Here is a 72,089-nt window from a genome sequence, read left to right on the forward strand (position 1 = left end):
CAGGGTTCAAAAGGAGATGGCCTCACTATGTGAGAGTATTGCTTTGGTGTGGGTGTCTGTTTCCCTTTTTCGAGTCCATTTATACACCTTTCATCACTTCGTTGTACACGCTCAATGGTATGTCGCAGTGGTGAATTATTCAAATATATTTGTACTCCTGTAAGATATCTATTTTTATGTACAAGATGGGTTGCCCATCACTTGATCCCAGTTGACCCAGGGCATCCTCCAACGAGCACCATTTATTCCCACCCTAGAAAGCTAAAGTAGTTTTTATTGAAAGGCATGCTGGAGACTGTGAGGACAAAAATGGCAAACTTCTAAACTGGTTTAGAGTCATCTCATTGAATGCAGCTGGAAGGCAGAGAATGAGCTGCTTTAGTTTTGCTTGTACAAAAATGAGTAGAGAGGAGGGAAATAGCTGTATACTGACGTCAACGCCCATGAGTGGAAGTGCTCTCCTTTTATAGCCACGTTCTCTTTCTCTGGTACATTCCTTAGAAGAGCACTGCGTCCCAGCACCCTGGAGAGGGCCGTGACGCACACACAGGGAGAAATAGAGAAGTTTGCACATGCCGGCCATGAGGAAAGGGAAGAAGAATTCCCCCCTCCCAAAGCTTTTACTTTCAATCGACAGGCTCAGTGATCTCAAAGCTCAGTATGTTTGAGGAAATGTAAGAACAATTTTACTTTAGAATGGACTGAGGTCACACTGAGACTTGGCAATGAAGTTTGATGAGATGGAGAAATGTGCCTTTACAGCCACATTTGGACTACTACTGAATCTGCTCTGCATTGTAAAAACATGATGGACTACAATTACACTGTGAAGAAGATTGCTATTATTTAGTAGAAAGCACAGAATGATACATGTACTTTTACTTCTGATTAAACATGTTCTTCCCTTCCCCGCTTGGAACAGAATGGCACCAAATTACATGGCATCAAAATCTTGAAAATCTGATTTCCCCCTAGCTGATCATTGTCTGCAGCCAGATCTGATCGTAGCGTAATGACACAGACAGGGAGAGTGAGCTCATCTGTGGTGGTCGGCAAACTTTCTGGCTCATAGCCCTGCATGGCATCAACTGTGCACAAAAGCATGCTGGAATTGCAATGTCAATATCCACATTTATTCACACATTGCTATTTGTGGTCGTAAACAATTTGTTGAGTTATTTATAAGGTGGTTACATTTATTTTACAGTACAAGGGGAGGACCATGTGAAAATATGTGTAATGTTGGGGAGGGGGGTGCATTTAAAAAATATATATGACAAGAAACATGTTCATTTGTCCCTTACTATAGCCTATATCCCATGGCCTGACTTCCCACAACACCAAATTAATAAAGTCAACACACCACAAAGTCTTCAATGCAACCTCTCTCAGATCAACTTGATTAATAAAGCCAAACACATTTAACATTTAAAGCCTATTTCCTAACTCTCTGATTCTTTAGCCAATTTGCCACATTGTTCAGTTATTTGTTTAGCTTAGACGCTCAGCTCAAAGATGTGCCGACTGTCTACACACACACCTGCTAAAATACACGTTCATATACAGTACATTTTGATTTGACTTGAGTGAAGTTTTATAGCTAGCCCTGAATGATTATAATAGCACAGGGAGTGCACCGTTCAACCTTGAATGTGCCTGACTCAAAACACAAAACTGTAGCAGTGCTTAAATGTGACTCTTGCAATAACTTCTCCATCGCTCATATTGCTGCGCACACATGCTCCACATTAGATAGGTAGGAATTCTCCCTCTGTGTTGTTCTTGGGTCTTGATAGGATTTGACACTGACTTGCACTGGCAGAATAGAAACCAGACTTGTTTCCATGACGCTGAACATGCCTGTTTCAAGAGGCTTTTGCAATTCATCTTGTGTCGCCTCAGTAACTTGTGCAAATAGACCACTTCTACCTTTGAACTGCTGCTCTAACAATCACCTCTCGGCATGTGTTGATAGAGAGTGGTTCAAATCGACTGCTTTCTTAACTGTTCATATTATGGTGCTGCTAAATGAACTTTCCTACTGTGACTCATGTTTGTCCAAAAAAGTTTGCCTGTTCGTGTTTGTCACCGTAGGCAGAAGGATGTGTTTTGGAGACATGTACTTTTGAATGGAAATAACTACCTTGGTCAAACACTGCTTTTAGTCATACATGTTTTTCGACAGCCTGTCTGCCCAACAAAACAATGTCCTGACTAGAATATTTATTATTCAAATTATACTTTTGTAAGGCTTCAGTGTTTCATAATAGTAGACTGTCTACTAGGTCTACTATCTCCTCTTTGCTTGAGAGGGTGGGTCTTGACAGTCCACAATGTAGCTCATGGAGTAATGGATTTTGTATTTATACTTTATCTCTTACTAGTGGTTAAACATTGATGTTGGGAGAGGTTTGGTCTCTGATTATGGATCTGCTTGTTTACACTAAGACAACCTTGCCAGGGTAAGTCAGTTAAGAACAAATTCTTATTTACAATGACGGCCTACCCCGGTCAAAACCTAACTCGGACGACGCTGGGCCAATTGTGCGCCGCCCTATGGGACGCTCAATCATGGCCAGATGTTGATACAGTCTGGAATAGATTCAGGGCCTGGAGTGACGAAACTAGCACCGAGTTACAATGCCTTAGACCGCTGTGCCACAACTTCACTCTGTCAAGAAGCTTAGTGAACCTTATGTATAAAATATTACTTTACGGATCGCATCACGTTCTTCCTCTGTCCCCATTATGAGGTCCTTTAAGAACAGTTATTCTTTTGGGTTTAGGCCACAAGGCCAGTGCCCCAAAGTGAGTTATTGCAGACCCCTAGAGGTTTCTAAAGGCATTGCAAGAAGGAATGGCGATTAGGATCAGTTTGCCATCCTAATAAATTTACATTTACATTTACATTTACATTTACATTTTTAAGTCATTTAGCAGACGCTCTTATCCAGAGCGACTTACAAATTGGTGCATTCACCTTATGACATCCAGTGGAACAGCCACTTTACAATAGTGCATCTAAATATTTTAAGGGGGGGGGGGGTGAGAAGGATTACTTTATCCTATCCTAGGTATTCCTTAAAGAGGTGGGGTTTCAGGTGTCTCCGGAAGGTGGTGATTGACTCCGCTGTCCCGGCGTCGTGAGGGAGTTTGTTCCACCATCATAAATGATTGTACTGTCAGTCCACAATAGACAGCCATAGAGCTCGCCAGCTTGTAGTCCTTTATGAATGGAAATGAGTTACCTCTGGTTTGTTCGGCCATTCACATGGGGTAAATTAATAAGGAAACAAACAAACATCTCTCTGGTAAGAAGAAGGGTGGGGGTGTATGCCTTATGATTAACGACTCATGGTGTAATAACAACAACATACAGGAACTCGAGTCCTTTTGTTCACCTGACATAGAATTCCTTACGATCAAATGCCGGCCACATTATCTTCCAAGAGAATTCTGTCCGATTATAATCACAACCGTGTATATCCCCCCCAAGCAGACACCTCATCGGCCCTGAAAGAACTTCACTGGACTCTATGTAAACTGGAAACCATACATCCTGAGGCTGCATTTAGTGTAGCTGGGGATTTTAACAAAGCAAACCTGAGAACAAGACTTCCTATCAGCATATTGAATGCGTGACACGGGCTGGTAGCATTCTGGATCATTGCTAGTCTAACTTCCCTGATGCATACAAGGACCTCCCCCTCCCTGCATTCAGCAAATCTGACCATTACTCCATTTTGTTGCTCCCAGCCTATAGACAGAAACTAAAATGTGAAACGCACGTGTTCAGGTCTGTCCAAAGCTGGTCTGACCAGTCGGATTCCACGCTTCTAGTTTGCTTCGATCACGTGGATATGTTCCGGATAGCCTCAGACAACAACATTGACATATATACATTGACTCGTTGAGCGAGTTTATTAGCAAGTGCATCGGAGATGTCATACCCACTGTGACTATTAAACCTTTCCTAACCAGAAACCGTGGATTGATGGCAGCATTCGTGCAAAACTGAAAGCGTGAAACCCCACTTTTAATCATGGCAAGGTGACTGGAAACATACAAACAGTGCAGCTATTCACTCCGCAAGGCAATCAAACAAGCAAAGCATCAGTATACAGACAAAGTAGAGTCGCAATTCAACGGCTAAAACAAGAAACGTATGTGGCAGGGTATACAGTCAATCATGGATTACAAAAAGAAAACCAACCCCGTCACGGACATCAACGTCTAGCTCCCAGACAAACTAAACCATTTCTTTGCTCGCTTTAAGGAGAATACAGTGCCACTGACACAGCCCGCTACCAAAGCCTGAGGGCTCTTCTTCTCCGTGGCCATTGTGAGTAAAACATTTAAACGTGTTAACCCTCTCAAGGCTGCCGGCCCAGACGGCATCAGTAGCCGCTTCCTCAGAGCATGCGCAGACCAGCAGGCTGGTGGGTTATTCGGACATGTTCAATCAATCCCTTTCCCAGTCTGTTGTCCCCACATGCTTCAAGATGGCAGAACCATTGTTCCTGTTACAAAGAAAGCTACGGTAACTGAACTAAATGATTACCACCCCTTAGTACTCACTTCTGTCATCATGAAGTGTTTTGAGAGACTAGTCAAGGATCATATCACCTCCACCCTACCTGATACCCTAGACCCACTCCGATTTGCTTAATAGGTCCACTGACGATGCATTCGCCATCACACTGCACACTGCCGTATCCCATCTGGACAAGAGGAATACCTTTGTAAGAATGTTGTTCATTGAATACAGCTCAACATTTAACACCATAGTACCCTCCAAACTCGTCATCAAGCTCAAGACCCCCGGTGGTGAAGGTAGGAAACAACATCTCCAACCCGCTGAACCTCAAAACTGGGGCCCCACAAGGGTGCGTTCTCAGCCCTCTCCTGTACTCCCTGTTCACCCATGACTGCATGGCCATGCACGCTTCCAACTCAATCATCAAGTTAGCAGATGACACTACTACACTACAACAACGAGACGGCTTACAGGGAGGAGGTGAGAGCCCTCAGAGTGTGGTGTCAGGAATACAACCTCTCACTCAATGTCATCAAAACAAAGGAGATGATCGTGGACTCCAGGAAAGAGCAGAGGGAGCACCCCCCTATCCACATTGACGGGACAGTAGTGGAGAAGGTGGAAAGTTATACAGGAAACTGCAGAGGGAGCACCCCCCCCCATCCACATCGTCGGGACAGTAGTGGAGAAGGTATAAAGTTTTCAAGTTCCCGGCTTACACGTCACGGACAAACTGAAATGGTCCACCCACACAGACAGCGTTGTGAAGAAGGCGCAACTGCGCCTATTCAACCTCAGGAGGCTTAAGAAATTTGGCTGGTCCCCGAAATCACTCACAAACGGGCTGTATCACGGTACGGCAACTGCACCACCCTTAACTGCAAGGCTCTCCAGAGGGTGGTGGCTCTCAACTGCAAGGCTCTCCAGACCCGAGCCACTGCCTGTTCACCCCGCTATCATCCAGAAGGCGAGGTCAGTACAGGTGCATCAATGCTGGAACCGAGAGACTGAAAAACAGTTTCTATCTCAAGGCCATCAGACTGTTAAACAGCCAACACTAACATAGAGAGGTGGCTGCCAATTTACAGACTCAAATCTCTGGCCACTGTAATAAATTGACTTAATAAAAGGTATCACTAGTCAACTTTAAATAATGCCACTTTAATCATGCTTACATATGCTACATTACTAATTTCATATTTATATACTGTTCAATACCATCGACTGCATCTTGCTTATGCCGCACGGCCATAGCTCGGATGAGCTATGGCCGATGAGCTACGGATATATTTATATGTAAATATTCATATTCATCCCTTACATTTGTGTGTATAAGGTAGTTCTTGTTACACTATTTGTTAGATATTACTGCATTGTCAGAACATTCGCTACACTCGCATTAACATCTGCTAACCATGTGTATGTGACCAATAAAATTGTATTTTATTTGGGTTTTGGGATTAACAAAAAATAAGGTCTAAGGTTAACACAGGCTTAGGAGATCTTATACGTTTTGTTCTGTGAGATAATATCAGTCAGTTAACATGACCTTTGTAAATTATGAAGCCTTCATGTGCTTGTTTTTATTTACATAATTGCTTCAAAATTCACAAAAAGTGATGTTCGCTGATAAAGATTCTCATAGAGCAAAACATATAAGATCTCCTAATAAGTCCTAAAAACCAGAAATGAGTTACGTCTGGTTCGTTCAGCCATTCATATGGGGTAAAATACCTTATTGTTGGCATTTATCCAAAAACTCTAGAAAACCCATTCATTTCCCCATAGGAGAAAGTTCCTACAAAAATACGCCATTACTATTGCTCGCTATAATATTTATTTACCAGTGATACTGGATTTAAATCAGTTGTAGGGTATCACTGTTGAGTCTTGGAATCAGATCAGAGTAGAGCGTAATATTTGGGATTGATTCTTGACTCACCATGTGACAATTTACAGAAACTGGGTCCATTACACAAGGTGCACAATTGTAAATTGAGTTTGTCGTAGACTGTAAATATATCCTCCTTGGCAGGAATCTACACGTAGTATATAAACTAGCATAATACTCAGAGTAACGACATTTCAAAATGTCAACTAAAGATAAGGATTTCACCAACCATTACAAAAGATAAAATGCAAAAATAGAATAAAGAAACACACTATATGTGGCATTACACTGTTGCGGTCCAAACTGCAATGGATGGTCCACCAGCTGTCTATGTTTGCAGTGTGAGGCTAGGCCAAACCAAGAGAAAACACACTTCCCATTTGTGCTCTGTGTTGGTTATTTGCTTTTACTGAACGCCTCTGTTGTTAAGGCAACACATCCTGTGTCTGTACTGACGTAAAAGGACAAGAGAAACTAAATGGACTGTGCATTTAACTCTTTATTGATGTGACTTATGACCTGCAATTGTAGTTTCCCTATAGTAGGTGTTTTTGTGTAACGGCATGGTCTTCCTAGGGATGCCTTTGAGGGGTTCTCTGGTCCTGCATTCTAAGTTCCTGGGTGAAATACAGAGAAAATATAAAGGCAAAATCATCTGATTGAAAAAAACATTCTGCTCTTCCGATCAAACTTTAACTTCCTCCTTGTGGACTGACACCTCTACTACCCCATCTTGGTCCGAAGGGCAAGGCAACAAATAAATTGATGGCGTGAATTTGTCATATCCTTGACCTCACTTGGAGCTGTCACAATTGGGCTTACTGTGGTTTGAACAACGCTGTCTATCTCATGTGTCAACCACTGAGTGGGTGGTCTCTTTCCTTCATCTAAACGTGAAAAACACACTAGCAGCACCATGCAAGATTACATTATCTAAACAAATAATAGCTTGTGCTCCCACTTTATAGTATATGGGCAATGTAAGTCTACATAGGCAATTTGTTTTGCAACTATTGATCTGTCTTTCGGTGACCTGTTCAAAGCTTGTGTTTTCCCTACATATGGATTAGGACTATGTACGTACATGCACAGCTAACTGATCTCAGGACAGGTTTATCTGGAGGCATTAGCATTTAGCACTGTCTCTTCACTGCTGATTGCATTGACAGTGAGAAGATTGCATATCCAATCCATTGGCTTAGCCTGAAATGTACTAGTAGGCTATTCCCAGAAACCTCTCATTTAGAGTAAATGGTAAACTGAAAAGAATATGAGCCGTAGCAGCATGTAGGGTTACTGTAACAAGTGCACTAAGAGTCGGGAAGCAAGTTCAGGGAGTGAGTGTTATTTAAAAAAAGCAAAAAATAAGCACAAAACAGAAACAACACACCGACATGAATACAGAGTCAATAACACCTGAGGAAAAAACCAAGGTGAGTGAAAGATATAGGGAAGATAATCAAGGATGTGATTGAGTGCAGGTGAGTGTCATGAGGCGCAGGTGCACGAGACGATGGTGACAGGTGTGTGGGATAATCAGCAGCCTGATTACCTTGGTTGGAGAGAGAGTATATGTGACAGTTACAAAGATACTGGTAATTTACATAAAGTTACCGGAATATTCAGTCATTTTTGTAATTAAGGCAATCTATCAAAACTTTGGTTATTCATATGTAGTATATCTACAACTACAGTTGATGTCAGAAGTTTACATACATCTTGGCCAAATACATTTAAACTCAGTTCTTCACAATTCCTGACAAATAATCCTAGTAAATATTCCCTGTCTTAGGTCAGTTAGGATCACCACTTTATTTTAAGAATAATAGTAGAGAGAATTATTTATTTCATCTACTATTTCTTTCATCACATTCCCAGTGGGTCAGAAGTTTACATACACTCAATTAGTATTTGGTAGCATTACCTTTAAATTGTTTAACTTGGGTCAAACAAGTTGGGTAGCCTTCCACAAGCTTCCCATAATAAGTTGGGTGAAGTTTGACCCATTCCTCCTGACAGAGCTGGTGTAACTGAGTCTGCTTTGTAGGCCTCCTTGCTCACACACGCTTTTTCAGTTCTGCCCACAAATTTTCTACAGGATTGAGGTCAGAGCTTTGTGATGGCCACTCAAATACCTTGATTTTGTTGTCCTTAAGACATTTTGCCACAACTTTGGAAGTATGCTTGGGGTCATTGTCCATTTGGAAGAACCATTTGCGACCAAGCTTTAACTTCCTGACTGATGTCTCGAGATATTGCTTCAATTTATCCACTTAATTTTCCTCCCCCTGACGCCATCTATTTTGTGAAGTGCACCAGTCCCTCCTGCAGCAAAGCACCCCCACAACATGATGCTGCCACCCATGTGCTTCACGGTTGGGATGGTGTTCTTCAGCTTGCAAGCCTCCCCCTTTTCCTCCAAACATACATGGTCATTATGGCCAAACAGTTGTATTTTTGTTTCATCAGACCAGAGGACATTTCTCAAAAAGTATGATCTTTGTCCCCATGTGCAGTTGCAAACCGTAGTCTAGCTTTTTTTATGGCGGTTTTGGAGCAGTGGCTTCTTCCTTGCAGAGCGACCTTTCAGGTTATGTCGATATAGTACTCGTTTTATTGTGGATATAGATACTTTTGTACCTGTTTCCTCCAGCATCTTCACAAGGTCTTTTGCTGTTGTTCTGGGATTGATTAGCACTTTTCACACCAAAGTACGTTCATCTCTAGGAGACAGAACCCGTCTCCTTCCTGAGTGGTTTGACGGCTGCATGGTCCCGTGGTGTTTATACTTGCGGACTATTGTTTGTACATATGAATGTGGTAACTTCAGGCTTTCGTAAATTGCTCCCAAGGACGAAACAGACTTGTGGAGGTCGACAATTTTTTTTCTGAGGTCTTAGCTGATTTCTTTTGATTTTCCCATGATGTCAAGCAAAGAGGCACTGAGTTTGAAGGTAGGCCTTGAAATACATCTACTGGTACACCTCCAATTGACTCAAATGATGTGAACTAGCCTATCAGCAGCTTCTAAAGCCGTGACATCATTTTCTGGAATTTTCCAAGCTGTTTAAAGGCACAGTCAACTTAGTGTATGGAAACTTCTGACCCAATGGAATTGTGATACAGTGAATTATAAGTGAAATAATCTGTCAAGACAATTGTTGGAAAAATTACTTGTGTCATGCACAAAGTAGATGTCCTAATTGACTTGCCAAATCTATAGTTTGTTAACAAGAAATGTGTGGAGTGGTTGATAAATTAGATTAATGTCTCCAACCTACAGTGGGGAAAAAAGTATTTAGTCAGCCACCAATTGTGCAAGTTCTCCCACTTAAAAAGATGAGAGGCCTGTAATTTTCATCATAGGTACACTTCAACTATGACAGACAAAATGAGGGGGATTATCAATATTAAGGCAAGAACAGCTCTGATGATGCCGAAGAACATGGCTGACGTTTTACATTCTCCCAAACAATTGTACTATTTTTTTATTTTTTTATATTTTTTTTAGCATCTTATTTTTAAAAAAGTATTGTTTACATAATGTTGCTGTCTATTCTGACCGAAAATAACTTCTAGAAATGAGAACGGCGATTACTCACCATGGACTGGAAGAAACGTTTTTCATTAACGAGTCCAGCGAGATGGACATCCTGCTTTCACTGGAACAGGCCCAGTGTAGCTATTCCCTCTGCAAGGCAATCAAACACGCTAAGCATCAGTATAGAGACAAAGTAGAGTCACAATTCTACGGCTCAAACACGAGACGTATGTGACAGGGTATACAGTCAATCATGGATTACAAAAAGAAAACCAGCCTTGTCGCGGACACTGACAACTTGCCCCAGACAAACTAAACAACTTCTTTGCTCGCTTTGAGGACAATACAGTCCCTCTGACACGTTCTGCTACCAAAACCTGCAGGCTCTCCTTCTCCGCAGCCAACGTGAGTAAAACATTTAAACGTGTTAACCCTCGCAAGGCTGCCGGCCCAGACGGCATCCCTAGCCGCCTCCTCAGAGCAATCCCTATCCCAGTCTGCTGTTCCCACATGCTTCAAGAGGGCCACCATTGTTCGTGTTCCCAAGAAAGCTAAGGTAACTGAGCTAAACAACTATTACCCCTTAGCACTCACTTCCGTCTTCATGAAGTGCTTTTAGAGACTAATAAAGGATCATATCACCTCCACCCTACCTGACACCCTAGACCCACTCCAATTTGCTTACCGTCCCAATAGGTCCACAGACGACGCAATCGCAGTCACACTGTCCTAACCCATCTGGAAAAGAGGAATATCTATGTAAGAATGCTGTTCATCGATTACAGGTCAGCATTTAACACCGTAGTACCCTCCAAACTCGTCATTAAGCTTGAGACCCTGGGTCTCAACCCCTTCCTGTGCAGCTGGGTCCAGGACTTTCTGATGGGCTGCCCCTAGGTGGTGAGGGTAGGAAACAACATCTCCATCCCAATCCACTGATCCTCAACACTGGGGCCCCACAAGGGTGCATTCTCAGCCCTCTCCTGTACTCCCTGTTCAGCCATGACTGCATGGACATGCACGCCTCCAACTCAATCATCAAGTTTGCAGACGACACTACAGTGGTAGGCTTGATTACCAACAACGGCGAGACGGCCTACAGGGAGGAGGTGAGGGCCCTCGGAGTGTGGTGTCAGGAAAATAACCTCAAATTCAACGTCAACAAAACAAAGGAGATGATTGTTGACTTCAGGAAACAGCAGAGGGACCCCCCCCCCCCCTATCCACATTGACGGGACAGTAGTGGAGAAGGTGGAAAGTTATACATCATGTCGGGCTGTATAACCGCCTGGTACGGCAACTGCTCCGCCCACAACCGTAAGGCTCTCCAGAGGGTAGTGAGGTCTGCTCAACGCATCACCGGGGGTAAACTACCTGCCCTCCAGGACACCTACACCACCCGATGTCACAGGAAGGCCAAAAAGATCATAAAGGACAACAACCACCTGAGCCACTGCCTGTTCACCCGAATACCATCCAGAAGGCGAGGTCAGTACAGGTGCATCAAAGCTAGGACCAAGAGACTGAAAAACAACTTCTATCTCAAGTCCATCAGACTGTTCATCAGCCATCACTAACATTGAGTGGCTGCTGCCAACATGCTGACTCAAATCAAATCTTTAGCCACTTTAATAATAAAAAACTGGATGTAATAAATGTATCACTAGTCACTTTAAATAATGTCACTTTATATAATGCTTACATACCCTACATTACTCATCTCATAGGTATATACTGTACTCTATACCATCTACTGCATCTTGCCTATGCCGTTCAGCCATCGCTCATCCATATATTTATATGTACATATTCTTATTCATTCCTTTACACTTGTGTGTTTAAGGTAGTTGTTGTGAAATTGTTAGATTACTTGTTAGATATTACTCCACGCTCAGAACTAGAAGCACAAGCATTTCGCTACACTCGCATTAACATCTGCTAACTATGTGTATGTGACCAATCAAATTTGATTTGAATTGAGATCCACGCCTTTTGTGTGAAGACAAGATGCAGGAAAAGTGGCCGCAGATCGGGCAACCTTCTGAGAATCCGTAGGCGAGCGAGTAAACTCCCATCGCCATCCATTCTTCTTGCTAACGTGCAATGATTGGGAAATAAAATTGATGACCTACGATTAAGATTATCCTACCAATGGGACATCGAAAACTGTAACATCTTATGTTTCACCGAGACATGGCTGAACGACGATATGGACAATATAGAGCTAGCGGGATTTTCCATGCACCGGCAGAACAGAAACGCTACCTCTGGTAAGACGAGGGGTGGGGTTGTGTGTCTATTTGTCAATAACATCTTGTGCAAGATGTCTAATATTTAAAAAGTCTCACAGTATTGCTCGCTTGAGGTAGAGTACCTTATGATAAGCTATAGACCACACTATCAACCAAGAGAGTTCTCATTTACATTATTTCATAGCTGTCTATTTGCCACCACTGAACACTGCTGGCAATAAGACTGCTCTCAACCAGCTCTATAAGGCCATAAGCAAAGAAGGAAATGCTCACAGACAAACTTTAATCAGTTTTACCAAATTTTTACCAGCATGTCACATGTGCAACCAGAGGAAAGAAAATCTTAGACCACCTTTACTCCACACACAGAGATGCATACAAATCTATCCCCCGCCCTACATTTGGAAAATCTGACCATAATTATATCCTCCTGATGCCTGCTTACAAGCGAAAAATAAAGCAGGAAGTACCAGTGACTCGCAAAATATGGAAGTAGTCAGATGACGCGGATGCTACACTAGAGGACTGTTTTGCTAGCACAGACTGGAATATGTTCAGGGATTCATCTAATGGTATTGAGGAGTACACTACCTCAGTCATCAGCTTCATCAGTAAGTGCATCAACGTGTTCGTCCCCACGGTGTCACGACCTGACCGTAGAGAGCTTTTTTATGTCTCTATTTGGTTTGGTCAGGGTGTGATTTGGGGTGGGCATTCTATGTTTTGTTTTCTATGATTTTGTGATTCTATGTTTTGGCCGGGTATGGTTCTCAATCAGGGACAGCTGTCTATCGTGGTCTCTGATTGGGAACCATACTTAGGTAGCTCTTTTTTCGTCCTTTCGTTGTGGGTCGTTAACTTTGTTTGTGGCACTTAGCCCTATTGAGTTTCACGGTTGTTATCTTGTTTTGTTGTTTTGTTGGCGACATTTATCTTAAACACGTACACGGCTAGTGAGGAAGTCCGAGAGGCAGCCTCCAAAAACTTTTTTGGCGGGCACACGGGGAGTTTGGCTGAGTCAGGTTGGAGACCTGAGGCAACTCCCCGTGCTTACCATGGCGAGCGTCGTACTGGTCAGGCACCGTGTTATGCGGTGGAGCGCACGGTGTCTCCAGTGCGCATTCACAGCCCGGTGCGCTACATCCCAGAAGAGGCCACAACAAAACCTTTTCCCCTCCAGGAGACTGAAATTATTTAGCATGGGTCCCCAGATCCTCAAAAGGTTCTTCACCTGCACCATTGAGAGCATCCTGACTGTTTGCTTCACCGCCTGGTATGGCAATTGCTTGGCATCTGACCGTAAGGCACTACAGAGGGTAGTGCGAATGGCCCAGTACATCACTAGGGCCAAGCTTCCTGCCTTCCAGGACCTATACAATAGGCGGTGTCAGAGGAAAGCCCATAAAATTGTCAAAGATTCCAGTCACCCAAGTTAGACTGTTTTTTCTGCTACCGCATGGCAAGCGGTAACGGAGCACCAAGTCTTCTACCCCCAAGCCATAACACTGTTGAACAACCAATAAAATCGCTACCAGACAATTTATGTTACCTGTACCCCATGCATACTGACTCGGTACCGGTGACCCCTCTATATAGGCTCATTATTGGTGTCCCTGAACAAAGGGGGGATCAAAATCAAAAGTAACAGTCAGTATCTGGTGTGGCTACCAACTGTATTTAAGGACTGCAGTGCATCTCCTCCTCATGGACTGCACCATATTTGCCAGTTCTTGCTGTAAGATGTTACCCCACTCTTCCACCAAGGCACCTGCAAGTTCCCGGACTTTTATGGGGGTATGGCCCTAGCCCTCATCCTCCGATCCAACAGGTCCCAGACGTGCTCAATGGGATTGAGATCCTGGCTCTTCGCTGGCCATGGCAGAACACTGATATTCCCCGTCTTGCAGGAAATCATGCACAGAACGAGCAGTATGGCTGATGGCATTGTCATGCTGGAGGGTCATGTCAGGATAAGCCTGCAGGAAGGGTACCACATGAGGGAGGAGGATGTCTTCCCTGTAATGCACAGCGATGAGATTGTCTACAATGACAACAAGCTCAGTCCAATGATGCTGTGACACACCGCCCAAGACCATGACGGACCCTCCACCTTCAAATCGATCCCGCTCCAGAGTACAGGCTTCGATGTAACGCACATTCCTTGGACGATAAACGCAAATCCGACCATCACCCCTGGTGAGACAAAACCGTGAAGTGAAGAGCACTTTTTGCCAGTCCTGTCTGTTCCAGCGATGGTGGGTTTGTGCCCATAGGCGACGTTGTTGCCGGTAATGTCTGGTGACACCTCCTTACAACAGGCTTACAAGCCATCAGTCCAGCCTCTCTCAGCCTATTGCGGACAGTCTTAGCACTGATGGAGGGATTGTGAATTCCTGATGTAACTCAGGCAGTTGTTGTTGCCATCCTATACCTGTCCAGCAGGTGTGATGTTCGGATGTACCGATCCTGTGCAGGTGTTGTTACACGTGGTGTGCCACTGCGAGGACAATCAGCTGTCCGTCCTGTCTCCCTGTAGTGCTGTCTTAGGCGTCTCACAGTTTGGACATTGCAATTTATTGCCCTGGCCACATCTGCAGTCCTCATGCCTCCTTGTAGCATGCCTAAGGCACGTTCACTCAGATGAGCAGGGACCCTGGGCATCTTTCTTTTGGTGTTTTTCAGAGTAAGTAGAAAGGCCTCTTTAGCGTCCTAAGTGTTCATAACTGTGACCTTAATTGCCTAACATCTTTAAGCTGTTAGTGTCTTAACGACAGTTCCACAGGTGCATGTTCATAAATTGTTCATAAGCATGGAAAACAGTGTTTAAACCCTTTACAATGAAGATCTGTGCAGTTTCTTGGATTTTATTAATTATCTTTGAAAGACCTGGTCCTGAAAAAGGGACGTTTCTTTTTTGCTGAGTTTATATATTATCTCAATTAGCCCGACTAACCGGTGCCCCCGCACATTGACTGTGTACCAGTACCACCTGTATACCGCCTCGCTACTGTTATTTTCACTGTCATTTTACTGTTATTTTTATTTTGTATTTCTCTACTTATCTATGTTTTACCAAATACTTATGGGCTTGTAAGTTAGCATTTCACTGTATGGTCTACACCTGATGTATTCAACACACATGACAAATGAACTTTGATTTGATTTGAAATATGCAAAGAGACATGACAGTCCATCATTACTTTAAGATATGAACTTTCAGTCGAAAATAATATCAAGCGCTATGATGAAACTGGCTCTCATGAGGACTGCCACAGGAAAGGAAGACACAGATTTGCCTCTGCTGAAGAGGATAAGTTCATTAGAGTTACCGTACTCAGAAATTGCAGCCCAAAATAAATGCTTTACACAGTTCAAATAACAGACACATCTCAACATCAACTGTTCAAAGGAGACTGCGTAAATCAGCCCTTCATGTTCGAATTGCTGCAAAGAAACCACTACTAAAGGACACCAATAATAAGAAGAGACTTGCTTGGGCTAAGAAACACGAGCAATGGACATAAGACCGACGGAAATCTGTCATTTTGGTCTGATGAGTCCAAATTTTAGATTTTTGGTTACCAACGCTGTGTCTTTGTGAGATGCGGAGTAGGTTGTCACATGATCTCTGCATGTGTGGTTCCTAATGTGAATAATGGAGGAGGATGTGTGGTGGTGTTGGGGTGCTTTGCTGGTGACACTGCCAGTAATATATTTAGAATTCAAGGCACACTTAACCAGCATGGCTACCACAGCATTCATCAGCAATACGACAACCTATCTGGATTGTGCTTAGTGGGACTATCATTTGTTTTTCAACAGGACAATGACCCAACACACCTCCAGGCTGTGTAAGGGCTATTTAACCAAGAAGGAGGGTTATGGAGTGCTGCATCACATGATCTGGCGTCCACAATCACCCAACCTCAACCCAATTGAGATGGTTTGGGATGAGTTGTTGGACCGCAGAGTGACAGAAAAGCAGCCAACAAGTGCTCAGCATATGTGGGAACTCCTTCAAGACTGTTGGAAAAGCATTCCTGTCACACCCTGGCCTTAGTTATCTTTGTTTTCTTTATTATTTTGGTTAGGCCAGGGTGTGACATGGGTGATTTATTGTGTTTCGTCTCGTCTAGGGGTTTTATTAGATTAATGGGGTTGTGTTCAGTTTAGTTGTCTATTTAAGTCTATGGTTGCCTAGAGTGGTTCTCAATCAGAGGCAGGTGTATATCGTTGTCTCTGATTGGGAGCCATATTCTTTGGGTATTTTGTGGGTGATTGTTTCCTGTCTTTGTGTTTACTGCACCAGATAGGGCTGTTGTATTTTGATAGATTGCATAAAATCCTTGAAAGATAACAAAATCCTGGTAATTTACTGGTAATATACCCTCCCTTTATAACCCTAGTTATGTGTTCAGGGTTGTTGTTTGACCCCTACTTTATTCTCGGAGAAGGAATTTCTGATGATCCCATCAGAAATTTGCAGCGTATAGACTTCTGAAGACCTTACTGTGTTGAATAAGAGTAGGCTATTGACGCAGGGAGGTTGATTTGACACTATAAACCTCACATTTCAAATACAAGATATAAGGAAGTGCTTGCATTGCTCTTTGTGTTCATCCTGTGCCCATATTATAAACTCCTCAATAGAACCCTGTCAGCTATCCTTATATGAAGGGGCACATCGCAAAAGGAGATCTTTTTTTTTTCATCCAGAGTTCATTTTTAATAGAAGGCCTATCTGAAGCAATCTAGTCATATCTGACATCATAAACATTGATACCCCATTTGGGGATAAAAATTGCAAGTATTGGTTTACACTCAAGTGTATGCAGAGCAGAAGGAAAGACTTAACCATGACAACCTTGCCAGTGAGTAAACACAAGGGTGAGCACCCTTGAGGAAACGGTGTTCTAGGAGAGGAATGTCATATATGACAGGCACTTGACCACACAGCTAGGTTACAGCTCAGCTCCCTATCAACACATTAGCTCCAGCATTTGTGCATGGCTAGTTACGAAACTGAGCTCTATACATGCAGGATAAGTTGTTGTTTTGGGTCAAATGCCTTCAGTGACTGACACAGTATTTTGGCCAAATACTGGACCGATCACCCATTTGTGTTGACATAACAGCCGTCTCCAGAAAGATAAAAGACTGGTTGCTCACAGGTTACACTGAGGAATTGAGAGCTTCTTCTTTTTCTATTTTTGTATTGTTAAGCCATGTATTCTGCCCTCATATAGCTGTCTGTTTGTGTTGTCATCAAGTAGTAAGAAAGGTTTTCCTTATTGAATCAAACGTGAGACAAACTGTAAAACTGTCAAAAAAACAAACAATTAAATGCAAGAAATTACATTTATTTATCATTTTCATTTATTTCTCATGTTTAGGCGATCAAAAATAAATTCATATTTTTCTCAATAATTCACACATCGTTTTTAAAGACCCTGACAAGTTCTTGATAAATAAGTACAAAATACATTGGTATTACCACAATAAATATCATAATAAATATATTAGTTAAGTCTTTACAATTACAAAAAGCAAAGAAATGCAAATAAGTCAACCTATAGTCTATGGAAATACTGTGATGTTACAGTCCCTGATGAAATAGAAGTCACCTACTACAGTTGAGTAAGACCCAACCGGGGTTGTCAAAACATTATGCAACAAAACAGGTCTCTCAATAAAATGGCAAGGCTACACAAATACCCCCTCCTGGATCTGTGACATACACAGACGGCGTACTAGCACCTTCTCACTTTTGTCACAGATGTGTTAAAATATGATGAGTCCAAAAATAATAAGTCCAAAAATAATATGAAAAACTGTTCTTACACAAAGAATTTGGTAAAAGTTTTTTTTTTTAAATAAAAAAAGAAGTGTAAAGCTTTGGTTAAATGCTACATAGAGAGACTAGTCTCCCAATACCTAGTTTAAAGTGCATATCACAGTGAGAGAATGTGTTGTCGTCATTTTCCAAGTCACATTGATGGTTTGAATAGTTCTTGGTATACACATGAATACCAACAGTATAAACAGACCTGAAAAACACTTATGTCAGCTTACTAAATGGAGGGGAGTCTTTTGTTTCAAATTAACATATATTTAAAGGACTAATCCAAGTAAGGCTACTAGGTCCTTCTCATATTGATTTGAGACAGGTAAAGCTACTTAAAACGTGTGTTACTATCAACCATCAAGGTCATTTGTAAAGAAAGCAATTCATGGAAGACAAGATGAAAAGATAAATGAAAATATACATATTATAAAAAATATAGAGATTTTGATAGAAGTTTGAGTACCAAATAAATGTCACTGAGCAAGTAATTTACTAATATAAATAAACAGTATAAAGTGTTGATGCGCATCATATTGATAGGATTTCTGATTTGTGTAAGCGGAACCTTCACAATTGATCAAGGTTCGGGTGTTGGATTGTCTCTATGTGGTTTGGGTTTCCTAGTCAGAGAGTGACAGACGCGCAAACACGGTGAGGCGTTTGTTGCCAGCCCCATCAAATGTGGGGGACTCTGAACCGCTGGTGCTGCCTGTGCTGGTGTAACTATCCCGATCTGAGAGGGAATCTTCAGAAGAGAAGCGGTGGAGGTTTTGCTGGGTGATGTAGATGTTGTTGCGGTCCTCCATAGCGTACGATTTGTTCAGAGTGTCTGGGAAGTTATTTCCGTGGCCACAAACGCAGCGTGAGGGCTTCTGTGGCTCAACTATCATAGGGATGTTGTGGATGTCACCTACACTTGGTCGGCTCTGACAAAACTGAAATGTGTCGCGTTGGGTGTCATTGAACACTGGGGAGAGAATGTCCGCAGGGGGTGGTGACACCGAGGGCGCACGGGTGAAGCCAAGGGGGTCGTGGAGCGCAGGGGGAGGAGAGCTGCGTGATCCCATGAAACCTGCGAAACTGACGCTCTGACGGAGCTGACGTGGGCTCTGATCAGCAAGTGCTTGGTTGTGGAACTTTTGGGTTAAGGGGGTGAGCTTCTCTTCGTGAATGAAGTGACAGCGGGCTCCATATGGGCAGTAGCCAAAGTTGTAAAAGGTGCGGCAGGCCTCCGTTTTGTATTTTGGGTGCCTGTATAAACCACGCAGCTCAGGCTCTCCATGGGCAAACTGACACTTGCTCCCATATTTACAGCTGCCGTTCTCCTGGAAACTACGGCACAGTTCGGTCTTGTAACGGTTGGAAGGGAGAGGTGTCGGGTTGTTCAGTGGGGGAAATCCAGGAGGTGGAGGCACTTCATCCAGGGTCTTCATTTTACTGAAGGAGAGTACACTGGATTCGGTCAGACTCATGGAGCGGTCAGGTCTGAAGGAAACCTGTGGTTGACTTGGAGCCATCTTGCTCCAAATGTCAAGTGGCCAAGGGGTATCATCGTTCAATTGCTCAGAGCTTAGACTATGGCTCTTTGGTGAGAAGAACGAAGTTGAACGGTTGAGACGAGGTACCATCGGTTGAATTTGTTTCTGGGTGAATGGTTCATCTAAACCCAGATTGATCAGATTCTGTGGAGAGAAATATAACAGTCAATAAATCACGTTATAACCATATAATAGCCTACTCACGATGCAGAATTGTAGCATATGTTCTGCTCCTCAGAAACTTCATCGTTAAATATGTTTTGTGAATATTTCAACATGTAATCACAGTTGAAAGTAGCCAACAACTAATAAAATAGTCTAATTGTGTTTTTTTAGGCACCAAATGCATAACCATAGATTATACTACTGATCTGAACATAAATATAACCCCAGTGAATAAAACTTACCCTCGTGATAATATCGTCGATCATATCTGACATGCTTCTATGTATTCTTGTCCGTTGAAAAGTTTTAGTTCGCCTGTCACTTTCAGCTGCAAGACACGGGCGATTGCGCTGCGCTGTTACTGCAGGACTAGCCCTTTTTATAGTTTATTTATGGCGGCAGGCGGGGTTTCCTGTGCTATCTTCCCGGACACCACTCCCGTAAAGTTTCATACACAGCAACCAGGGTTTGTCGTAAAGCCATGTTTTTGTATTTTTAAATAGCTGTGAAATGTTTCAGTTTCCTCAACATTCAAACATGAACGCATCATATAGACTAGGGCTACATAATACGCCCACAAGTAGTGAACCACTTGTTCATTATTTTCCTATGTTCATTCGATTTTAAGTTACGATGACGACTGGTTTTGGGATATTAGGCTATGATTAACTACTTCGTTCCTGAACACATTTCCCCCCAAGGCTGTTACCAGAATCACCCCAGACTTTTTCCTCATTGGTTTCTATGCGTGAGACCTACTCTCTGTTTTTAATTCTGTCTTTAATAATATATTTTCCAGTCTTTACTTTCATTTTCCAAAAGTTATAGGCTAGCCCTCAAAGGGGGGAGAGATAGTTATTTATATACCCTTAGGCTATAGGAATATATATATGCCAATGTGCATTATTTAAAGTCAATGTTTTCAATCGCACCTTCAGACAATTACGCTCACACTTTGGCACAAAACAGACATGGTCAATTTCATGTAGCCTAGATTTAGTTGGAGACCGGATGGTGGTCATGTAGACTATAGATCTAACAAGGTGGCCTAAAATGTATCTGCGTTTCCATCTGTATGTCCATTTTCATGACAATATCATGACAGGTGATATGAATCCATTTAGGCAATGACTTTAGTATGATCTTACTGTAACAAATAACATTATCCAGTAATCAGTCTGGACTTGAAACACAGGGTTTATCAGGATACGGTTTAGTTTCTATTTGTGATATCATGTAGGGTTTGCTAAGTCATGTGTGTGGTACCATGACAAGGCTCATTAAGTATTTTTTTTCCCATCTGTGTTACTGGTAGCCCAATGGTAAACAGACAATGTGATTACTAATCCCTCGATAGCAGGAAACTCTTGGATAATGACTATGTTTCTGTTTCTGCTATTTAACCATCAATGAAACCATGGGTCTATCCCTTGCCTGACATAACACTGTTCACACGCGTGAGAAACGAATCTGAATTTCTGTGGCTAAATAAGTCATTTTGGCATTAACTCAGCTGCTAACTACCGTTGGCTAACACCAATAAAGTAGGCACAACAATGGCCCGATTTTAAAGTGTGGAACAACCCACTCTGCCTTGATTAATAGACTACATTCTGAGAGTATTTTGTACTTTAGTTGTGCTACACTTGCTCCTGTAAATAGTGTCAAGTTGAAGAAGTTGAGAGGGTTTAAAAACATATCCAGTCAAAATATATCCAGGGACAATGTCCCATGGATCAACTGGCCCATGTTGAGTTGATCTACAGTTCTTAGAGGTGACTGTATCTCTATTTGTCATGTGGGTTTGTTGTCACACAGTTCATAAGTCTAACAAGGAAGTGCGATAGAAAGTCACATATTTACTTTGAAATGCTTACACTTGGATGTGCGTTGAGCTCTTTCAATTGAGTCATTTGATTGCCAAACTACCTAATGGCAGAATGAACACTGTTTCAACTATTCAATGTTTGAGGAAACTGCTCATTTCACTTGGACCCCATCACTCCCTCAAAATGCTTATACATTGACTTCAGCACTGTTGTTGCTGAATAGTGTTTTTGTATAATCTGGTTGTGTCCTAAACTCTATAGCCTATATTTAGCTCAGTATTAAGGTTGTATTATGGAGACGATGTGAGGGGAAATGGGTGCAGAGACTGGTCTAACATGATGTTTAGTAACTGCTGTATACATATTCCTGTAAGCCAACTCCTCATTGCCTATATAGCCAAAGGGTGGATGTGGAACTGAAACACACACTTGAGGCAGAAACACTCTATGTCCCTCCCTCCCAAGACATATTATGTCAGTTTCCCACCTTAGTGTTCACAGTGTACCTTTCCTTTACATTAATGTCACCTTAGTGGTCACAGTGTACCTTTCCTTTACATTATATCCCAACAGCAGTGGGACGTGTCCATCAGGGGCCTTGAAAAGCTCAAGTTTCATTAATTGCAGGCAGCATAACTCCCGGCCACAGAAGCAGGTAGGGCAGGCATGCCTACTCATGTCCAGTTAAAAATAACCCCAAGCTTCCACTACCTTGTCAAATTTGGCTGAAAATTATATTTAAAAAATGGTTCATGAGAAATTGAAAATGTTTTCTTCCTTGCCTTCTCTTTCCCTTTATTTCTATTTTGTTTCCCAATCCACTTCTTTAGTTTCTCAAACTGTGAAGTGGTGTGCATCTTTTCTCCACGTTTATTTTCTTCCCCGGTCCCAAGAGTATGGGAAGTTGCTCCTGGTGAGTTGGGGAGGGGCGTGGCATACTCGCTCATACACACGTGCTCACACAAATATACATGCTAGCTAAGCCCCAAGGGACATTCTATGGTGCGCAACAATGTGTGATACGCCAAGCTTTCCATTGGGGCTTTCCAGTCTTAGCAAAGGTACAGTTTATACACTATAGACATCCCAATAGGCATGCTTAGGCAGGAACCCCCTTATGAACACTCATGGTGACATGTGGACGGGGTGGGGAGGCTGTGGTATGAATTAGGGAAATTATTACAAAAACGTATGCAAAAAAAAATCTGACATAATTGAAATTGATGCATTTTACAAAGCACCTTTTATAGCTTGTATTAGCAGCCCAACAACAAATAGATGAGTAAAAGCAAAACTATAAATGTAACTCCATGTAAATGCATACAGAAATCACATTTTGTGCATTGTGGATTGTTACTGAAAATCACGTATGCCATGTCCTTTGTCCCAATTTCCACAAATCATTAACCCACACAATCATTCACCGATACCACTTATGCTAAGTGACCTGGGAGTGACTCAAATGGCCCAGTTATCAAATGTCTCAGCTAAACTCACTGTTTTTATGCTGCAGTTATCTTATTGTTGACAAAATTGTCAGCTCATAGTGAGCTGCTCTTATTGTAACTCCTCTCAATGCTGCTCAAGACATAAATAAGTGAAGGGTTATGTCCAGACACATCTGTGTTCAGCACCGTCAATAGATTCAACACCTAAATCCATTTTTTTTCTTGTACTGTAGTCAGTATTTACAGTGCCTTCAGAAAGTATTCGCACCCCTTGACTTTTTCTACATGTTGTTGTGTTGCAGCCTGAATTTAAAATGTATTAAATTGAGATTTTGTGTCACTGGCCTACACACAAAACCTCATAATGTCAAAGTGGAATTATGTTTTTAGAAATATTTACAAATTCATTAAAAATGAAAAGCTGAAATGTCAACAAAATTTGAATATTTAATATTAATAGTCTTTGTTATGGCAAGCCTACATAAGTTCAGGAGTAAACATGTGCTTAACAAGTCACATAATAAGTTGCATGGACTCACTCTGTGTACAAAAATAGTGTTTAACATGATTTTTGAAGGACTACCTCATCTCTGTACCCCACATATACAATTACCTATAAGGTCCCTCAGTCAAGCCGTGAATTTCAAACACAGATTCAACCTCAAAGACCAGGGATGTTTTCCAATGCCTCGCAAAGTAGGGCACCTATTGGTAGATGGCAAAAAAAGCAGACCTTTAATGTCCCTTTGAGCATCATGAAGTTATTATTGACACTTTAGATGGTGTATCAATACACCCCATCACTACAAAGATACAGGTGTCCTTCCTAATTCAGTTGCTGGAGAGGAAGGAAACCATGAGGCCAATGGTGGACAATAAAACAGTTAGAGTTGTGATAGGTGAAAACTGAGGATGGATCATACTAACCTACCAACATACTAACCTAAATGACAGTGAAAATAATGAAGCCTGTACAGAATACAAATATTCCATAACATGCATCCTGTTTGCAATAAAGCAACATCCAACACAACACATCACCGAGTACCACTCTTTATCATTTCAAGCATGGTGGTGACTGCATCAAACATAAATGGAATAGAGCTAAGCACAGGCTAAACCTGGTTCAAGAAAACCCGGTTCAGTATGCTTTCCAATAAACACTGGCAGACATATTCACCTTTCAGCAGGACAATAACCTAAAACACAAGGCCAAATATATTCTGTAGTCGCTTACCAAGAGGACGTTGAATGTTCCTGAGTGGCCTAGTTATAGTTTTGACTTAAATCGGCTTGAAAAATCTATGGCAAGACTTGAAAATGGCTTTCTAGCAATGATCAACAACCAACTGGACAGAGTTTAAATCATTTTTTAAAGAATAACAGGTGTGAAAAGCTCTTAGAGACTTACCCAGAAATGCTCACTACTGGAATCGCTGCCAAAGGTGATTGTAGCATGTATTGACTCAGTGTGAATACTTATATGAATTAGATATTTATGAATTTAGTTTTCAATAAATTTGCTAAAATATATAAAAACATGTTTTCACTGTCATTAATGGGGTAGTGTGTGTAGATGGGTGTGAGAAAATAAATCAATTTGACCCATTTGAATTCAGCCTGTAACACAAAATGTGGAATAAGCCAAGGGGAAGGAATACCTTCTGAAGACACTGTACACATAACAGAATCCCTCCACCCTCACCCCTCCCATTACCCCAAATGACATACTTAAGTTTTACCTGAATGATTGTGGACCATAACTTCCACTCAAATGGAAATGTACGTCTTACCTGTTGTGTGTATGTACTGACCTTAATGTGTAACTGATAGACGCGCACACACACGCTACATGTTTTTAAGTGTGCAAGTACAGTACCAGTCAAAAGTTTGGACACACCTACTCATTCCAGGGTTTTTCTTATGTTGTGCTATTTTCTACACTGTAGAATAACAGTGAAGACATAACAACTATGAAATAACGCATATAGCAACCAAAAAAGTGTTAAATGAAAATATGTTATATATTTGAGATTCTTCAAAATAGCCACCCTTTGCCTTGATGACAGCTTTGCACACTCTTGGCATTCTCTCAGCCAGCTTCATGAGGTATTCACCTGGAATGCATTTCAATTAACCGGTGTGCCTTGTTTAAAGTTCATTTGTGGAATTTCTTTCCTTCTTAATGGGTTCGAGCGAATCAGTTGTCTTGTGATAAGGTATGGGTGGTATACAGAAGATAGCCCTATTTGGTAAAATACCAAGTCCATATTATGGCAAGAACAGCTTGAATAAGCAAAGTGAAACGACAGGCCATCATTACTTTAAGACATGAAGATTAGTCAATACTAAAGGGTACCAATAAGAAGGTCCAAGAAACAGGAGCAATGGACATTAGACCGGTGGAGATCTGTCCTTTAGTCTGATGAGTGCAATTTGAGATTTTTGGTTCCAACCGCCATGTCTTTGTGAGATGCAGAGTAGGTGAACAGATGTTCTCCGCATGTGTGATTCCCACCGTGAAGCATGGAGGAGGAGGTGTGATGGGGTGGGTATGCTTTGCTGGTGACACTGTCAGTGATTTATTTAGAATTCAAGGCACACATAACCCACATAGCTACCACAGAATTCTGCAGCGATACTCCATCCGATCTGCTTTGTGTGTAGTGGGACTATCATTTGTTTTTCAGCAGGACAATGACCCAACACACCTCCAGGCTGTGTAAGGGCTATTTGCCTCCACAATCATCCGACCTCAACCCAATTGAGATGGTTTGGGATGAGTCGGACCACAGATTGATGGAAAAGCAGCCATCAAGTGCTCTGCATATGTGGGAACTCCTTCATGATTGTTGGAAAAGCATTCCAGGTGAAGCTGGTTGAGAGAATGCCAAGAGTTTTCAAAGCTGTCATCAAGGCAAAGGATGTCTACTTTAAAATATATATATTTGTTGTTGGTTACTACATGATTCCATATGTGTTATTTAATAGTTTTGATGTTTTCACTATTATTCTACCATGTAGAAAATAGTCCAGATGAAGAAAAACCCTTGAATGAGTAGGTGTTCTAAAACATTTGACTGGTACTGTATCTCTCGCTTAAACTGACAGAGTTGTAGGGGGATATATATATATGTTTTTTGCTAATTAGATTTCCGAGGGGGTGCAGACATCGACCTTTGCTAATGGAAGCTTCTGACTGGTACTGTATGTATATTGTAAAGTCATTTGTCTGTTATGTCTTTTTCGTTATATGTCGGACCCCAGTAAGACTAGCTGTTGCTAATGGGGATCCTAATAAATTGAATCCAAATCCAAAGTATTCCCTTTTTATTACACACCAAGCTCTCCATGGTTGTTTCCCCCCTTTTTTCATACTCCTGTCTGCTTGGTTTCAGTTTCATCAGGGCACTTGAATATGAGTCAGTTGCACCACATACTCTTCTCATTGGGGATGACCTTACAGGAGGAGGACAGAGGGCATCGACTGACTGGCTGCTGCAGTTGGTCACGAGCCCATATTTACAGACCTTTTTACAAGGGAAAGTACCTTCCTTTCCTGCTCGCATTACATTACTAACAGTGAGTCTCCCCCCTTAGAAACACAGTGGCTCTTATTTTGTCAAGAGGTGTTTCCGTGTTCTATTCCTTTGTTTGAAATCGGTGTGTCTTTGTGAAATAGGTGTATATGAGGACTTGTGCTGTATAGTAGGCCTATGTTCTGTACCGTAGCTACGTATTGCTCTGCATTGACTATAATGTTTGTATGATAACCGTTTTCCTCTATTGCCTTTGTATGTTTTCCCTTAGCCTATTGGATTTGTTCTGACAAACTCACTGGGTAACTTGTCCATGAGGTTAATCTCCCTGAGTTCAAAAGTTCAGTTTGAAATGCTTTTTAAAAGATTTGCTTTTGGGAGAAAAAAAAACTGAAATTGGGTAATACTTTGGTACATGATGTTTTCCAGATATGTCTGTTTCCTAGAATTACCTCAGCGAGTCAAAGCAGTAGCTTACTCTAGCGGTCCTCAGAGGGATTGCATTTGTGCCACTCTGTTTTCGCTATGGAGGTGCAGTTTTTACACTTCCCTTCGAAACACATTTTGGCAGTGTGAAATATTCCCTGAGGAACAAACATGGCCTTATATATGGAATACCACCCCTCGTCTTTCACATACGGGCTCTGTGAGTTGATGCTACCTCCCTTCTATTTACGCAACCCCTCTTAAACACAGCACTGTCTACCGCACCTGGAAAACCTGAATGGATGTCAATACACATAGGCTACTGTGCCCTGTTTCCCTGTTATAGAAAAAATGGGCTATCAATGAATATCAAAACCGAGACACATAACCCACTTGCTTTGTGCTAGTTAATATGTGGATGCTTGTTTGTCAATCCAAGCATAAAACCGTATTCCTTAACTTTTCTATGCACCTGTCACTGAATATAGTGGCCCAGCGTGCAGTGACAACACCTCGCAGTGACAACACCCCGCAGTGCCAATGATGCCGTCCTTTATTGTCCATCGCGGTCAAATTTCTGACGCACTATTTTCACACTGAGCAGAGGTCTGAAATGGGATCATTAGCCTGTCGGGGGAAAGAATGCTGTGGAATATTGTCCCAGGAATTGTACCACAATTCAGGTTCACTCAAAGTTCAAGATTGCGTGGAAAACTAGATAGTCTTTGAAGAATCCAGCATGTTGAATTACAGATATTTGAGGCTTGACATGTCAGTGTGGCACTTCCCTTCTCAATACAGTCTATACAAATATCACTGCTTTACAGGTGTGACGTGATCACACGACATGTAGCCACATTTTGACCACACGTGTGGCATCGCACATGGAAGGCAGTGTCATTCTATGATAATATTCACAAATGGTGGATGGTGACATCATCTCAGATTTGACCATTTGTGGGAGGGATAATTAAATTTAAAAAATACAAGAAAGGCCTCTATGATTCCAATAATAAGTTCAGCACTGTCTTATGAAGTGGCTATTTTGATCATTATTTCAATTCTTGTCTCATTATAGGTGTAACTAATGGCAGTGCTAGTCTGTTCTTTTTAATAACTTGGATGATCCTAGGTCCTAATGGCCAGTCGCCGTGGGAATGATTGAGCCATCCCCTCACAGGCAAGTGTGGTATGGCAGTCAAAGCTGAGTGCAGAATCTGCCAGTCCTGAGATAGGTCGGGAAGTCCCCCTCACTCTGCAGCAGCACCGCTCTCATAGTCTCTCTCTGTCCCTCTCTCATGTTCTCTCTCACTCAGTATAAAGTAGGGAACATTATTGTCAGTGACCCATGTAGCTGTGTCCAGAGTGGGGACGCCTTGTGACAAAGGGGTCAGACACTGCCAGGAGACAGTTCCTATGGTGCAATGTTTTTTTTTCTCATCCGTGTGAAATAGTTATGTTCTGCAAAGTTGTGTATTTTTAAGTGTATCTATTCATAACATGCAATAGGCTTTCAAATGTATGTAGTATACAGTATGTTAGTATGGGTATTTGACCACAGATTATGACTCAGCCTTACACCCCTTTTTGAGGTGTTTTATGCAAAAAAATAGTAATACCTCTGTCATCCTTGGTCACACCTATGATCCTCAAGATTAGCTTTCAAACGTCATGACCAGTTTTGCTCAGTTTCAGTAATATCAATGGAGTTTCAGTAATATCAATGGAGTTTCAGTAATATCAATGGAGTTTCAGTAATATCAATGGAGTTTCAGTAATATCAATGGAGTTTCAGTAATATCAATGGAGTTTCAGTAATATCAATGGAGTTTCAGTAATATCAATGGAGTTTCAGTGTTGGATTGGTTTTCATGTGGTTCTTTGGCAGGCTTGAAGTTATGAAGACTCTGTGTATTAGCACATATAGCATATACTAATCCCTATGGGCCGTGCTTATTTGAACTCCCCTCTGTAATTTAGCTCCATGTCAACACCCCTTCCAGTCGCTGTATCCCCCCCCCCTTTCTAATTCTCTCTCTCATTGTCTCTCTCTCTTTTCAAACCTTCTGCGAGTCTCTCCCTGGTTCTTCAGTAATATGAGAATCTGAAGTTGTAATATGCTTTCTCACTTTTCTTTCTTCCTAATCCACTTTGCCCTCTTTATCATATTTATACATTTTTTTTCCCCCTCTCAAGGAAGTGGGGCCAGCGCTGCCTAGCAGGAGGTTGAGGGGTGGGAGAGACGGGAAGCAGAAGAAGGAAAATGAAACCAAACGTCCTGAATGCTCTCACAGTGGTTGCGCAACACCAGATTTTTTGTTCTTTCTCTGGTCTAGTGGAGAAAAAGGAAAGCAGATGAGTGCTATTGGGAATCCAAGAGAGGCAGCTTCCCCTAAATGTTTCATAACACCAGCAGTGCTTGTAAATCCTGTATAGGGAAACACAGGCAAGTGAACTCAATTGAGATGGGAAATAAAAATAAAGGGAGAACGGAGTGTGTTCCCAAAACCTTTGATCTGTCAATTAACCGCCATTGCTATGAGAGGATAGCATTATTTTATGAGAGGTAAAGAAACATTTTGTCATACTGGAAGGGGAGGAAAGTAAAGAAAAGGGCAAGAGATAGTTCGAAGGAGAGGGGGATAGAGATGGATGGAGGGAGGGAGTGGGCGTGTCTGCCATGCGTCACACCAGGCCTGATGTGCAGGCGCTATCTCAGCACAATCCAGCCTGTCAACATTCCCCATTCCACTGATAACAGGCCCTACTTCACTCGCTCGCTCGCTCGCTCCCTCACTCACTCACTCACTCACTCACTCACTCACTCACTCACTCACTCACTCACTCACTCACTCACTCACTCACTCACTCACTCACTCACTCACTCACTCACTCACTCACTCACTCACAATCAAGAGTCTGCTCTTTTAAAATAAAGAAGTATTTCCATGTATGGTAGGGGAGGCAAAATGTGCAGGGTAAAGTTTGATGTGTGAGGAGAGCGTTTCTGGGATTTGTGCTGCTGGTTCTTCTCTGTATATCATGTTGAATAATGTCCGACACTCTGGTGCCTGACTCAGGCCATTCATCAGCCATGTCTGATGGGAAAAATGTGGAAATATCATAAATGATCATAATAGCATTGTTCAGAACAGCAGTAGTAAATACCAATGGTTGTGTCGACACGTTGAGCTGTGTTTTCCCATAACATAACTTCCCCATACTTTTATGGAAAGGTCATGTATGCAGTCGTCACGTTTAAAGCGGGGAATATTTTAGATATTCAAATTGAAGCACAGTGGATTTGAAAACGCCACACGTCATTGGTGTATCACTTTCACCAATCAGATCTGAAGCCTCTTTGTCAGGTGGCGTCTCCCTACGAATGTTCTCTCACATTAAAGTAGGCCAAAGGTACAGTGCAACACCTTTCCGATATCTCACACGCCGTCTTGTATGTCTCCTAGGTCCTAGGTGCGTATGTGTGTTCCCCCTATTAAAAGTCTGTGTAGTTCCTCTGTCTCCTGAAGGAAGATTCTCCCTGCTGCCGGTGCTCTCACGTATGCTCTGTATTTGCCACCATGGCACTATTGACACTCACAGCAGAAAGAAGTGAAAGGCTAAGCAATAACAGCAAATGTGTGCACATAGACACAAATACTTACACACGTCCACACACACACACGCACATACACAGTCCCTCAGGCTTTTAAAGGGAACCTTGTGAAGTGGGTGAAAACATTGAAGAGGTGTGAAGGAGGTTACTGTTTGTTGTGTAGATGTCATAAACGCTGGATCATGTTCATGTTTTGCTTGTCAAGGCCTATATTCTGTATATACCAGTGGAGGCACCCCAGAGGAGGAAGGGGAGGACCATTCTCCTTAGTGAATTTCAGAATATTATTTTTAATACTATTTTGATAAAACAATATAATTGACTGAAACACACTGTTTTGCAATGAAGGTCATGTACTGTAGCCTCAACAGCAATCTCTGGGGTAGCTCCATGGTGTAGCCGGAGGACAGCTAGTTTCCGTCCTTCTCTGGGTACGTTGACTTCAATACAAAACCTAGGAGGCTCAGGGTTCTCATCCCCTTCCATAGACACAAGTAATAACTTCCAGAGGGCATCCTCCAATCAGAGGTCTTGCAGTATAAACTGACATGTTGTCATTCCAATCAAAAGATCAGACAAAGAATCTACTACTGAAAGCATAAGCTACTGCTAGCTTACACTGGAGTGCAACAAATATGGTGAGTAGTTGACTCAAAGTGAGAGAAGGACAATAGTTGAACAGTTTTGAAGAAATTAATTCATAAGACAATGAAGGAGAAGTGAGAGAAAGATAGCTATATACTCTATATATCTTTACTTTTATATATCTTTACTTTTACTCAAGTATGATAATTGGGTACTTTTACTTCAGAGCGCGTAGATTGCGAGAAGGAATTATACAGCAAAATGATCATGGTGTTTGTATGTGGTTGCTATGAAAGTGAACCGTGTTTGCGTTGATCTGGGGTCTATTCAATTTGTATGATAATTGGATAAACATACTTTTTTCCACCACTTCAGATTACACCCTATATCAGCTAGATGCAGGCAAGAGTGTGCAAGGTGCTATTGAATGTGTCACTGTTTGGATTACTCAAATATTTCTCTCAACCTGTTGTAACAACCTCATGATGGGTATAGGGAACATTTGAGTATCATGTAGTAGCCTAAACCTATTGATGTTACATTGAGCTGGGTGAATGGAATATGAATGACAGTCATCCAATATGCTGTAATGGAAATAAGGCCATGCTCATTAAAAAACATTGTCCTTCCTCATCTTAAACGGCACTGACCGCCACTGTTATGTACTGATAGAGAAACTAAAATCTGACAGTAATTTATTATAACTGAAACATTTACATTCAGCTGACATTGTCCCTCAATTGCAATACCCTGATTTAAGAGCAGGTTAATTTAGAACCTAACCCGATCCAATTCCGTGCATAAACATTTCCCTTCATCGAAACCTGGTTCCAGTCCACTCCTCTTATCCATCTACCAGTGACTCCTACTCCCCATGCCCATGGACGTGACTGTTTATCCATGATTGTGAAGTGCATATATTGCTCATATATTGCTCTGTGAAATGCACTCTGCCCTCAAAGGGCATAGCTGTGGGTTTATGTCAAATAAAATTATATAATATTGTATTTGTCACATGCGCCAAATCTTTTCAGTCTCTCGAGGGGGAATAGACGTTTTGTGCCCTTTACGACTGTCTTTGTGAGGGAGAGGTTGTTATCCTGGTACCACACTGCCAGGTCTCTGACCTCCTCCTTATAGGCTGTCTCATCATTGTCGGTGATCATGCCTACCCACTGTTATGCCGTCTGCAAACTTAATGATGGTGATGGAGTTGTGCTTGACCATGCAGTCATGGGTTAACAGGGAGTAATGAGGGGACTGAGCACGCACCCCTGAGGGGCCCCCGTGTTGAGGATCAGCACGGGGGGAGAAGCCCGTCAGGAAGTCCAGGATACAGTTGCAGAGGGAGGTGTTTAGTCCCATTGAGTTTTGAGGGCACTATGCTGTTAAACGCTGAGCTGTAGTCAATAAATAGAATTCCCACCTTTTGTCCAGGTGGGAAAGGGCAGTGTGGAGTGCAATAGAGATTGTGTCATCAGTGGCTCTATTGGGGCGGTATGCAAATTGGAGTGGGTCTAGGGTTTCTGGGATAATAGTGTTGATGTGAGTCATGACCAGCCTTTCACAGCACTTCATGGCTACCGATGTGAGTGCTACGGGTTGGTAGTAATTTAGGCAGGTTACCTTGGTGTTCCTGGGCATAGGGACTATGGTGGTCTGCTTGAAACATGTTGGAATTACAGACAGATGAAGACACTTGCCAGTTGGTCAGCACATGCTCGGAGTACACATCCTGGTTATTCCGCTGGCCCTGCGGCCTTGTGAATGTTGACCTGTTTAAAGGTCTTATTCACATCGGCTATGGAGAGGGTGATCACACAGTCGTCTAGAACAGGTGGTGCTCTGATGTACGCTTCAGTGTTGCTTGCCTCAAAGCGTGCATAGAAGTAATTTAGCTCGTCTGGTAGGCTCGTCTCACTGGGCAGCTCGCAGCTGTGCTTCCCGTTGTAGTCTTAGTCCTGTATCGAAGCTTTGCCTGTTTGATGGTTCATCGGAGGGCATTGCAGGATTTCTTATAAGCATCCGGGTTAGAGTCCCGCTCCTTGAAAGCGGCTGCTCTACCCTTTAGCTCAGTGCAGATGCTGCCTGTAATCCACGGCTTCTGGTTGGGGCATGCACATACAGTCACTGTGGGGAGTGTCAGGCCTGGTGTATGTTCAGATTCAGGGGCCTACACATCAAAGCAGGTCACTGGTGTCTTTTTATCACTACATCAAACCTCTCACTGAATGTGCCTCTTTTTTAAAGGGGAAGCTTAATCTGAGCAATAATCCACACATCAAACATCCTGGGCCACGTGCGTGAGACCTTAGACCCTGGGATTATTTCTGACGAAATCCGTTTTAAGGAGGCAAACCTCCACAGTCAGCCGTTTATTTTGGCCGTGCTTGGGTTTGACGTGGTTATGTGAGAGTGAAATCTCCTGAACAGAACCAACACTCCGGCCTCCTGTATCCCGAACCTTGCCAAGCCATCCGAATGGAAGGCTAGAGGGGGACGGAAAAGGGACATATGATCACGTCCATCTAGGACAAGGGTGGATTCATGGACACTTGAGTCAGTTCTACCTTATCAGAGAAGTTCATGTCATGGCACACAAGGAAGAAATACATCTGACCGCTCAGGAGGATTTAGTTTTGAGCTCCTCTTAAAGTTTGTGAGGATTTAAAAGGGGAGTTATCAGGGTCAGGAAAGGTAATAAGCAAGAAGCCAAAGAGTATCAGAGTAATGCTGTGATGCAGGCTGCAGTTGTGTAAATGGGTGATATCTGCATAATTAATCTCTCAGTTTTCACAGGCCAATCTCTGTTGTTTTGGATGGCAAACAACAGTACTAGAATTTAGGAGCTCTGATTTTTTTAATTTTGTAAAAATTATTTATTATTATTATTATTATTTTTTAAGTCTGTCACATCTGTGAATGTGGAATGTGTTTTGTTGGTTGATTGAAAAACAAGAAAACTTAATAAAACTTTAAATTGAAAAAAAGAAAGGGGAATGGAAAATGTCTGTTTGGCCCTTTTGATGTGGTGTAAATTATCTTCCACCTATGGATATTTTCTGAATTGTCACAAAATCTAAAACTTTCTTTGTCTTGATATGTAGGTCATATCTTTCTAAGGTGAGCTTCAAACTGCCTAGGTTGAAGTGTGTGGGTCATGGACTTTTTCAACTTTCCCTTAACACCATATAGCATTACACCATCTGACATACAAAGGAATTGCTTTTTCAAGTGACAACTTAATGAAGTGTATTTATTTTTATTAGATGAGCAATGTGTCATCTTTTGATCAAAACCTTACTTGACATTTAATTTAAGAATGATTATCTAACCATGTGTGTGAAGTTTTATGTCTTTGTATCAGTTGTTGAAACAGGAGTATGAAAACATCTAGAAGGGATATTGAGGTGTGTCGTCCATTGCGCAAGAACCATAATTTAGCCATCACTCTTATCCAGAGCGACTTACCGTTAGGGCTTTTCATCTTAAAATAGCTAGGTGGGACAACCACACATCACAGTCATAGTAAGTAAATTTTTCCTCAAAGTAGCTATCAGCAAAGTCAAAGTTAGTAAAGGGAAAAGGTAAAGTGCGAGTGTTAGTTCACAAAATGTTTTTTTTTTGGGGGAGGGCTGTGGAATTAAGATACTCTTCGAAGAGGTTGGGTTTCACATGTTTTCGGAAGATGGGCAGGGACTGTCTTAGCTTTAGGGGGAGGTTGGTGGGCCAAGAGACCAGAGGTGACAGAACGGAGTTCTCGGGTTGGGGTGTAGGGTTTGAGCATAGCCTGAAGGTAGGGATTGGCAATTCCTCTTTCTGCCCCGTAGGCAAGTTGTGGATGCGAGTTTCGGCTGGAAGCCAGTGGAGTGTGCTGAGGGATGGGGTGACATGAAATAACTTGGGAACGTGGAACACCAGGCGGGATGCAGCATTATGAATAAGCTGAAGGGGTTTGATGGCACAAGCAGGGAGGCCAGCCAACAGCAAATTGCAGTAGTCCAGACTGGAGATGACAAGTGTCTGGATTAGGACCTGTGTCGCTTCCTGTGTGAGGTAGGGTCGAGTCACTGTTTTGATGTTTTCAGAGAATGACAGGGTGTTGTCCAAGGTTCAAGGTTTGCACACTGGGAAGGTTGACAACCATGATGGCGAGGTCTTAGAGCTGACTGGCCTTCCCCGGGAGGAAGAGCAGCTCTGTCTTGTTGAGCTTGAGGTGGTGGGCCAACATCCAAGCAGAGATTTTGGCACACATGCAGAGATGTGTGTCGCGACCTAGGTGTCAGAAGTGGGAAAGGAGAAAAGTATTTGAGTGTCATCCGCATAACAACGATAGGAGAGACCATTTAAGGATATGATGGAGGAAAGATATTTTATGATGTCACATAGCAGGTGCAACCTGTTTCTGTTGGTAGCAGGCAGGAAGTCAGACAGTGTGCAGATAGAGAGAGAGAGAAAAAGGATGTGTCTTGTTGTTTGGCAATTTTGTACATTTTAATGAGCTGTAAGAAAAGTGAAAAGTTCTGATAATTCAAATCATGATGCATTGAAATTGGTATGTGTGCAAGTTGGCTAATTTAGGTTAGAAATGTTTTCTGACACATCTTCATAGCTTTATACTGGTCTGGTACAAACTCATTAAGATTTATTGAGAGAAAGGTTATAGGCCTACTAAACAATCTTAGCAATGAAATGTCACTAGAAACAGTTGTAGACTGAAGACTTGGGCCAACTAGGGAAGTGACTCATAGCATACTTTGAGGTCAACCAAAAATCATTTGTTGGGCAATGGACAATTAGCTTTGGAAATAAATGCATTGCATTTTGTCCCCTTATCAGGTTTCCTGTGTTTTGGCGGGCAGAGGAGATGGCAGACAGATAGAGGCTTCTCCTTTCCTCACTCCTCGTCTCTCAGTGGGGTCCGTTTGGGGTCTTAGTCACCGGGGTGTGAATCAGAGGCCGTGTTTGCATCGAACACAGTGACTCACCCTGCTGCTTTAAATCACAGGAATGCCCACAATGCTGCAAGATGGCTGCCTTTGGGCTGGTGTCATACGGACTCCAGCTGAAAGAGAGGTTTGACTCCCTCACTGCCAGATAATTCCCCCCTCTGCCCTTCTCCTTATCCCACTTCAGTCATACCGATTTGGTACACCATTTTAAACAGGTTGATTTAATGTCTTCAGAACAACATAGCTTTGACTGATGCTTGTGTTTAACCCAGAGTTCCTTGCATAGTTTTGAGGTTGATAATAACCTGCATACGAACAAATGTTTAGCTTTTTTCACTTAATCACTCACTCACTCACTCACTTCAGGATTTTTTTTAACAACCTATTGACCTCTTAATGTTATGACAGTAAAACCCTATTTGTAAGCCTACATCTGTTGGCTCAGAGTGCAAAGTACCCCAAATGTTGTATAATGTACACAGTAGTGTTAGTGTTATGTACAGTATTAGCAATAGTGTAATAAGGGCTTTTATTTCCTAAGAAAAATAATGACAAGGTCACACATACAAGACTAATTAAATTGATGTGTATGTTAGGTATAGTTATGTACCTTCACTCGTCAGTCAAATGCATAACAATACTGTATCACTTTGTGTTAAGATCATCAAGCCATTCATACTGAGAGAGCTTTTATGAGAGGTTCAAGTCCCTCTTAAATGGAGGAAGGGGTCTGGGGAATGTTCCGATTTTTCTTGGAGTATCCTTTTCTGTATGAAATGCAGTCCAGGCTTTCCCATATGTTTTTCGTTTCCGTCCTTGGTTCTTCTTCTCTGCCCGTCATCTGGAAGGTCTTCTCATTTGTTAGTGAAATATAGCTGAGAGGTGTTAGTCACAGGGCGAGCTAGAGCAACTGGAGATGCTAGGAGACGTCGCGAAGAGGGCCCTGTCAAACAATCGGCAGATTCTGGTAGAGGAGGCGGATCAAGACCCTAGGCATGGGCCTACCGCATGGAGGGGTATGGTAGTGGGCTAAAGGCTTGGGCTTTGGCCTACTGGAGGTGTATGATAGTGAGCAAAAGGCTAAGGACTAGGCCTATGGAGGGTGTGGTGGTGAGCCAAATATTTTGGCTTGTGCTGATGTGTGGTAGTAATGGAGGTAACAATTCAGTCTTACTTTTCTGCAATTTATGCCATTAGTGATTAGAGGTATGGAAATGAAATACAAGTGTTTATTATTCAATTCTAAGCCGATTTTAACAAAGGGGCAATCATGAAGTTTAGTCAAACCTAAGGTAAGTCTGTTCAAATAAATAATCTGTTGTACAAATTGTGTGGTTACCAACTTTGCGTACGTTACTTGTATTTTAAATGTGTATTTATACATTTGTCTTACACATTTGCCGTATTTGAAAGCGGCCACACAGAGTAGAAGGTTCCTGGTTTCTATTGCATTTCTAAATTCAGCATATTGTCTGTTTGAGTTGTCTTGGTGATACGGTGAGAAGGGTGTACACTTGTTGTTACTCGAGACCAAGTCATAACACGCTTCATTACTAGTTCCTCAATCAGTAAAACCTCAAAGCAAACAAAACACCTGTCAACGCCTAATGACCAATGAGATGAAACTGTAACGTGATGCTCGCCATAAAGTATGGAATGCTCCTCGTACATTATTACATTTTCCATTAGGATCTATAAAAGGTGGACCGGATAATTGAAATGATAGAGAATATTTAATGCTGACGCAAGTTTTTGGATTTACGTTGGCAAAATAAATTAGCTTTCAGAAGCCATGTGCCAACATATTGACACCACCCACATCATTTTTAATCAGTATTGTTTTTTATAATATAAGAATGTGCATAATTACGCGTTTACACTATTTAGCCAAAGTACATACTCTGAGGGTATGGATTTAGATTCCGTCCATCTACCACGGCACTGAAACTCTGTCAAAAACCCTGAAAGTTTCCCATTCCCCAGAGACCATATCACAGTTCATTCCTCCGGCTGAAACCTCAGGCCATGTGTTGAAAATGTCACCAGGGAGGTACCGTTCAAACCATGCTATTCTGCGCCCCACCCACGCTATCCTCAGCACTTATCATGAAGAACTATGAAGAGCCTAGAACTAAAGCAAAACATCTGTCTTCCTAGATCAGCGAGGAGGAAGGTGAGAGTTGCATTCCTGCCCTGTGGACGTGAGGTCTATGGGAGGAAAGATCTAATGCTTGATTGGTGGGTTTTCTTTTCAATCAAAGCTGCCCAGAGCATTTTATTCTTATTTTTATTTTACCTTTATTTTACTAGGCAAGTCAGTTAAGAATTTTTTTTGTATATTTTCAATGACGGCCTAGGAACAGTAGGTTAACTGCCTGTTCAGGGACAGAACGACAGATTTGTACCTTGTCAGCTCGGGGATTTGAACTTGCAACCTGTCGGTTACTAGTCCAACGCTCTAACCACTAGGCTACCCTGCCACCCCAGTCAGCGTGGCTAAGAGTACATCCCCAGGTTTCTAAGAACTCTGACAACAATTCCAAGGAAGAGAGATTAACACGCTTGCTTGTAAGAACACACACTAATTAACCAGAAATCTTTTTGTGATTCTTAGGTTCCCAAAGCCTACAAATGACTGGCAGTTGAACGTATGATGAAATCAAGGGGGTGGGTGATCTCTTTTCAACCTGACAAATGTTTCTTCACAAGTTCTACACTTTGTTGTCACTGGATGTACATTAGAAGCTTTATTGGCAAAAACATCCAGAAACATACCACTGCTAATGTTGACTCAGTCTACCAGTGTTTTGGCATTGATGGGTGTGACTGTAATGTTTGATTTGAACGGGTAAATGTGAAACTCTTTACATCTCTTCCATTAATTACGTAATTCTAGTGAACTTTTCAGCCTGTAGGCTTGCTTTTTATTTTATGTCCATATTGTGTATTTTGTAAAATGCTCAATTTTTTTCTAATAGGTCATGTGACACCATAATATATTTCTATATATTTATATTTTCATTTTTAGTTAAGCCTGGATGGAAGAACCCAAAGCTTGCATGTGTTTGTGACAAATCATAATATCTCCACTATAACTACTTTTTGTTACTATCTACTGAATCACTGCTGTAAATCAGGTTGTCCGACATTCCTTGGCTTTGTCGTAACCATATTGCTTATTCTGCCTTTCAACAGTGCTTCTTTGTCAAATGTGCAATGTTGTTTTTTTCTGCCTTTAACACAAACACCAAGGGAATTTGAGACATAAGGAAGTTATTTTGAAGGAATAACACACACAAAGCGTGCGATCATCTAAGCATTTATTTTCTTGTTTTGATTGTCTGTGATGTTGTCTCGAACATTAAGACAATCCATTTGTCTTCTTTTGTTCCCTCACAGATGAATCCATCTGAAGTCCCGAATGCTGTGCCAAAACCACAGTGAAACAGAGTCACATGAGGTGGAATGAACATTGAGGCTTCGTCACAGGCCACAATGACTCAGACTTAGAGGACCCACTTACTTCCACACTCACCAATTTACCCACCCGCTAGCTCTGAGACAAACACTCATTCTTCTCCATACTCACAGCTATTTCTGCACATTCTGAGGACTTGGTTTACCGCTTCTCAAAAGTGCCACGTGTTGTACAGCAGAAGAAAGTGAATCTTGTTTTTGATGAGGATACAGGTTTTATCCCATTCCCACACGTGAAGAGTGAGAACAACATGAATGTGCTATTGGAACAGAGCCAATATTGGGCCTTTTTAAGCTCTTAAAGGGAAAAATAGCCCTTGTGGTCAACCGAACTGCAAATATTTGCCTGGTGTGGTTTACTGTAGTCATCACAATTCTTTGGTGGCAAATGTTGTAGTTTTTCCCAATAACACTGTACAATTTGAGAGATAACCTTTCATAATAAAAAACAGAAAACTGGACAAATCTGAGGAAATCTAACAGCATCCCAGACCGTTAATTGGCAATACAACTTGGCTCTGCTGCATGGTAGCTTAAGCAATGGTACACTTTGGTTCCTATGTGGAAAGGGTTCTACATAGAACCCAAAAAGGTTACATCGGGAAACAAAAAGTGTTCTTCAAAGGGTTTTCCTATGGCAACAGCCGAAGAACCCTTTTAAGTTCTACCATAGCAAAATAAAAATTAAGAGTGCACCACAAATCATGTTGCCACAAAGCTGATTGGTGGAACAAGGGTCAGTGTGACAGAGTTTTACTGTAGTCATCACAATTATTTTGTGACAAATGAAGCCTTGTTTTTTCCATTTGCTATGAACAGTAAGACACACCTCTTCATCCTCAAAATTGATAGAGAACATTTTCATAACACAATGAAATAGGACACACTTGAGAAGTAATTGGTTATACAACACAGGGCACCTGATTGGTAGATTTATCTGTAGCGTCATAAATAATACAAAAAGAAACTCATACGATATCATCTGATTGGTGGAATAATGGCCAGTGTGAGTCCCTGGTTTACAGCCTTACCCCTAGGCGTGCGTTGTGCCAAGAGGCGGGACTGACTTATGGAGCTGTCTTTGATTGGGCAAGTCTCTGAGCTGGTGAAACGGGTTATACAGTCCCACAGCAGGGGCAGAACCCATCACAGAGTTATATTTTGAAGTCTGGGTGGGGCACAGGTAGGGACGAGGCCTCACATGACACAAAATCCACAGGACAACAATGTCAAAACAACCTGTCAAAATGCCTCAGTGATATAAGATCTAGAGTACTCCCCCAAAACAATGATGAAACCATGCAGGTTTACTACATTATTCCAATGGAAAAGTTCACAAGTTTACAGAGAATATTTTCTTCATGCCATGTGTCACAATCACATTCCTTGTCATACTATTGCAAATAGTGAACTCTATGACTGAGTTAAAATTGCTGTAAGGACCTATACTCCACTGAACCACTTAGTGAATGTTGGGGGTGCGGCAGAGGTTTCATACAGGTCATGACACAGACACAGACACACACAGACAAACACGCAGAAGCACAAACTGCTGACCTTCACACTGGTAATGTTTTCTCTCAGTGAAGAGAAATCCATGAAAAAATGGTCAGCATTACTGGAAAGAATTACTGTACGAATAGTCCAGCGACATGAAATTTGAAGCCAACCTGTTCACATAGATTCTTGTCTCAAGGCCCCTTACATACGGCAACAAATGATTGCATGGAAATGTTGAATAGTAAGGTCAGGTGAAATAATTACTAAACTTCTGTCTTTTTTGGGGGTGACAGTGGTTTGTTCCATGTTCTGTCTTTGTCTGTTGTCTGTTCAGACAACCAACACACTATTTTAAATAGCCCCACCCAGTTACCGATATTTAGAAAACTGGAAAGACAAGCTTAGCTTACCGTAGATCTTGCATTCCTAGACAGAAAAACAGTGTGTATAAATAATGCTAAAATATTATACAAAACATCAACAACCTCTTTCCACGACAGACTGACTAGGTGAATCCAGGTGAAAGCTATGATCCCTTATTGATGTCGCATGTTTAATCCACTTCAACCAGTTTAAATGAAGGGGAGGGGACAATTGAGACATGGATTGTGTATGTGTGCCATTCATAGGGTGAAGGGACAAGACAAAAGATTGAAGTGCCTTTGAACGGGGTATGATAGTAGGTGACAGGCGCCCCGGTTTGTGTCAAGAACTGCAACCCTGCTGGGTTTTTCACGCTCAACAGTTTCCCGTGTGTATCAAGAATGGTCCACTACCCAAAGGACATCCAGCCAACTTGACACAACTGTGGGAAGCATTGGAGTCAACATGAGCCAGCATCTTTGTGGAACGCTTTCGACACCTTGTAGAGTCCATGCCCTGACGAATAGAGGCTGCTCTGAGAGAAAAAGGGGTGCAACTAAATATTAGGAAGGTGTTCTTAATGTTTGGTGTACTCAGTGTCCGTCAGCCACAATACAAATGGGGACATACTAAACATCTGAGTGTGCACCAGCTGGTGCTTGGTTACAATGTTGACCGCCATTAGAACGTTTTAATTCACCTTCTCTGCAGGCCGCATGTCTTAACTACATATCCATCTCTCTCACTCTCCCTCTCACCCGTACACACACATATAACCCCACACATACTCTTAGACGGACGTTCATACTTCGTAGCTTTAAAGTTTGAGCTTGTTGCCTCATGTAGCCTGCTGTGTGCAGTGTTTGTGTGTAACACGATGTAGGTGAGGGAAGAGCAGAGGCGGGTGGCTCTGCAGGTTGTTCAAGGAGCGGTTTGTGGTGTACGTCTCCCACAGCTGTGAGCTAGGAGGGTGTTGTTCACCATTCACTAGCCGAACCTCCTCACAACCCTTATTTGCCATCCTTTGGGGACAAACACAGCATTTTTTTCTGACTCTGTATACCAGGCCTTCGGGCCAAGTGTTTGCAGAGTGAGTTTGTGTTTCTGCCTGTGAGTAATAACAGCCCTTGGATTTCTAAATGTGGCCATTATCACAGCTGGCTGAAAGGGGAGAGCTGTGGGCAGAGGGAGTTGGATGGGGGTGGGGGATTTTTTTTTTAACTAGTAAGTTTGGGTCAGAGCCCTGGATGTTGTGTTAGTTCATGCTAAATACATATTACACAATCAATAGTAGAGTAGATCTATAGTAGAAAGAGGAATAACACGGGAACAGGTTCTGAATGAAGTACCTGTTGTAATCACACAATAGAATCACAGGGGAAACCGTGTTAGTAAGGATGAGATACAGATTAGCAAAGGGCAGACAAAGGGGAAATAAAATGACTTAACTCGGTTAAAGATCAACTTCTCCTTATCGACGGTCATTTTTAGCTCATGGGTCAAATCAGTGAAGGAGGTTGACATACTTTAACCTTGACCATGAAACAATCAGAGGACCTGAGTCATGTTTTTCCCCAGACTGAGGGAAAGAGACTCCCTGGAAGAAAGTTCTGTCTCAAAAAGGCTACATGGTTCTTGAAGCGTTTCCACCGGACTAATTATTTGTAGAACGACGTAATTCAGAACGCTCACCTGATTTGGCAAGGTGCAGTTGGCAAGGTGCAGTAAGCTGGCCAATGTTAACCATAAACATGGGACAAGTGACAGCTCATCAAAATACAATCTTTTACACCTCTGTAGTTCTAGGCCAGTCGTAGTGTAGCCAAGCTTATCTGCCATGTTAATTTATTTGATTTAACTAGGCATATGTAAATATAAAGACACGACTACTTCTACCACTGTGTCTTCGTGGCTTTAGCTCGCCTCATATACTAGACGCACATACTATTGCCCTCTGCCAGTTCACTGTCTTTATTTTGAAGTCCAAAGAAACTACAGTGATTCGTGTTTTGTAGCTGCCCTCATTCAAAGGGACGTAGGACTCCATTTCTCACTTTATTATACCTTTTAGGTCAGGACACTCTGGCGGCTGTACTGTAAAGGCTCTCTGACGTCAGTGTCTGTGCTTGGCCTGAATACTGTTAGGCAAACACCCTTTGGACTGTGTCGAGGAGGAACTGCACACTTCCTCTGTATTCTTGCCTTGCGGTTAGCCTGTGGTACCCTGTATTGTATTGTACTATAACGGCACTAAAACATTTTTTTTTTTTATGGCACAATGGAATAATTCAATGTTGATCGGTTTCGTCTTTTATATCAACTTAGACGCAGGGACCATGTCAAAATTGGAAGTTCTCATTCATAACTGAGATGAATGTACCTGCTTTAACTTCAACTGAAGGTTGATTAAAGAACTGAGCAAGACTAATAGTGGCTACATAGTATCTAGACACTGGTCAAAGTTGGCCTGGGCCCAGGTGGAAACTGCACACCCTCATAGCGGTGCCTCTGTTTTTCTTCTTACCTTCACGTCATGGCGTCTCCATTCTCGCCTCTTGGTGTGAAGTGCACGCTACCAGTACAACCACAACATCCTGTCCATGCAGACTGGTAACTTCTCAGGGAGCTGTGCAGAGGGGCGGCTGCTGATTTTAGACGTGTTAATAAGACGTGTGGGAGTGCTAACTGCACGCACAAACACGCTCTAATGAGTACAGAAAGGTCCTTGCGCGCAGCATGGGTTTGTCTCTATTTTGATGGTAATACCAGTATGTGCAGTGGCCTGAGTTTAGTAAGTGAAGGTGGTCCTTTTTTTGTGTGTCATAATGGCTGGCTTTGACTACTCAGCAAGCACCATTTGGGTCAGTATGGCATGGTTCAAATCATCTTTGCACTAGTTGAGACAATCTGTCTGATCACTTCTGAGAACATGACTGTATCAGGTGCAGTGTGATGGCTATATAGTGTGCGAAGTAGGGCAGGTTGTGAAAGCATGTACACATGTATTGTTCATGCCTGTGGGACTGCACCAACCACAGTGTGACAGACAGCGGGTCTTAGAAACTGGAAAGTCAACCTGCTTTCCTGCTCAGCATGTTCACACAAAATAAAAGTATAACCATCTCACCCTTACACCTATTCTTCTGGATTTATCTATAGGCTATACAACAAGCAAATCCTTTTCCATTGAATATGTGTCTTTATTGCCAAAGCTTTATAAAGGTACCAAACTCACTATCTATTGGACAACAGATGTACTGTGGGGGAAGGGAAATAGATACACTTCCCTATCACTGCAATTATAGCATATACAGTGCCTTGCGAAAGTATTCGGCCCCCTTGAACTTTGCAACCTTTTGCCACATTTCAGGCTTCAAACATAAAGATATAAAACTGTATTTTTTTGTGAAGAATCAACAACAAGTGGGACACAATCATGAAGTGGAACGACATTTATTGGATATTTCAAACGATTTTAACAAATCAAAAACTGAAAAATTGGGCGTGCAAAATTATTCAGCCCCCTTAAGTTAATACTTTGTAGCGCCACCTTTTGCTGCGATTACAGCTGTAAGTCACTTGGGGTATGTCTCTATCAGTTTTGCACATCGAGAGACTGACATTTTTTCCCATTCCTCCTTGCAAAACAGCTCGAGCTCAGTGAGGTTGGATGGAGAGCATTTGTGAACAGCAGTTTTCAGTTCTTTCCACAGATTCTCGATTGGATTCAGGTCTGGACTTTGACTTGGCCATTCTAACACCTGGATATGTTTATTTTTGAACCATTCCATTGTAGATTTTGCTTTATGTTTTGGATCATTGTCTTGTTGGAAGACAAATCTCCGATCCACTCAGATCTTTTGCAGACTCCATCAGGTTTTATTCCAGAATGGTCCTGTATTTGGCTCCATCCATCTTCCCATCAATTTTAACCAAAATTGAACCCTGTCCCTGCTGAAGAAAAGCAGGCCCAAACCATGATGCTGCCACCACCATGTTTAACAGTGGGGATGATGTGTTCAGGGTGATGAGCTGTGTTGCTTTTACGCCAACCATAACGTTTTGCATTGTTGCCAAAAAGTTCAATTTTGGTTTCTTCTGACCAGAGCACATTCTTCCACATGTTTGGTGTGTCTCCTAGGTGGCTTGTGGCAAACTTTAAACAACACTTTTTATGGATATCTTTAAGAAATGGCTTTCTTCTTGCCACTCTTCCATAAAGGCCAGATTTGTGCAATATACGACTGATTGTTGTCCTATGGACAGAGTCTCCCACCTCAGCTGTAGATCTCTGCAGTTCATCCAGAGTGATCATGGGCCTCTTGGCTGCATCTCTGATCAGTCTTCTTCTTGTATGAGCTGAAAGTTTAGAGGGACGGCCAGGTCTTGGTCGATTTGCAGTGGTCTGATACTCCATCCATTTCAATATTATCGCTTGCACAGTGCTCCTTGGGATGTTTAAAGCTTGGGAAATGTTTTTGTATCCAAATCCGGCTTTAAACTTCTTCACAACAGTATCTCGGACCTGCCTGGTTTGTTCCTTGTTCTTCATGATGCTCTCTGCGCTTTTAACAGACCTCTGAGACTATCACAGTGCAGGTGCATTTATACGGAGACTTGACTACACACAGGTGGATTGTATTTATCATCATTAGTCATTTAGGTCAACATTGGATCATTCAGAGATCCTCACTGAACTTCTGGAGAGAGGTTGCTGCACTGAAAGTAAAGGGGCTGAATAATTTTGCACGCCCAATTTTTCAGTTTTTGATTTGTTATATCCAATAAATGTCGTTCCACGTCATGATTGTGTCCCACTTGTTGTTGATTCTTCCCAAAAAATACAGTTTTATATCTTTATGTTTGAAGCCTGAAATGTGGCAAAAGGTCGCAAAGTTCAAGGGGGCCGAATACTTTCGCAAGGCACTGTATATATATATTTTTTATATATATACATTATAGCATATATATACATACAGTTGAAGTCGGGAAGTTTACATACACTTAGGTTGGAGTCATTAAAACTCGTTTTCCAACCACTCCACAAATTTCTTGTTAACAAACTATAGTTTTGGCAAGTCGGTCAGGACATCTACTTCGTGCATGACACAAGTAATTTTTTCAACAATTGTGTACAGACAAGAGTTTTTCACTTATAATTCACTGTATCACAATTCCAGTGGGTCAGAAGTTTACATACACTAAGTTGACTGTGCCTTTGAACAGCTTGGAAATTTCCCGAAATTATGTTATGGCTTTAGAAGCTTCTGATAGGCTAATTGACATCCTTTGTGTCACGTTCTGACCTTAGTTCTTTTGTTATGTCTTTGTTTTAGTATGGTCAGGGCGTGAGTTGGGTGGGTTGTCTATGTTCCTTTTTCTATGTTGTGTTTTTGTGTTTGGCCTGGTATGGTTCTCAATCAGAGGCAGGTGTCGTTAGTTGTCTCTGATTGAGAATCATACTTATGTAGCCTTTCCCACCTGTGATTCGTGGGTGATTATTTTCTGTTTCAGTGTTTGCACCATTCGGGACTATTTTGGTTTTAATTATGTTTCTCTTGTACTTTTTGTATTCTGTATCCATTCTCATTAAATTACATAAAAAATTACATGCATAGCCCGGTGCGTTACATCGCAGCGCCTCGTATCGGCCGGGCTAGAGTGGGCAGCGAGCCAGGTGCCATGAAGACGGCTCAGCGCATCTGGTCTCCAGTGCATCTCCTCGGGCCGGGGTACATGGCACCAGCCCTACGCATGGTGTCCCCGGTTCGCCAGCACAGCCCAGTGTGGTCTATTCCACCTCGCCGAACTGGCCTGGCTACGGGGAGCATCCAGCCAGGTAGGGTTGTGCAGGCTCGGTGCTCGAGACCCCCAGTGCGCCTCCACGGTCCGGTCTTTCCGGTTCCTCATCCACGCACCAGACCTCCGGTGGCAGTCCCCTGCACCAGGCTGTCTCTCCGTCTCCTCCCTACAGGTGCTCCCGCCTGTCCTGAGCTGCCAGAGTCTCCCGTCTGTCCTGAGCTGCCATAGTCGCCAGTCAGTCAGGAGCTGACATCGTCACCGGTCAGTCAGGAGCTGCCGGAGCCGCCTGTCACTCCAGAGCTGCCGGAATCGCCTTTCTCTCTGGAGCTGCCGGAGTCTCCCGCCTGTCCGGTGCTGCCGGAATCTCCAGTCCATTCGGGACCCATCGCTAGGGTCCCCAGTTCGAGCTCGGCGGCGAGGGTCGCCGCTTCCAAGGCGCCACTTAAGTGGGCCGAGACTATGATGGAGTGGGGTCCACGTCCCGCACCAGAGCCATCACCGCGGACAGATACCCACCCAGACCCTCCCCTATAGGTTAAGGTTTTGCGGCCGCACCTTTGGGGGGGGTACTGTCACGTTCTGACCTTAGTTCCTTTGTGATGTCTTTGTTTTAGTTGGTCAGGGTGTGAATTGGGTGGGCAGTCTATGTTCTTTTTTCTATGATTTGGTATTTCTGTGTTTGGCCTGGTATGGTTCTCAATCAGAGGCAGCTGTCAATCGTTGTCCCTGATTGAGAACCATACTAAGGCAGCCTGTTTTCCCCCTTGAGTTGTGGGTGATTAATTTCTGTTCGTATCTGTTACCAGACAGTACTGTTTCGGTTTAATTTTGTTCTCTTGTTGGTTTTGTATTTTAGTGTTCTGAGTTCTATTAAATAATATGAAGCACGATGGTTGCAGCATCATGTTGTGGGGGTGCTTTGCTGCAGGAGGGACTGGTGCACTTCACAAAATAGAGGGCATCATGAGGTAGGAAAATTATGTGGATAGATTGAAGCAACATCTCAAGACATCAGTCAGGACATTGTAGCTTGGTCTCAAATGGGTTTTCCAAATGGACAATGACCCCAAGCATACTTCCAAAGTTATGTCAAAATGGCTTAAGGACAACAAAGTCAAGGTATTGGAGTGGCCATCACAAAGCCCTGACCTCAATCCCATAGAAAACTTGTGAGCAGAACTGAAAAAGTGTGTGCTAGCAAGGAGGCCTACAAACCTGACTCAATTACACCAGCTCTGTCAGGAGGAATGGGCCAAAATTCACCCAAATTGTTGTGGGAAGCTTGTGGAAGGCAACCTGAAACGTTTGACCCAAGTTAAACAATTTAAAGGCAATACTACCAAATACTAATTGAGTGTATGTAAGCTACTGACCCACTGGGAATGTGATGAAACAAATAAAAGCTGAAATAAATCATTATCTCTACTGTTATTCTGACATGTCACATTCTTAAAATAAAATGTTGATCCTAACTGACTTAAAACAGGGGATTGTTACTAGGATTAAATGTCAGGAATTGTGAAAAAAGGAGTTTAAATGTATGTGGCTAAGGTGTATGTAAACTTCTGACTTCAACTGTGTGTGTGTATATATATATATATATATATGATTGCTATTTTAGTGTGTCACGTTTTCTAGTACATACAAAATACAAGAAAGAAGTTATGTATGTGAAGTTGTGTAAGTTGTGTATTGGCTCATCTGGATTGGTTCCCTATCTTTTTCCATAGCAACAGTTCTCATGGCCCAGCAACTAGCTGCACACGCCTCAGAGAGACACCCAGCATCTGTAGTCTGAGGGAGGGAAAAATGTTATTGTTAGGCAGTCAGGGTAAAAAAGCAGCTCCCTCAGTTCCAGCATTTCATGCAATAGAAGATGTTACAAATGTTCAGTCAGTGAATAGTGGATGGCCAGTGGTAATGGATGTGTTCCAGATTGAGACAGTGTGAGGGGTGGTGTGGGTTGGTGGTGTAGGGTGACTTACTCACTGTCACTGCTTATGGAGACGGCAGCTAAATGAAGGAATGGGTCAAATCAAACTTTATTAGTCACATGCGCCGAATACAACTTTACAGTGAAATGCTTACCTACGAGCCCCTAACCAGCAACGCAGTTTCAAGTAACACGGATAAGAATAAGAAATAAAAGTAACAAGTAATTAAGAGCAGCAGTAAAATAACAATGGCGAGACTATATACAGGATGATACCGGCACATAGTCAATGTGGGGGGGGCACCGGTTAGTTGGTTGTGATCGTATGCGTAGGCGGAGTCCTTTAGTCCAGTTGTGGTTAGATACTGCAGGGGCTTTTTTTGGTGTCGGGGGGTGGAGGGTCATGTTGACCTAATCTCTGAGGAATGTCCTTCCTTCAAGGTCCAATTGTTCAAACTCAAGGACATTGGGGGGGGGGGGGGGGGGGGGGCTATTGGCTCGACTGACTGACGTTCACTCAAATATCAGATTGTTTAAGTCAAAGATGAATGCTTCAACAGACATCTGCAAGCTGTATTCATTCTGTCAATGGCTTCTACAACCAAAGAATCTAATTGTATATCTTTGTCTCAGAGGTCGAACAGCACATTGTGTATCATAAACGACATATGTGTTAATAGGATGTAACTGGTTCCGGCAGTCTAGTCAGGATGGTTTGAGCAAATCAGATTATAACAACCTTACAATACAGGTTTTTATTTACAAAAAGTTCAACAGTATGTACAGGTTGTTTGACAGCTCAAAAATACTCCCAAAGCTGAGTTATCAGCTTCGCAACACATGTTGTATACGCAGTTCTCTTGAACAATGAATATGAGGCATAGGTTAAATGGGCCTACCTGAACTTGACACCTAATAGGCCTAAACAGGTAGTTTTTTTTCAAAGTTAAAATGCACATAGGCTTACCAAAGTAAATAAACAAACATTTACACAACAGAAAACATCAATACTGATACTTCCGTCACCGACGATAGCAGGTGTTAATATTTTCAGTAGCTTATTACAAGAGCCTACTTATCCAAAACGGAATAAATCAAAGCAATTCCCGGAGTCACCAACACAATGTATTGAGGAAGTGAAGCGAGTGCGCACCATAGATATAGTTAGAGGACTCATCTTTGTATCTGTGCCATTGTAGCTTCTTTGACAGCATGGGCAGCGCCATTGAAGCTATCTCCATTTTAAAGTAGTACATTTTATTTCCTATATTTGATGATTGCACCCAAATCATCGGAATCCTCACCCAGTTGACTACTTTAAAATGGTGGAAGCCCTCAGGGTAGCCTAGTGGTTAGAGCATTGGACTAGTAACCGAAAGGTTGCAAGTTCAAATCCCCGAGCTGACAAGGTACAAAATCTGTCGTTCTGCCCCTGAACAGCCAGTTAACCCACTGTTCCTAGGCCGTCATTGAAAATAAGAATTTGTTCTTAACTGACTTGCCTAGTAAAATAAAGGTAAAATAAAAAATGTCAATGTCCATGCTAAATTATATATATATATATATATATCCATGATGAGTCCTCTATCTATCTCTATGGTGTGCACTCGCTTCACTTCCTCAATACATTGTGTTGGTGACTGATTTCTTCTGTTTCGGATAAGTAGGGTATTGTATTAAGGTACCGAAAATATTAACACCTGCTATCGTAGGTGACTGAAGCATCATTATTGATGTTTTCTGTTGTGTAAATGTTTGTCTATTTACTTTGGTAGGCCTATGAAAGCGCCTATACAACAAAAGGTGAACACAAACACAGGCTGAACATGAAATGTATGCCCTATCTTTGTTCAGAAGATAAAATAAATTCTCACAATGATTTAATAAGAAGTTGTTTGTGAAGTCTTTATGTATTAGAATCATTAGTAGCACAAACAAATATGCGTGCGCCACGGTCACTCATATAAGCGCAATTGTTGACCTACATTTGTTCAAATTGCGTATGGCGCCCTATGGAGAAAGAGTGGTTGAGCTGGTTTCGCCAGTGGTGGTAGTGCAACTGAGTTCACTTTACCATAAAACCTTTTCATAAAAGCTGAACCAAGCGGTACCGGAGCGGCAAGTCTTGGGCCAAAAGCCTCCTTAACAGCTTCTACCCCCAAGCCAAAAGACTGCTGAACAATTCATCAAATGGCCACCCAGTCCATTTGCATTGACCCCAAGTTGTTTTTATACTGCTGCTACTCGCTGTTTATTTTCTATGCATGGTCACTTTACCCCTACTTACATGTACAAATTACCTCGACTAACCTCTACACAGCCTCCTTATTGTTATTTTATTGTTTATTTTACCTTAGTTTATTTATAAATCTTTTTTTTTTAAATCTCTGTTTTCTTAAAACTGCATTGTTGGTAATGCTGACCAGCCCTCTCCCACGCATGTTGAACCTGATCAGGACAAGCATGTTGAAATATCAAAACAAACTCTGAACCAACTATATTGATTTGGGGATAGGTTGAAATGCAATAATAATTTATGAACATTTAGCTAGCTAGCTTACTGTTTTGGGGAATTTAGCTAGCTTGCTTGCTGTTGCTAGCTAATTTGTCCTGGGATATAGACATTGAGTTGTTATTTTACATGAAATGCACAAGGTCCTCTACCCCCGAAATTTAATCCACAGATAAAAAAGTAAACTGAGTTTGTTTCTAGAAATCTCTCCTCATTCAGGCTTCTTCTTCTTTGGACTTATTTGGCATTTAGCAGCCAACTTTAAGGTGCATTACCACTACCCACTGGACTGGCGTGTGGACCTCAGTTAATCTTTCAATCACCCACGTGGGTATAGGCTCCTAAAAACCAATGAGGAGATGGGAGAGGCAGGACTTGCAGCGTGTCAAGTGTCATAAATTGTGATATTTAGGGCCTGGCTACATAGAGGCTCCTTGACGTGTGTGAGCAGTGTGGGTGCAATGATTGAATAACATGTATGTATAACTTTATTTTGCAATGCGCATGCGACACGAGCGGTGTGGTCATCATGTCAGTAAGCATTTGATGTAGTATCCGGTGCATGTGACAAATACGATTTGATTTGGAAATACAAGTCAATATGTATTTTCTAAATTACTTAATTAGTTTACCCTTACAGAGAAGTTTCAGCCAAATGTAAAAAAATCACAAATATGGGGGAGACCGGGCCTAAACGGGGTGGCAGAGTAGCCTAGTGGTTAGAGCGTTGGACTAGTAACCGGAAGGTTGTGAGTTCAAACCCCTGAGCTGACAAGGTACAAATCTGTCGTTCTGCCCCTGAACAGGCAGTTAACCCACTGTTCCCAGGCCGTCATTGAAAATAAGAATGTGTTCTTAACTGACTTGCCTGGTTAAATAAAGGTAAAATGTAAAAAAAAAAATTAAACAAGGGTCAGTTGTAAGAGGTTAAATAACTCATTACAGAAACAACTTCCAAATCTCTCATGTGTCAACATGCCAATGATTTTTTTATAAATCCATCAATTATTTAAGGTTTTATTGACCTCTCTTTTTTAATTATCGACCAAAGAAACACTCCATGTATCTAAACATATAATTTTTATCTGTAGGATGTGGTCTTTTGATTGGTATAGTTTATAACAATTGTTGTCAGGCTCCCGAGTGGTGCAGCAGTCTAAGGCACTGCCTCTCAGTGCTAGAGGCGTCACTACAGACATCATGGTTCGAATCCAAGATGTTTCGCAACCAGCCATGATTGGGAGTCCCATAGGGCGGCTCTCAATTAACACACCGTAATCTGTATCACGTTTCATGTAAGCCCAGATGCATACAGTGTTCGACGAAATGAAAATTTAATCCTAAAACAGGGGCAGGCAAACGAAACAGATCAGGGTGTGACAGTACCCCCCTCTCCCCCTCTAGTGGCGCCACCTGGCGTCCTACCTGGGCGCAGACCAGGGTGCCATCGTTGGAAGTCTGTGATGAGGCATGTGTCCAGGATGTCCCTGGTGGGGACACTCCCAGTCAACCAGGTACTGGATCCCCCTTCCCCGATGTCGAACCTTCAGGAGACGCCTCACTGTGTAAGCCGGTCGGCTGAGACAAAGGGGTGTGAGACGTGGGTTTAACTCTGGACACGTGAAAGGTGGGATGTATAGGAAGGGTACGGAGCAACAGAAGACAAACTGCAGAGGGGCTAATAATTTTGGAGATTGGAAACAGGCCTATAAACCGTGGGGAGAGTTTGCGGGATTCCACCCTGAGGGGTGATCCTGGGTGTACAGCCATACCTTCTGCCCGAGATGATACCGGGGAGCAGGGTTCCAGTGGCGATCCGCTTGTCGTCGATACCCGACAGTGCTCTCCTCCAGGTATGACGACAGCGGCCGACAAACATCTGGGCAGAAGGTATGCCGACCACTTCTTCCTGCTCAGGGAAGAGCAGGGGCTGATACCCCAGGGAACACTCAAACGGTGATAGGCCCATGGCAGAGCAGGGAAGGGTGTTGCGGGCGTATTCGACCCACACAAGCTGCTGGCTCCAGGTTGTGGGGTTTGCAGAGACCATGCAGCGCAGAGTAGTCTCAAGATCCTGGTTGGCAAGCTCAGGCTGGCTGTTGGACTGGGGGTGGAACCCGGAGGACAGGCTGGGAGACGACCCAATGAGGGTGCTGAACATCTTCCAGAACCAGGCTGAGAACTGAGGACCCCTGGCAGAGACTATGTCAATGGGCAGTCCATGGATTCGGAAGACGTGCAGCACCATGAGCTGGGCCGTCTCCTTGGCAGAGGGTAGCTTGGGGAGAGGAATGTAGTGGGCAGCTTTGGAAAACCGATCCAGAACAGTCAGGATGGCAGTGTTGCCATCAGATGGAGGTAGACATGTGACAAAGTCCAGAGATCAGGGATGGTGAGGGACAGACAGAGGTTGGAGGAGACCAGCCTGAGCATGCTGAGGAGTCTTGTTCTGTGCACAGACCATGCAAGCCGTGACAAATGCAGAGACGTGAGGCAAGCATTGTCGCACAAAAGCCAGGGTCCGCCAGGAGTCTGGGTGGCAGGCAAGCCTGAAGGAGTGGGCCCACTCCAGGACCGCGGAGCGGACCATGTCAGGCATGGACATCCGGTTATCTGGACCCCCCTAGGGTTAGTCTGGGGACAACCTAGCTCTGCCTAGTTGCATGGAAACGGGAAGAGGTGAATCAACAGCCTTCGGAGACTCTCGGGGGAACTCGGGTAGCCTCAGGTTCACTTGGCAACGGAGCCGTTGGGGTCTTCCGGGATACTTTGGAGGCGAGGTGGAATCCTTGAACGGGCGAGTGAAATCGAATCTCCTCTCCTCTCCTTCCTTCATTCCGGTAGTCGCCCATCGATCCAAATGGTCAAGGCGATGAGCAAGTCGAGAACCATCAGTAGTTCCCGGGCAGCAAGCTCGTCCTTTACTTCCTCTAAAACTCTGTGCATTAACACTTCGAACAGTGCCCTCCCGCGTTCCAGGCACTCTCGCTGCCAACATGCGGGAGTCTTGCCTGAGCTTGAATAACTTCCGGGCAGCCTCTCCTGGACAATGGAGCATCAAAAACCTTTTCCACAAACTCCTCCAGATTGGAGTATATGGCCGACTGTTGCTCCCATACTGCCGTAGCCCAGGCCAGAGCCTTCCCAGACATTAGCGTGATGAGGTATGCTATCTTAGAGCGGTCCGAGGGGAAGGAGGAGGGCTGCAGCTTGATAATGAGTGAACACTGCCCGACTCTCCGTCGAAGTGCTCCGGGGGAGGTAAGTGAGGATCCCGGGAAACCGGGGTGACGGCGCTGCTAACAGCCAGGTTACTGAGGAGCTGGGAGGTTACCGTCGTGGTAGGCCGCATAGTAGACATCCCACGGAATTGCTCCAGCAGTGTGTTTAATGCTTGGTCGTGACGTTCAGCCAAGGTCTGGAGCCCTTCCATAAGACCCCGAAGAAACTCATCGTGCCTTCCAATGGTGGCTCCTTGGGAGGGTCAGGGCAGGCAGAACGGTCAAAACTGGAAAGAACTAGAAAACAAGAGCAATAAACAGGCAGGAGCAGGGGAAGAAACGCTGGTAGGTTTCACGAACAAAACAAACTGGCAACAGACAAACAGAGAAAACAGGTATAAATTTACAGGGGATAATGGGAAAGATGGGCAACAGTTGGACGGGGAGGAGACAAGCACGAAGGCAGGTGAAACAGATCAGGGTGTGACAGTCCGAGTTTGGACAGTTTAGGCCGTCATTGTAAATACGATTTTTTTTCATAACTGACTTGCCTAGTTAAATAAAGGTTAAATATAAAAACATTCTCACAAGATCGACAAAAGCTCCTATGCTCGGAGTTAGTTGGTAGACTGCTAAAAAACTAGGCTACCTCCATAAAATAAACAAATGGGGCAGAGATAGCCTACTTGTCTACCAAAGAACTCTTGGTAGTCTTAACTCACTTAACTTCACTCTTTTAAGAGAAACATGCCCGTTTTCTGTCACTGCGCATTTAGCCAGCCGCTCTGACTCGCTGACTCGCTGCTCCCACATTCCCAGATGGTCATCATGTGCCAAATTGGAGTATCTCCTGAGAGTTTCTTGAACGGCGGTCCAAGCCAAGCTGGAAGGAGATCAGATCTGGAAAGGAGGGACCAGGACAGAAGGTAAAAGCCATAGGCTTATAGTAAAGACCAGTGGTGATTTTAGCATGTAAATCTTGGTGGGGCAAACAATAAAAGAATTATGGGATGCATGCCAGCAAAGCGACTACACAACATTAAACAATACATTAATTGCACTATAACGATGACAAACGGTGCCCACAAACTGTTTGGGCCTACATAAAGCTTTCCCAACAGCAGACCTAATGCCTTTCCACTGCTACGCCTGGCTATCAGCGAAACAGTTAATTCAGCCTCAGTAACTGCCTTTAAAAAAAAACATATTTGAAATGGCTGACTTACTTAAACAAATGTGGTTTCTACTGACAATTGAGATGTATATAAACTGACATAAGGTGAAGACAAGCGGATAAAAGGCCATCCGTAATTATGATTAAGACATTAATGAGCGAGCTAGGATGCACCTAGTCAATATAACTATTTGTTCAGCACTTTTGAAATGTACAGCGACAGAATTCAGAACACGGGTCATTCTGACAGTGTTCTCCCTGTACACCAAGTCAGAACCATAGGATAAATAAAGGGGGCATATAAGCAGACAAAGAAAGCGCTTACAATGTTCTATGATAACTTGTTTTAGAGAAATGTTATCTCTGTCTACAACAGCATGTTCAACTGTGCTGATAGAAGAACGGCTTATTGCCTTTGTCCCCGGCTTCAAAAACACAAAACCTCTCCTGACAAGTGAAATGTCAAAGGCAGTTGTAAAACAAATGAAGCTGACCACAATATGGGGTAGTAAAATCACCCCCCATCCCACAGCTTACATCTGCCTACTGTAAAGGGGTAAGTTTTGTGTACGCCCATGACCTACTCTGAGGTTCTTATAACTGTATATGGGGGGGTGTAGTAGGAAAACAGTTTGTCTCTCACTTTCATATTCCATGCCACCTCTACATTACTTCAACATCTCATTAAGACTCACCTCAAATGGTTTTTACTGTAAGTTATGCTTCTGTATTTCTGGAAGAGAATACAATTTTCTGTTTTTTAATGTGATTTTCCCCCTAAAAGAAGACTGTTTTGAAAAGTTAACTCCTCAAAATGAGACAAGGGCTCGTGAACAAATCGCAAATTACACTCAATTGACAAAAAAAACTGAACTGATGTAGACACACACAGTAAAGATTACATATAAAAAAATAATACATTTCAGATCAAAACAGGAGCACTTCCTTTGACATTTTAGTTTTTTCCCCCTCCAAATGTCACCAGCTTAATGTTCTAGGCCTGTCAGTGGTATATCAAGACAACTGTCACGACTCTTCGATCAGTGACATTTGATTTGCCTCTTATCCACTAACAAGATTTTTACAACATGTGAACTTTAACTGTACAGTACGTGGTAAACCCATGTTAACTTATGTCTTGTGGGATAGGGAGGTGAGAAGTATTCTAGATGGAATCTCTCAACACTACAGAGCAGGGGTTCTGTTTCCATCGCCTCTTCTCTGTCTCTCCGTCTGGGGGCTTTCATGGCTAAAAATAACAGGCCGGGTTAACCGTTTCCACCCTCTTGCCTGACTTTTTTTTTAGTTGACACCAACATGTTCATGTAGAGCAATGTGTTGATGGGGCTTATTTCTGACAGGCATGGCTCCAAAAATATATTATTTTCAGAAGATGGTCTGAATGCTTCACCGAATATGAAACAGTAGGTCTGAAATAGTGTTTCATTGTGAAGTCTAGTCACACATACAATATAATGTTACAATGCAGTCCTACTTCTTTCTCCCCAAGGAATGCAATAGACAGACAGTTGGTGTAATAGTTGCTTCTAGGAAAATCGAAAGATTGATCCATTGAACAACATAAGTTACTGTAATTACCATTAGTGATGTCTTTGATTGATTGTCTGCTATTTCTACTTCAGATGAACGGTCAACATAACATACAGCTTACTCAAGACTACATTTACATGGCTGTGAAGTCATAGTGAAAATGATGTGATACTGAAAAGCAATTCATACAGTAGTAGTGATACAGCTCACCACACATTGTATTCTCAGATTGAATATGACACTGTATCTGTAAGAGCCTCAAAATAACGACAAACTGAGCTCCAAATTAGGGCCTTCAATTGAATGAATCTATAAAGCTTAGAAGTTATCTCTACTCAGTAAAACAAATTAAAACAAAACAAAAGGGAGTTAGCGATGATTGGAGGGATGTCCATTGGGTTTGGTTGACGCGGAGCAGATTTATTTTCAGGATAATACAATGATGCCAAATTACATAGATGGCTTACTGCCGTTTAATAATCAACTTATTGCTATTCTTGTCATGCCTTAAAGTGTGAGAGTCAAGAGGTAGACATTTCACTTCAGCTACTTCAAGATCACTTGTCCATGCCATGTGTCTCAGACACCCCACATACATAAGCATAGGCATTTCAAACCTAAAGAGCCAGTGTTTATTTTTTATTTCAAAGAAATAGGAGATGTCAGCTAATGTGACAGGCTTCCTAGCCAGGCCTAGGAACTTCTAAACACCGTCAGTCATCCAATCCAAACACCGTTTAGATTGCCTTGAGGGTTAAAGTGCAGAACCAGCTCAATAAATACACATTTTATTTATTTTATTTAACCCTTATTTTACCAGGTAATAACTCGTCAAAGCAAAAGGTTTTCATTAGCCCCCCGCCCCCGTTCCCCTCAGTTCAGCCCTTGTTGTTGGTGTTGGATCAGGTTTTGTCATTGCAGGAGGAATTGTGCATTGTTTCCTGCTACGGCTGCCACCGGAGCGGTAGAAATTCGGTATTTTTAGCACCTGAGCTTCCTGAGGCCGGCCCAGGGAGAGATGATCATGGGAAACCACTCATGTAAAACTTCTGACTACACAAATTTCATGGACTTTGTTATTACAAAGAACAAAAATATAAAGGCAAAATGGAAAGTGTTGGTCCCATGTTTCTTGAACTTAAATAAAAGAGCCCAAAAATATTCCATATGCACAAAAAGCTTATTTTTTCTCAAATGTTATGCATACATTTTTAACATCCCTGTTCGTGAAAATTTATCTTTTGCCAAGATAATCTATCCACCTGACAGGTGTGGCATATCAGGAAGCTGATTTGATTAAACAGTATGATCATTACACAGGTGCACCTTGTGCTGGGGACAATGAAAGGCCACTCTAAAATGTCACAGAACACAATGCCACAGATGTCTCAAGTTTTGAGGGAGCGTGCAATTGGCATGCCGACTGCAGGAATGTCCACCAGAGTTGTTGCCAGAGAACATAATGTAAATATCTCTACCATAAGTCAACTCCAACGTCATTTTAGAAAATTTGGCAGTACATCCAACTGTCAAATTAACAAATACGTTATTAGATGAGCTCAGAAAGATCCAGAGTGAAAGGAAGAGATAGAAGTCAGAGAGTAGGTCTGGGCAGTGAGATTCAACAGGTAGGCCTGTAGGGACACCAGGTATGCCAGTACAATGTTCAAAACTCTCACACTAATGTACAGCGAGACAACATGAGAGGAGAGGAGATGCCAACAATCATTGTGACGATTTTAGTGATTTCATGGCAGATCTCTCACACACAACCACAGGATATGGAAACCACACTACCGAACATAAAGTCACCTTCCACCAGAGATTTTAAAAGCGCTTGCATCAGTGGGGTCTGGCACGTTCCACTTGCAAATGTGCTTTCATGTAACCTTAGCAGGCCTAGTGAACAGTACATAACAGCATCAGATGATAACGAACATCCAATAAATCTTATTCATGTGGGGTAGTCAACACATTTTATACATCTCAGGCTGACATTCAAAGCTATTTTACCAATTCTAACCAACATAGGTTTGTTGGCAATACTCTAAGCGAATAAAGGGTCTGCATACCATAAATGTAAAATATTTTACATTTAAACGACTTTGAGTTTAGATTAAATAAATATCCTGGATTCTTGGTGTTTACTCTGCCCAGTAACGCAACCCTAAAAACCAACACACTATCACAGCTTATTGAAAACAAATTACTAAATCAAAATGACAAAATTTTCGTCACAACGCAAGTAGTGAGTATTACACGGTTATCTTTCTTCATATTGCATTCATGTACATACACAAATTCCAATTTGCTGTGGCTAATGTAAGCTAGGCTAGCTAGTTGGCTAATGTTAGCTTGGCTAAAGGTTAAGGTTAGGGTTATATAACATGCTAGCTAAGTAGTTATAGGGTTAAGGTTACAGATAAGTTAAGGTTAGGGGAAGGGTTAGCTAAGCAGTTGCAAAGTTAATCAATTAAAATGCTAAAGTTGTCTATGATGAGATTTGAACACGCCACCTTTGAGTTGCTAGGCGTTCATTTATACACCCACCCATTCTCCCCAACCAATCTTCCTCCTACCGTTTCTGTCTTAAAAGTAACCTACTGTCTTTATCTGTGATTGAAATTCACTAAATACAAAATCATGTACTCTACACGAAAAAAAATGCACTTTTTTTCGTGTACCTGTCACGAAATTCCAATACATATTTTGTCTATTGCACAATGATCTGTGATACTGGGTTGCTAAAAACAGCCTCACTGAGCAGTGACTGGATCTATTGTCCAAGTTATGCTCCTGTTATCATTTGTATTCCTAGTCTACAGTTTTTATGTTGCAGTTGAACAGCTAACCCCATATTTTCCAGCCACATACCTGAGATACTGTGGTATTTTATGGGCTATTTAAAATGATGCTTTCATGACAAGAGCTTTTTAGCAACAACATGGCAGTTTCATAATTTCACCGGTCTCAGTTTGCATTCAGGCTGTTTAATATGGCTGACAAGTGGTAGAAACCTGCCTATTGTACAAAACCTGTGCAGTTTTACAAGAAGAGGAAGACACATAACATGTATTTGATTAGCCACAAAAACATGGGACTCCAACCTCTTAACTGAGGAGATACTCTGAGTGTTACATCAAAACGTTTCAGATGCTCTAGGTTCACTGATGAGATGTGTATATATGACTTGTTTTACAGTCAGTTTAGAGGTTACTGGCAAGTCAAACCTGTAATTTAAGTACCCTGTGTTGATCATTGTCCTGGGGGAAATAATTATCACAGCTTGAGTCACACACAGGCAATCCTGAATCAATTGTTAGTAAGGGTGAGTGAGAAAGTTGCAGAGGAATAAATATTGTACCCTGTAAAAATGCTAACCACCTCTGTTATTATAATGGTGCGAGGTTAGCATGTCTTGGGGGTATGATATTTGTGCGTCTAACTTTCTCACTCATTATATCATTTCAAATCCAAAGTGCTGGAGTACGGAGCCAAAACAATAATACATGTGTCACTGTCCCAATGCTTATGGAGCTCAATGTATGTAACGATCTTCTTCATCTGATGAAGAGTATGAAAGATCGGACCAAAACGCAGCATGGTAAGTGTCCATTTTAAAGAAATATAACTGAACACAATAAAAATCGAAACAGTTATGTATGGTGAGACACAGAAAACAACTACCCACAAACCACAGTGGAAAAATAGGCTGCCTAAGTATGGTTCTCAATCAGAGACAACGATTGACAGCCGCCTCTGATTGGGAACCATACCAGGACAAACACATAGAACTATAACACATAGAACAAAAACATAGAATGCCCACCCCAACTCACGCCCTGACCAAACTAAAATAGAGACATAAAAAAGGAACTAAGGTCAGGACGTGGCATTGTAAGACCAACAAAGTAAGCGTTAATAAGTATTGGACCTTTTTTGCCTAAAATGACCCAAATCTAACTGCCTGTAGCTCAGGATCTGAAGCAAGGATATGCATATGTTTGATACCATCTGAAAGGAAACACTTTGAAGTTTGTGGAAATGTGAAATGAATGTAGGACAATATAACACATTAGTAAAAGAAAATACAAAGACAAAAACATGCATTTATTTTTTTGTACCATCCTCTTTGAAATGCAAGAGTAAGGCCATTGTTCCAGCCCAGGCACAATTATATGCAATGTTTTAGACTGCCCAAATGTGCCTAATTGGTTTATTAATACATTTTCAAGTTCATAAGTGTGCACTCTCCTCAAACAATAGCATGGTATTCTTTCACTGTATTAGCTACTGTAAATTGGACAGTGCAGTCAGATTAACAAGAATTTAAGCTTTCTGCCCATTTCAGATATGTCTATTTCCTGGGAAAATGTTTTGTTACTTACAACCTCATGCTAATCACATTAGCCTACATTAGCTCAAACGTCCCGTGCAGGGGACACCGGTCCCGTAGAGGTTTTAATGATCAATTGGCTTGATGAGTTGTGATCCTCATGTTTGTAGTATGTAGTTCAGTTAAATGATACCATGTCTGTAGGGGGTCATGGCCTTTACAGTGTTGCGCAATCTTGTATTTTCTGTCAAGGGTAGCAACTACAACTGAACATAAAGTTAAGGTAGAATATGCACGTAGCCACATATCTAGGATCAGTTAACTCTCCTTAAATCCTAACATTGCATGTAACCCCTAAAACAGTGCTTAGGGCAACGTTCTATACCAATTTGCTTCAAATCCATTGTAATAGGATCCATTGACGAGGAAAACAAGGATATCTTCTTCTGTTGTGGTGCCACCTGGTGGAGAATTCTTACAAAGTCCAACACTGGAATGTGAATCAGCATACTAGTGATGTGTAATTCGCGAACTGTTTGTTCGTTTTGAATGACGCTTTTCACTGACTCGAGAGTCATGGTTTGTTTTTCAGTGACTCTTTCATTTGAGTCATTCGTTTGAGTCCTACAGCAGGATTAATACACGCTCCTCCGGATCAGCGGCTCCAGAGACATACCCCGACCACCAACTGTTTGTCAAATGCGCGCAGGAAAAAATAGATCATGAGCATAGTGAAGAAAATTACGTAATGATGATTTCATGGTGCAATAATGACTTAAATTAATCGATTGTTTAATGTTATGGACACAGCTTTGTAGAACCAAAACATACAATACACAGCCTCTGCTTAACATGGGGCGGCAGGGTAGCCTAGTGGTTAGAGCACTGGACTAGTAATGCATGTTGCATGTTCAACCCCGAGCTGACAAGATACAAATCTGTCGTTCTGCCCCTGAACAGGCAGTTAACCCATTGTTCCTAGGCCGTCATTGAAAATAAGAATTTGTTCTTAACTGGTTAAATAAAGATAAAATAAAATGCTCGAGAACGAATCGTTTGGGAGGCTGCATTTCTTGAATGACTTGTGCTTATCACTGTTATCTCACGGTTGTCAAGCAATGCACTCTGCACTGGGCCACAGCTAGACCTCGAATCCAGTTGCTGTTCGTGGGGAAAAAAATCACTAAGACAGAAAAAAAGCCACATTGCAACCTATGCATTGTGACAATTGCGTTGTTTGATCCATTACCTGTTAGTTCATATGGATTGCGACAGTGATATACAGGCCTAATGCCGAGACAATAAGAAGACAGAGTGGCCGAATAAAGTCAACCACACCTTTTGATTCATCACAAAACCACAGAGCAACCTCTGTTAGTTGAAGTCCACAAAGCATATTGCATGTAACAAACAGTTACATGACCTACAGCAGTGGTTCCTAACCATTGTTTGGTTACTGTACCACCAACTGAATTTTGCTCCAAGTACCCCGGGTTGGGAACCACTGAGTTAAAGCATGGTCAAGCAAGTAAATGTTTTGTACTACTAAACAACTATTGATTTAGAACTAGTTACCGATTTAGAACAAGTTACCGTAAATCACAAAGAAAACTGGAGCTGCATCCACTGTACAAGCACCAGTCAACGAAAGCTCAATATGATGTGGCTGTCCATGGTTCTGATTTGTGTGTGTGTGCGCATGAGTTCGTGAAAGTAGAAAAAAAAAACAATTATTTGTAATTATTTATTTTTTCGCAGGGGGTGGATCATCTTTAATATTGCGGAAAGATTGTTGCTTCCAGCAATGTAATTGTCTGCATCATTACCAATCCCACATGTATTTTTTGGGTAAATATATATCCATACATACATACAGTGGGGAGAACAAGTATTGGATACACTTACTTACAAAGCATGTAGAGGTCTGTAATTTTTATCGTAGGTACACTTCAACTGTGAGAGACGGAATCTAAAACAAAAATCCAGAAAATCACATTATGATTTTAAGTAATTAATTTGCATTTTATTGCATGACATAAGTATTTGATACATCAGAAAAGCATAACTTAATATTTGGCACAGAAACCTTTGGTTGCAATTACAGAGATCATACGTTTCCTGTAGTTCTTGACAACACTCGTCCATACAGACCTTCTCCAGATCCTTCAGGTTTCAGGACTGTCGCTGGGCAATACGGACATTCAGCTCCCTCCAAAGATTTTCTATTGGGTTCAGGTCTGGAGACTGGCTAGGCCTCTCCAGGACCTTGAGATGCTTCTTACGGAGCCACTCCTTAGTTGCCTTGGCTGTGTGTTTCAGGTCATTGTCATGCCGGAAGACCCAGCCACGACCCATCTTCAATGCTCTTACTGAGGGAAGGAGGTTGTTGGCCAAGATCTCGCGATACATGGCCCCATCCATCCTCCCCTCAACAGGGTGCAGTCGTCCTGTCCCCTTTGCAGAAAAGCAACCCAAAAGAATGATGTTTCCACCACCATGCTTCACATTTGGGATGGTGTTCTTGGGGTTGTACTCATCCTTCTTCCTCCAAACACGGCGAGTGGAGTTTAAACCAAAAAGCTCTATTTTTGTCTCATCAGACCACACGACCTTCTCCCATTCCTCCTCTGGATCATCCAGATGGTCATTGGCAAACTTTAGATGGGCCTGGACATGCTCTGGCTTGAGCAGGGGGACCTTGCATGCACTGCAGGATTTTAATCCATGGCGGCGTGGTGTGTTACTAATGGTTTTCTTTGAGATTGTGGTCCCAGCTCTCTTCAGGTCATTGACCAGGTCCTGCCGTGTAGTTCTGGGCTGATCCCTCACCTTCCTCATGATCATTGATGCCCCACGAGGTGAGATCTTGCATGGAGCCTCAGACCGAGGGTGATTGACCGTCATCTTGAACTTCTTCCATTTTCTAACAATTGCGCCAACAGTTGTTGCCTTCTCACCAAGCAGCTTGCCTTTTGTCCTGTAACCCATCCCAGCCTTGTGCAGGTCTACAATTTTATCCCTTATGTCCTTACACAGCTCTCTGGTCTTGGCCATTGTGGAGAGGTTGGAGTCTGTTTGATTGAGTGCGTGGACAGGTGTCTTTTATAAAGGGAACGAGTTCTAACAGGTGCAGTTAATACTGGTAGTGAGTGGAGAACAGGAGGGCTTCTTAAAGAAAAAATAACAGGTCTGTGAGAGCCGGAATTCTTACTGGTTGGTAGGTGATCAAATACTTATGTCATGCAATAAAATGCAAATTAATTACTTAAAAGTCATACAATGTGATTTTCTGGATTTTTGTTTTAGATTCTGTCTCTCACAGTTGAAGTGTACCTATGATAAAAATTACAGACTTACATGCTTTGTAAGTAGAAAACCTGCAAAACCGGCAGTGTATCAAATACTTGTTCTCCCCACTGTACATACACACACACACACACACACACACACACACACACACACACACACACACACACACACACACCACACTGTACACACACACACACACACACACACATACCCACATACATACACACACACACACACACATACCCATATACATATATATACATAAACATTCATACATATACACGTATATACATACAAACAGTACATATACACACAATTTGTTTTTAGAATATACATTTCTTATTCCCCCAAACCCTACCACCCCTCTCCCAATTGGAGTAAACTAATAAACAGTAACACTTAGGCTTCTACCTTCAGTTTATACATATTATACACACTTTACAGACATATTTTGTTATTTTATATTTTGTTTGTTTTTAGTCCTTCCTCTATTTCTGATGTCCATCCAGTTTGATTTCTATTTGTAACTGTGCTATTTCGCAACATTTCTGACCCTATATACATTTTACAAAGCCTGTATGTTTTACATTGGTTATCTTGTTGTTATTAGTCCCACCCTTCAGCTCCATTCAACCCCTCCCATCTATCTCTTAACACCATCCATTTTGAATTTCTATTTGCCATACATTTGTCAACTGTGCTGTTGATGCTTCACAAAAGTAGAAATCTCTCATAGCTTCTACAGATTGTAAATTAAATATAAACATTTTTGCTAAATAATTATTCAATTATTGATCAATTGACTATGACTTTTCAAATCATCCAGTATTGCTATCTGCAGCGTTAGTTCAAGGTAAATGTTGCAATTATTCAGCCATTCCTGGACCTGTGACCAAAATAAATGTTCTAATGACTCTGCCTCCTCACAGCAAAATCTGTAGAGCTGGGAAGATTGTATCCCCCATATATTTAATATTCTATTGGTTGCAAGAATGTTTTATAATAATTTAAATTGAAAAATGTGAAGTTTTGAATCCGGGTCATTTTGTGTGTCAATTAATAAACCATGTGCCATGGAATCGCTACATCAAACATCTCTTCCAACTATTTTGCAATTTATATGGCACAGCTGTCAATTTGTTGGCCCTTAAAGGAAATTAGTATATATTTATCACAATTTTCTTTAACCATTTTTGGTCTTTAATGCAGGGCCGACATGCCTCTTCCATTTTTGTGGTGATGTTGCTATTAGTTGGTTGTAATTTTGGGTAGAGCATGTCCATAGGTCTGTGTTATCTGCATGTGTGACTTAACTCCACCAGTCCTATTTATGATGTCATTTACAAGAATTATACCTTTCTTAAACATTTTACTAAAAATGTTTTTTTAATCAATTAGTGTATTTGAGTTTAAATACATTTGTTGCATTATTGGTTGTCTTTTCAGGTGGATTAAAATAAAATTGAAACCAACTTCCTAAGGATTGTTTAAAAAATAACGATATTTTGGAAATTATTTTGTTTTCTGTCACGGCCGTTGAAATAACTAGACCAAAGCGCGGCGTGGTGAGCGTACATATTCCTTTAATTTAGGATGATGACGACGCCGACAAAAGAAACCCCAATACGCAATCCGCTTAAGGTCTATGTGCCACAAACAAAGTTAACTTCCCACAAGGAAAGGAGGGAAAGGGCCAGCTAATTATGGTTCCCAATCAGAGACAACAATAGACAGCTGTCCCTGATTGAGAACCATACCCGGCCAAAACATAGAAATACAAAATCATAGAAAATCTAAACATAGAATGCCCACCCCACATCACATAAAACGGCTCTCTAAGGTCAGGGCGTGACATTTTCAAATAACCGAAAGTGACTAGTTGTAATCTGAATAAAGGGAAAAAGGCAATTTTCAGTCTCATGGGTGAGACATTCTGACTAATTTACTAGAGAACTGTTTCAAATTTAAATATAACTTTTGTATGACCGATGCCTTTAGTGAGAGGACAATTTCTGCCCTCCGAATTCATATTAGTTATATAAATAGCCCTCTTTCTGGGACTTCTGGGACCAAGCCTGGCCTGCTGAGGAGTGATGGACTCCTGGAGGGGTGCTCTCATCTTATCTATGAACATAGACAGGTTTCTAACTCCTCTTGCTCCACAATGAGATAGGGTGCAGGCTAGGCAGCAGGCGGTTAGCCAGCCGGCCAGCTTAGTGGAGTCTGCTACTAGCACAGTCAGTGTAGTCAGCTCAGCTATCCCCATTGAGACCGTGTCTGTGCCTCAATCTAGGTTGGGAAAAACTAAACATGGAGGTGTTCGCTTTAGCAATCTCACTGGAAAAGAGATCCTCCTCCATTCCTGTCATTATTGAAAGAGATTGTGAAATATCACATCTAAAAATAGGGCTACTTAATGTTAGATCCCTCACATCCAAGGCAGTTATAGTCAATTAACTAATCACTGATCATAATCTTGATATGATTGGCCTGACTGAAACATGGCTTAAGCCTGATGAATTTACTGCATTAAATGAAGTCTCACCTCCTGGTTACACTAGTGACCATATCCCTGCGCATCCTGCAAAGGTGGAGGTGTTGCTAACATTTACGATAACAAATTCCATTTCACCCCAAAAATTAAATAACTGCGTTTTTGTCTTTTGAGCTTCTAGTCATGAAATCTATGCAGCCTACTTGTCACACCCTGACCTTAGAGATCCTTTTTATATCTCTATTTTGGTTTGGTCAGGGCGTGAGTTGGGGTGGGCAGAATGTTTTTGTGTTCTATGTTTTCTATTTCTGTGTGTTTGTCCGGGTGTGGTTCTCAATCAGAGGCAGCTGTCTATCGTTGTCTCTGATTGAGAATCATACTTAGGTATCCTTTTCCCACCTGTGTCTTGTGGGTAGTTTTTTTCTGTTTTGTGTATTTCTGCACCTGACAGGACTGTTTCGGTTTTTGTTCATTTTCCTTGTTATTTTTTCATTATTTCAGTGTTCAGTTCTATTAAATCATCATGAACACTTATCACGCTGCATCTTGGTCCTCTCCTTCCAACAGCCGCTACACTACTCAATCACTTTTTATAGCTACTGTTTACCTGCCTCCTGGGCTGTATACAGCGTTCCTCACTGAGTTCCCTGAATTCCTATCAGACCTTGTAGTCCATACTTACATGGAAAAGTCCACAGACCCACTCCAAAAGGCTTTTGGAGTCATTGACTCAGTGGGTTTTGTCCAACATGTCTCTGGACCTACTCACTGCCACACTCATACTCTGGACCTAGTTTTGTCTGGTGGAATAAATATTGTGGATCTTCATTTTTTCCCTCAAAATCCAATAAGCTTGGAAAGACAGCACCGTGCAGTATTGAAGAGCCTTCACTGCTGCTTGGTCATTCTATTTTTCCAACTTAATTGAGGAGAATAAGAACAATCCAAAATTCATTTTTTATACTGTCGCAAAGCTAACTAAAAAGCAGCATTCCCCAGGAGAGGATGGCTTTCACTTCAGCAGTGTTTAATTAATAAACTTAAAACCTTCGTGGCCTCTAAACCTTCAAGCTGCATACTGGACCCTATGCCAACTAAACTACTGAGAGAGCTGCTTCCTATGCTTGGCCCTCCTATGTTGAACATAATAAACAGCTCTCTATCCACCGGATGTGTACCAAACTCACTAAAAGTGGCAGTAATAAAGCCTCTCTTGAAAAAGCCAAACAAAAACTCTCGGGCCTATATTGAATCTCCCATTCCTCTCAGAAATGTTAGAAAAAACTGTTGTGCAGCAACTCACTGCCTTCCTGAAGACAAACAATGTATACGAAATGCTTCAGTCTGGTTTTAGACCCCATCATAGCACTGAGACTGCACTTGTGAAGGTGATAAATTACCTTTTAAAGGCGCCAGACCGAGACTCGGCATCTGTCCTCGTGCTCCTCGACCTTACTTCTGCTTTTGATACCATCGATCACCACATACTTTCGGAGAGATTGGAAACCCAAATTGGTCTACACGGACAAGTTCTGGTGTGGTTTAGATCTTACCTGTCGGAAAGATAGCAGTTTGTCTCTGTGGATGGTTTGTCCTCTGACAAATCAACTGTAAATTCCAGTGTTCCTAAACGTTCCATTTTAGGACCACTATTGTTATCACTATATATTTTACCTCTTGGTGATGTCATTCGGGAAACATAATGTTAACTTTCACTGCTATGCGGATGACACACAGCTGTACATTTCGATGAAACATGGTGAAGCCCCAAAATTGCCCTCCCTGGAAGCCTGTGTTTCAGACATAAGGAAGTTACTATACATAACCCATTTTATAAGAGATTCTCCAAAATTGAAATATTCTAGGCATTTACATATAAACTCCTGTCGTACTTTATTAAAAGCCTCTTCAAAATCAGCTATGAAAACCAGGCCTGGTGTCCCAGATGTTTCATAGTATTCTATTGTTTCCAGTACTTCTCTTATATTTTCTCCAATGTATCGTCAATGTAAAAAACCTGTCTGATTATAATGAATAATATCTGACAATACCTTTTTAATTCTATGCGCCAAGCATTTAGCTAGAATTATTGCACCACAGCACTGAAGTGTACGAGGCCTCCACTTTTTTTAATGGACTGGATCTTTATATATCCCACTTGGATCCTGTTTCAGTAATAATGAAATCAGACCATCGTCGCGTGTCCGATAATCTATCGTTTATATAGGAGTGGTTAAAACGTGCTCGTAATGGTCCTCTGAGTATATCAAAAAGTTTGGTATACCATCCAGTGTTTACTCACCCTACTTGTAAACTGTAGAGAGATGCCAATGCCATCCTCCTCTTTCATGTTGACGAAATTGTCTGTCACTGTCACACAGTATACGCTTTTATTTTTTATTGTCCTAGGCTACCTGGCTAAAATGCTTGCTCGCTAGCCTAACTTCCATTCATGGGCAACATCAGCTAGTTAACCTTAGCCTTCTACAGTACATCTAGCTACATATTGAACTTACATCCTCTCAGTACATAGGCATAATGTATGCATTTATTGTTGGATCAGAATCACCATTATAATCATTGGCCAGTACGGAGAATTACTGTCAGTAAAACCAGTCCCAACAGCTATCTCCATCCATGGCTAATTTAGGAAAGGACAACTTTTAGCTAGATAGCTAGCCACCGGAGGACAACAACACAACAAGATGCAACAATTCAAGTTGTTTCTGTCAATGATGTATTTTGCGCGATGCTATGTGACAGGATTGAAGCCAAATCGAAGCTGGCTTCCCTAGGTGTGGTGACCCAGGACCATTCACAGTTTAGCTCAACACTGATTGGCTATTATTTTGTACTTTTTTTAATCAAGTGAGGCCAAATGCTACGAGCAGCAACAATGTCATATTCTTTTTTGACCAGACAGCATCAGCTTGATTGCCTACACATACAGAGATAAAGTGATTGGCTCAAACACATTAACCCTCTATTGCATGGTGTTGCCTTCATGCAACAAACTACCATTTTGGACCTTACACCGCCTCTTACATTTAAAAAATAAATATATATATATATATATATATATATATATATATATATATATTATCACCTGACATGTGTCCAAGGAAATGAGTGGCTGAAGTTGGTGTGGCCTTTTGTCTGCGTGGGAGCAGGAAGCAAAGCCGCGTGGGACATAGAGCCACCAATTGGTAAGATGAAATAACTTTATATAAAAAAAGATGAGTATGGAAAGAAGTATGTTTGATTGTTTTTATTTATGTACTAAAACTTTTTTTTTGGTTCGTTGCATCAATGCAACATTGTGCAGTTAGACCACTTTTGTTTGGGCAATATCATGCTAAAGTGCGGAGACGTGCTCAGATGAATACCTATGAACATAGTCAATGTTTTTACTTTACTATCTACTGATACTTACAGGAAGTTAACACAATACTATTTTATGGAAGGAAAGGAACATGAATGAGCAGTTGGGGTCATTGAGCTTGAGGAGAGTGACAATGAAGACAGTGAGCGTGAAGAGAGTCAGGAAGAGTAGAGCCCCAAATCAGGTTTGAGAGACAGATCTAATGATATCATGTCCACCCTCCAGTACTTCAGGCAGTTTTTCTTTGAAGACATTCTGCAAGTTATTTTAGGGCAGTCAAACCTATATGCGATACAACATATCACAAACAAGCCACTAACTACAAAAGAATCGGAGCAGTTCTTGGGTATTGTGGTGTACATGTCATTGCTTGGTTTACCAGGCACCCGCATGTTTTGGAACAAAGCCTGCCGAGTCTCCCAATTAGCTGGCACCATGACACTGAATAGATGGGAGGCCATCAAAAAAATTCCTGCTCTTCAGGAACAATGAAGAGAGACGGGAGGAAAATGATGATCCATTCCACAAGATCTGACCACTTGTTCACTCATCTAACCTCAAAACTGACGTCAATCAGAATGGGTGAGAAGGTGGCTGTTGATGAGCAGATGGTCCCATTCAAGGAAAGAAATAGATTGAAGCAATACCCGCCATCAAAACCAAAGAAATGGGGCTACAAGATACTCGTCTTGGCTGGCTCTGATGGTGTCCTGCACAACATATAAATCTACACAGGGAGAGTTGTACAACTACCTGTGCTAGCAGATGTGGGAGCAAGTGACAACGTTGCCCACCGACCTGGCCCAGCCTATAACCAAGCAAGAAAACTACAAGCTCTTCTTCGTCAACTGGTTTATGAGTGTGCCTCTTG

General features: G+C 42.0%; 1 protein-coding gene and 1 long non-coding RNA gene across 2 annotated transcripts; one reads left to right on the forward strand and one right to left on the reverse strand.

Annotated features, from left to right (window-relative positions):
• Positions 1-17,565: 17,565 nt before the first annotated feature.
• Positions 17,566-20,173, reverse strand: zgc:162730 (uncharacterized protein LOC564559 homolog). Its single transcript, XM_046294778.1, has 2 exons — positions 20,012-20,173; positions 17,566-19,748 (listed from the first exon to the last, which is right to left on the reverse strand). The coding sequence occupies exons 1-2, from the start codon at positions 20,042-20,044 to the stop codon at positions 18,687-18,689; spliced, it is 1,095 nt and encodes a 364-aa protein (XP_046150734.1). The 5' UTR covers positions 20,045-20,173; the 3' UTR covers positions 17,566-18,686.
• Positions 20,174-26,504: 6,331 nt separating this feature from the next.
• LOC123993039 lies at positions 26,505-40,096 on the forward strand. The gene is made up of 4 exons (XR_006831353.1): positions 26,505-26,628; positions 38,322-38,402; positions 38,779-38,831; positions 39,564-40,096. It is a non-coding gene; the product is annotated as an uncharacterized LOC123993039 (long non-coding RNA).
• Positions 40,097-72,089: the final 31,993 nt, after the last annotated feature.

The sequence above is a fragment of the Oncorhynchus gorbuscha genome, linkage group LG13 (assembly GCF_021184085.1).
Source record: "Oncorhynchus gorbuscha isolate QuinsamMale2020 ecotype Even-year linkage group LG13, OgorEven_v1.0, whole genome shotgun sequence".
Lineage (NCBI taxonomy): Eukaryota > Metazoa > Chordata > Actinopteri > Salmoniformes > Salmonidae > Oncorhynchus > Oncorhynchus gorbuscha.

Excerpts from the sequence above, each read along its gene's own strand:
- zgc:162730 (XM_046294778.1), bottom strand. The coding sequence starts at position 20,044 with ATGTCAGATATGATCGACGATATTATCACGAGG. Across the intron at positions 19,749-20,011 it reads TCGACGATATTATCACGAGG|AATCTGATCAATCTGGGTTT; the intron begins GTAAGTTTTATT and ends TTCTCTCCACAG.